A 72,089-nucleotide genomic window follows, 5' to 3' on the forward strand; every position below is an offset into this window, starting at 1 on the left:
CGGTGTCTTTAAAACTGTTTCCCAGAAAGCCTTTGGGGAGTTCAGGTCTTTTAAGCTCTGGCTGTCCTGGACTCCTTGCTTGACACCCTGGAATAAACTCTACACTTTCCTTCACCACAACCCAGTGTCAGTAGACTGGCTTTACTGCACATGGGCAAGTGGACCCAAGTCTGGTTCGGTCACATAAAGACAAACTTGAGACATTCCACACCAACTCGTGCGGCACATATTTCTCAAATCGAATCTAGCTGGGCCACATGCACCTTTATGAAGAGATCAGAAAGACGAAAGATTTTCATTCCTATTAAAATTGTTTTTTTTAAAAAATAAATTTAAAAAATTGTCTTTTAGATTATCACCCACTCCTCTCCATTCTCCACAGGAACACACAAATCCACAAATATTTCCTGAGCGCTCACCATGTGTCAGAGTCTGCATTTGGAACTGGGTACCCACCCCTTAGAGAAGGAAATGGCAACCCACTCCAGTATTCTTGCCTGGAAAATCCCATGGATGGAGGAGCCTGGTAGGCTATAGTCCATGGGGTCGCAAAGAGTCGGACATGACAGAGCGACTTCACTTTCACCCACTCCTTGGAAGGAAAGTTATGACCAACCTAGATAGCATATTTAAAAGCAGAGACATTACTTTGCCAACAAAGGTTCATCTAGTCAAGGCTATGGTTTTTCCAGTAGTCATGTATGGATGTGAGAGTTCGACGGTGAAGAAAGCTGAGTGCTGAAGAATTGATGCTTTTGAACTGTGGTGTTGGAGAAGACTCTTGAGTCCCTTAGACTGCAAGAAGATCCAACCAGTCCATCCTAAAGGAGATCAGCCCTGGGTGTTCATTGGAAGGACTGATGTTGAAGCTGAAACTCTAATACTTTGGCCACCTCATGCGAAGAGTTGACTCATTGGAAAAGACCCTAATGCTGGGAAGGATTGGGGGCAGGAGGAGAAGGGGACGACAGAGGATGAGACGGCTGGATGGCATCACCGACTCAATAGACATGGGTTTGGGTAGACTCCGGGAGTTGGTGATGGACAGGGAGGCCTGGCCTGCTGCGATTCATGAGGTCGCAAAGAGTCGGACACGACTGAGCGACTGAACTGAACTGAACCCACACATGGAATTCACAGCATGGTGGCAGAGGCAAGCATTAACAAGTAATGAAGAAAAATTATGGAGAAGTTTGTAAGAGAAAGTTCAAGGTGTCTTGAGAGAGAAAGCAGGGGGAGATCTAATGAAGATTGGGAGGTGGAGTGTCCAAATATCTCAAGCAATGAATGCCCCAGAAGGAATGGCACTGGGATCTACCCCAAAGCATGTGTTATTGGTCCTTTGAGCATAGAAGAGCTGACAGCCAGGTCTCCACACCTGACTTCCCCTCAGGTAAGCCCTGTGTGTTTCTTCCAAGGAGCTTAGGGTATCATTCCTAGTAGAGGGTGTTACTTGACTGCTATGTTTATAGAATTTGAATTCTTAATCCTTTGCAGTCGATTTGAAAACATAAAGATAAAATAAATACACCACACAATTCTAAACTTGTTCTTGCCCCTGAGAATAAACTAGATTTGAGCTTCCTATCAGCTGGCTGTTTAGTTATTCCAATGTAATGATTAAAACCCATGTATTTTGCGTTGCCAGTTGGTAAGATGGCAGGGGTGCTTGCAGATTATATTCTTTAACGGCTGTACGGCTCCCCTATTGCTTGGTTACAAAAATGTTTGCCTTTTGGTTCACTAACTGATTTTGAGGCTCGCTTGTTATACTGCCTATTCAGGTTTAGAAATCTTTAAACAACATGACAGCTCGTGGTTTAAGAGGCCACCACCTCAAAACAAAATGCTTACTACTGAATTCTCATCAGTTTCTCACTCCTATTAAAAATAATTCTTTTCTATAATCAGAATCCCATCACTGAAGTACTGTTAACACTGACATATTTTCTTCCTGTGTTGTTTGTACAGTTGTGATAATACAGTAGTAACAAATTTCTGTTCTTTTTTGCTTACCATCAAACAAAGCATTCTAGGGGTGATGAAAATATTCTAAAATTGATTGTGGTGATGATTGTACAACTATGAATATTCTAAAAATCACTGAATTGTACACTTGTAAGTGAACTGTATGGCATGTAAATTAGAGCTCAATAAAGCTGTTATAATTTTTTTAAATAATAATTCTTGCCTATAAAAATGTCTGTATGCATATAACTAAGTCACTTTGCTATACAGGAGAGACTGGCACAACATTGTAAATCAACTATACTTCAATAAAAAAAAATAATTCTTTTCCCATACAGAAGCCCATGAGACCAAGCTTTTCTTCAACAGGTTCAAAACACTCGCTAATCCTCATTAATCCTCATCTCTTCCCTATTAAACAGGGACAAGTGTCATTACATCATGAGAGGCCAAAACCAGAAAGCAAATGGTTCGATGGGCAATTACAGGTCTTACAGGAGCAAACGGGGCACTCAATTCCCACTGAGGTATCAAGGCTGAATCAGAGGACAGAGTATTAAAGCTAGAATTTTCCAAGGAGATGGAGCCAGTGCTCTCCTTGAATGGCAGCTCTGATTTTCACTCCCTTGGGCAAGGCTCTGAACCCCCTTAGGCCTGGTGTTCTCATCCATAAAATGAGACTCAAGAAACTATCTGCTTCCTCATGCGGGTGTGAGAATTAAATGAGACGGCACACATTAGCACTTAGCAAGCGCTTGATAAATGGTTGCTTGTTATTAGGCTCAAGGTCAATTCTCCAGGGATTTTAGGGATGCAGATACTGAAGGCAAAGAGGTAGCCCAGGGTGCCCAAGTCAGGTCAGAGTAAGGGAGAGACCAAAACCTCATCCTCTCAGTGACAAAGTAGTGAAAGGAGTTTATCAATGATATCCATGACCGCCAATAATGCCTTTCTTTTTTTTTTTTTTTAAAGAAAAAATAATATTTATTTACAATATAAACAAAGTCCCATTGCTGGTTTGGGATATATAGATATATATATGTATGTGTGTGTGCGTGCGTGCATGTGTGTGCGTGTGTAGGGTCACAAATTTTCCTTCATAAGATCATAAAGCAAAACTGGCCACCCTGTTGGCATACCCTCATTTACACAAATCTGATGTGTTTTTCTGGGTTTTTCTTTTTAAAGGTAAAAAAGAGAGAGAAAGAGAACCATGTACACATCATGGAAGCTTTTCGTCAATTTCTCAACTGTGGCAAGATTTTCATCTGCTGCCTTGAAGAATCCTTGGAAACCAGCCCTGTCCAACAACGCCTTTCTAATTCAACACTCTTGACAGACTGGAGCAGACCCGTCCCTCTCAACCTCTGTAATGGTCTGAGAGTCAGAAGACCTTCAGGCATAACTCCTATCATCTTGCTACATCTCTAGTCCCTCTTTTGAAAATGAGGGCTTGGCCTGACTCAAAGGGACTCAATCAGTAAGGGAGTCTCATCTTCCATTACATATTGAAGACTGTCAGATTTTCAAATCCAAATTTGTTGATTTTTTAACATAATGATAAAGTGAGCTGGTTGTATGAACTCAGAACTGACTGGTGCATCCAGAATCACAAGGACCGAGGCAGGGAGGTTTCTCTGGAACAGTCTCACGGAGCATTTGGGAGCTCTGTCTGCTTCTCCAGCTGTGGAGCCTCCAAGTCTGACTCTCTGGCCCTCAAGACTCTGAAAACTATTAAAAGTTTTCAATAAACATCTTAAACTAACGGGACTAGATTCTGATGCTAACAACTAAGAATTCTGATGGTTACAGGAAAGGATATGTTTAAAAGTAACCCAATATGACCCAGCAATCCCACTATTGGGCACATACCCTTAGAAAGCCGTAATTCAAAAAGACACATGTAGCTCAACGTTCATTGCAGCACTATTTACGATATCCAGGACATGGAAGCAACCTAGATGTCCATCAACAGATGAATGGATAAAGAAGATGTGGTACATATATACAGTGAAATACTACTCAGCCATGCAAAGGAGCAAAACTGGGTCATTTGTAGTGATGTAGATAGACCTAGAGTCTGTCATACACAGTAAAATAAGTCAGAAAGAGAAATACAAATATTGCATATTAACACATATATATGGAATCTAGAAAAATGGTGCAGATGAGCCCATTTGCAGGGCAGGAGTAGAGGTCCAGACGTAGAGAATGGACATGTGGACACAGTGAGGGAAGGGGAGGGTGGAAAGAATCGAGAGAGTAGCACTGACATTTGTACACTACCATGCGCAAAATAGATAGCTAGTGGGAAGCTACTGTATAGCACAGGGAGCTCGGTTCAGTGCTCTGTGACGACTTAGAGGGGTGGGATTCAGGGTGGGCGTGAGGGAGGCTCAACAGGGAGGAGACACACGTATACTTACAGCTGATTCACACTGTCCTACAGCAGAAACCAACACAACATTGTAAACCAATTAGCCTCCCGTTAAAAAAAATATAATTAACCCAATGATGTCACCACACATCCCGAAAGGTTCAGAATCAATGTCTCAAAATATTTTTTTCAAAGTAAAAGTAACTCTGCCAAATAAGAGCAAAACAAGAATGTTTTTGGTTCTTCTACATGTGCATTTACCTCCAAGAAGGCCAATAATCTCCAAACTGAAGAATTGCCATAGGCAAAGAATCTGTTGAAAAAGAGACGCCTACTTTGCAAGATTTGGCAAATACATTTCTGGCTGTTCAACAGCATGTCTAAGAGCCTCACGAGAAGATGCTTCACATTGACCTGTAAGATGTACCTCAAAGTCAGAACTTTGCCCTTACTTGTATCACCACCTCTTACTGTGAACTTGGTAATCACTATGAGACAATATGCTCACTATAATCAGAAATCCCCAGAAGTCCTAACACAGTGTTTTATGTTCTGCACTGGCATGATGAAACTATTTATGGTTATCAGAAATCTCCCTAGGATAAGGGAATAGAAATGTCGTTGAAAGCAAAAATGTCTCATGCGTGAATATTATAACAGATTAACTGACAAAGTCTGCCCACTTCCCTCCATTATATAATGGACAATGGGAACTATTATACAATTACTCTACTCTCTTTTCTTTTAAGTCAAGGGGGAAAACTGAAAGTGCCATGAATTTGGGATTTATTGAAATTTGGTTAAATTTTCTCTCTGGTGAAGTTTCAACATACTTTCTCAAGAACTATTTGGAGACTCATAATTTCAGTCATACATTATCTTGTTCATACATAAGACTGCTTTTTAAAAAATCTGTACTTCAAAACCCCAAATAGTCTACCAAAAAAAATCTGTTAGAACTAATAAATTCAGCAAAGTTGCAGGATATAAAATGAATACACGAATAGGGAGGGAGATGGGAGGGAGGTTCAAGAGGGATTTATGTTGAGGTTTGACAGAAAACAACAAAATTCTGTAAAGCAATTATCCCTCAATTAAAAAATAAACAAATTTTAAAAAGAAAAAAAATGAACACACAAAAATCAATTGCACTATTCACTCAAGAGCCATGATGTGGAAAACAAAAGTGAAGTCGCTCAGTCAGTCTGACTCTTGGCGACCCCATGGACTGTAGCCTACCAGGCTTCTCCGTCCATGGGATTTTCCAGGCAAGAGTACTGGAGTGGGTTGCCATTTCCTTCCCCAGGAGATCTTCCCGACCCAGGGATTGAACCTGGGTCTCCCATATTATAGGCAGACGCTTTACCGTCTGAGATAAACAAAAGAAAATATACACATACAATGGAATATTTTTCAACCATAAAAAGGAAGGAAATCCTATCACATGTTAGAATATGGATGAACCTTGAGGTCACTATAGTAAGTGAAATAAGCCAGTCACAGAAAGACTCGATGTTTCCACTTACATGAAGTACCTGGAGTAGTCAAAGTCATAGAAACAGAAAGGAGAATGGTGGTTATCGGAGGCTGCAGGGAAGTAGAAAAGGAGAGTTGCTTTTTAATGGGTATAGTTTCAGTTTAATGTTTCAGTTTTGTAAGATACAAAAGTTCTAGAGGATGGACTCAGCAATGTGAACATATTTAACACAATTAACTGTACACTTAAAAACTGGTTAAGATGGCAAATTTTAGGTGATGTGCTTCTTACCATAATAAAAAAAGATCCCCAAAATTTGTACTTCAAAAAACATAAAGGTGCATTTCAAATCCAGAGCCGTCTACCACAAGAATGTACCCCATTAACATTTGAGAATACAGGGAAGGGAGGTGGGAGGGGGTTCAGGATGGGGAACACATGTAAATCCATGGCTGATTCATGTCAATGTATGGCAAAACCACTACAATATTGTAAAGTAATTAGCCTCCAACTAATAAAAATAATTGGAAAAATAAATAAGTAAAATTTAAAAAATAAAACAAACTTTTTTATTTGGGGAATACGTGTAAATCTATTGCTGATTCATGTCAATGTATGACAAAACCCACTGAAAAAATAAATAAATAAATTTAAAACAAAAACAAAAACAAAACATTTGAGAATACAAAGATATTCCCATATTAGTTTTTTCTCACCCTATCTTGACTCTGCAACTGAGGTATCAGACTTCAGTTTCCAATTCAAGTGAGCACTCCCTCCCCCAAGAACTGTTCAGAATGCCACGCTGAAGCTCTTACCTGTCCCAACTAGTAGAAGTCCATCTCTTCCTACTCTTGCACTCCCTTGTGTGATAGGAATCCCTTGGGATTTTTACTATCTGACTTGAAAATCCCTACTACTCTTTGTGGGAAATCAGAACCCTCTCGACATGAAGGAACACTACAGTCACCACCAGTTGGCCACCAGACCAGATGAACACTGCAGCTGAGGCACTCATTTCCCCAGAGCTGCCCAAGAAGGGGTGGTGACTAAGCAGCCACGTGATGTGAGGAAGAACAAATCCAGGTGCCAGGCTCTTTGGGCCCATCGCCATGGCCACTTGTCCAGCTAAGCCTGACCCCAGGCGGACTGCACTGGGACAAGTTCATTGGTGCCCCATACTCTAGACCTGGGAATACCACTTCTGGCTCAAAGCTACAGCAAGCGCACTGCCCCAGTCTCACCCGCCCTCGCCCTCGGGTAGTAACTGCCCTGCAGGAGGCGTGCTCCAGTCCCCACCTCCAGTGTCCCCTGCAACAGATCTTATTTCTGAAGCTCAGAGAAAAGGCTTGGTGCTGACACAGCCTGCTCTTCCCGAAGGCCGTCGGCCTTCTCATGCTGATTTCCCCATCCTTCTGCCAGAAGCCTTCAAACTCTGTATATCAGGAGTTCGCTGAAGGAGAAATAAGAAGGGAAACTGAGCAGCGGTTCAATGACAAGCCTTCTGTTTAGCGGAAGGCATGGAATGGAGGTAAGGTCAGGTAGAAATATCAAGGTGGGAAGATGCACAGAATATTCTTCACCACTGACTTTTTCCCCTAGCCCCTGGGTTTACCACCTCTGAATAGCCCAGAGACCTTTTTTCACTACACCACTCTTTCTCATTCCTGGCTCTCTTTGGATCTCCCATTCTGTCGCTGAAGAAGTGCTTTAAGTGTTTATTGAGTTGAATTGTAGGTGAGGCTGGAGAGACAAGGGTTATCCAAACTTCCTTGGCTTCAGATCAACTATCAGTTTCAGTTCAGTCGCTCAGTTGTGTCCGACTCTTTGCAACCCCATGAACCGCAGCACGCCAGGCCTCCCTGTCCATCACCAACTCCCGGAGTCCACCCAAACCCATGTCCATTGAATCAGTGATGCCATCCAACCATCGCATCCTCTGTGGCTTCCAGGTACAGAGGACCAGTTATGGGTTTTCCACAGAGCAATTCAAGGTCATCCTGACATTGGCTGATTACCTTACACCTTCCTGGAAGACAATGGGCATTTTCTCATTAAGTAGCTTACAATTTAATGCATCTCCACAGGTTCTGAGGTTACAATCTAGATTTGAAAACGTATCCAAGATATGATATTGTGACACTTTTGTAATGACCTTAATCGTTTGAACCATACAACATCCTGTGAGATATGTAAAATTATCTCCACTTTTGTGAATGAGGGAATTGCCAGTCAGAGCAGCTTTCCCAAATTCACAGGACTAGTTACTAAAATGTGTAGATTTCAAACCCAGGGCCATGGCACTGCAGCATCTAGAATTTCCTGTTTTCTGCCTTCATTCCTGTTCAATAAAAAAGTATTCAGATACTCGTAAAAGAAGGTAAGGAAGATAGTTCCAGAAGGGGCCCACTGCAACAGGGGTTTGCAGTGGGGCAGAGAGATTTGGCCAACCCAGGACAAGAATGAGTGGAGATTTATAGTCAAGGAGGAGGGCAGGGGCAGTGCCCAGAAAATTACTAAGAGGAAACAACAAGGAGAGTGGGGTTCTTGCTAGACTGACTCAACAGGATTCTTGCTGAAGGCAGGTGTGGTGAGAGATATGGAGGGTGAAGACTGAGAAATTTGATCAGATATTAAGGATGGGGGTTTTCACTAAACTGAGTCAGCAGGATTTTTGCTAAAACTGGACTGAGCTAAGGATCAAGCCTACAGTCGAGGTAGAGTCAAAAAGAGAACTCAGGGGAAATTGACTCAAATTTCGTCGAAGAATCATTGTTGCCCCTTGGGATGGAGGTGGTAGCAGCCCTAGGGGATGGAGAAAGAGAGATGATAGGTGAACATCTAAGCATGGCACGGGTGACTTCCCCGGTGGTCCAGAGATTTAAACTCCGAGTTTCCAATGCAGGGGACCAAGGTTCGATTCCTGGTCAGGGAACTAGATCCCACAGGCAGCAATTAAGAGTTCACGTGCTACAGCTAAAGATCTCTCATGCTGCAACCAAGACTTGGCACAGCCAAATCAATCAATCAAAATAAAATATAAGCATGGCAAAGGACTTGTGCAGAAAAAAGTGGCCAGATCAATCACTAGCTGAGCACTGATGCAGAAGTGAGTAAAGGCCTACTCCTACACATTCCCAGATAGGACGCAGCCTAAAACGAGCTGGAAAAGGCTTACATTGAGATCCAAGATCTGAGGAGCTGTGTCCTCTGGGGTACTGTGTATTAGTACACAGTTCTAAACAGTGAGGCCCTACCGTACAGCACAAGGAGCTATATCCAACCTCCTGGGATAAACCCTAGTGGAAAAGAGTATTTAAAAAAGTGTCTGTGTGCGTAACACTGAGTCACCCAGCTGTACAACAGAGATTGGCACAACAGTGCAAATCAACTATACTTCAATAATAATACTAAAGAATAACAATTCTCCTTCTCTGCCTACATAGTTCAGAGCATGTTAGTTCAGAAGATTTGAACAATGAGTTTAGGGTCAAAAGCTCATCCCTAGGTGCCTGTGTTTGACAAACATGTGGTATGGAAGATTTCATTATTGCCTTTGATTCCGGACCCTTCCCCACATCATACCCTTCATGTTAAGGCTCTGCAATTCCTCTCACAAGAAGCAGAGTGGATTTCCCCATCCCAATAATACAGGACTTGGCCATGTGGCAAATTTTGGCCAGTGGGATGTCCCAGGTAGCCTGCTGGTTTGAAGAGGACAGGCACTTGGAGTAGACCTAGACCCAGCTATACCTTAGAGCCAAGCCTAGTCAAGGCCAGCCTAAGTAAGCCAATCCCCAGATGCAAAGAATAAACAAAGTTTGTTCTAACACAGTGAGTGAGTCGGGGTGGTTTAGTGAATATCATCATTGTGGCCCTAGCTGACATGAGCAGGACCTGACAATTAGTATCTCATGGTGTGTGTGATGCTCCTGCTCTCTGATGAGATGGAGCACCCCTTTTAGAACTTTGCTTTCATAACCAAAAGGACAACGTGTTTACATACATACCAGTATTAAGGGAATTTCTTTGTTTTTTTAAACTAAATTACAGGACAGCTGTTTCTTTATTCCTTTCCATTATGGTTTATCACAGAATATTGAATATAGCTCCCTGTGCTATATGATAGGTCCTTGTTGTTTATCTATTTTCTATATAGTGGTATGTATATGTTAATCCTAAACTCCTAATTTATCCCTCTCCCAGTTTCCCCTTTGGTAACCATAAATTTGATTTCTGTTTGTGAGTCTGTTTCTGTTTTGTAAATATATTCAGTTGTATCATTTTTTAAATTCCACATATAAGTGATATCATATGATATTTGTCTTTGTCTGACATTTCACTTAGTATGATATCTCTAGGTCCATCCATGTTGCTGCAATGGCATTATTTCATTCTTTTTTATGACAAAGTATTCCATTGTGTATATATGTACCACATCTTCTTTATCCATTCAGCAGGACAGCTGTTTCTATAATGCCCTTAAATCCTAACCATCAAATTTAAGCTCTAAACCTGAACCTAACTAACTTCTAACCTCTAACCCTAATCCAAATCTCTACCACTACCCCCAAATCCTAACTCTAATGTTTATCCAGATCCTTATCCTTTATTCAAATACAAAACTCTGCCCTCAATCCTCTCACCCCAAACCGTATCACATAACTCTAATCCATAACCCTAACCCCAACACGGAGCACTAACCCCTGGCCCAAACCCCAAACCCTTTCTCCGTGACACTCTGCTTACCTGCCACAACTCCACCCTCCTAGGGTGAGCAGCTTTTCTAGAGAAGGACTTGCTATCTCCCAGAACCCTTTAGGCCAGGCTAGGCCAACCAGCCGGAAACTCTTTGGTTTATACTTGCGGGTTCCCCCCAAAAACTGAGCCTTTTAGGCCTGATCTTCCAATCGCCCTTCCTGCCTCCTCCTGCTCCAGGAACTCATCATGCCCCAGCCCCATCCGGAGACAGGATGACAAGCTTCAGGTATCTGGGAAATTAATTCAGGAGGAAAAACTCTTCCTTCATAATGTTTACTCAACTTACTTAGTTTATTTTTTTTCTTTTTTTTATTATTTATTTATTTTACTTTACAACATTGTATTGGTTTTGCCATACATTGACTTGAATCTGCCATGGGTGTACTTGGGTACATCCTGAACCCCCCTCCCCATCCCATCCTTCTGGGTCATCCCAGTGCACCAGCCCCGAGCATCCTGTATCAAGCATCGAACCTGGGCTGGCGATTCATTTCACATATGATAAGTTACATGTTTCAATGCCATTCTCCCATATCATCCCACCCTCGCCCTCTCCCACAGAGTCCAAAAAACTGTTCAATACGTCTGTGTCTCTCTTGCTGTCTCACATATAGGGTTATCGCTACCATCTTTCTAAATTCCATATATATGCGTTAGTGTACCGTATTGGTGTTTTTCTTTCTGGCTTACTTCACTCTGAATTGAAATCATTCCAAGCATCTTTTCTGATCACAATGCAGCAAGATTAGATGTCAATTACAGGAGAAAAACTATTAAAAATTCCAACATATGACAAAAAAAAATTCCAACATATGGAGGCTGAACAACACGCTGCTGAACAACCAACAAATCACAGAAGAAATCAAAAAAGAAATAAAAATATGCATAGAAACGAATGAAAATGAAAACACAACCCAAAACCTATGGGACACTGTAAAAGCAGTGCTAAGGGGAAGGTTCATAGCAATACAGGCTTACCTCAAGAAACAAGAAAAAAGCCAAATAAATAACCTAACTTTACACCTAAAGCAACCTGAAAAGGAAGAAATTATGAACCCCAGGGTTAGTAGAAGGAAAGAAATCTTAAAAATTAGGGCAGAAATAAATGCAAAAGAAGCAAAAGAGACCATAGCAAAAATTAACAAAACCAAAAGCTGGTTCTTTGAGAAGGTAAATAAAATTTACAAACTATTAGCCAGACTCATCAAGAAACAAAGGAAGAAAACCCAAATTAACAAAATTAGAGATGAAAATGGAGAGATCACAACAGACAACACAGAAATACAAAGGATCATAAGAGACTAAGACAACAAGGAGAGTGGAACTGGGGCAAGCTGGAGAATGTATGACATCCAAAGGCAATCAAACTCCTTGGCTTTTGTGCCAGCATATCAAAATATCTACAGCTAAATCTGGCCTATTTTCTATAGCTTCACATTACTGGCAAGATTTCAGAAAGAGGACGATAAATACCATATTCTAATGCATATATACGGAATCTAGAAAAATGGTAGTCAAGAATTTATTTACAGGGCAACAATGGAGAAATAGCCATAGAGAATAGACTTATGGACATGGGGAGGGGGGAGGAGAGAGTGAGATGTGTGGAAAGAGTAACACAGAAACTTACATTACCATGTATAAAATAGATAACCTACAGGGATTTGCTGTCTGGCTCAGGAAACTCAAACAGGGGCTCTGTATCAACCTAGAGGGGTGGGATGGGGAGGGAGATGGGAGGGAGGTTCAAAAGGGAGAGGATATATGTATACCTACGATTCATGGTGAGGTTTGACAGAAAACAACAAAATTCTGTAAAGCAATTATCCTTCAATAAAAAATAAATTAATTAAAAAGAGACTATTATCAGCATCTATATGCAAATAAAACGGACAACTTGGAAGAAATGGACAAACTCTTAGAAAAGTACAACTTCCAAAATTGAACCAGGAAGAAATAGAAAATCTCAACAGACCCATCACAAGCACGAAAATTGAAACTGTAATCGGAAATCTTCCAATAAACAAAAGCCCAGGACCAGACGGCTTCACAGCTGAATTCTACCAAAAATTTAGAGAAGAACTAACACCTATCCTACTCAAACTCTTCCAGAAAATTGCAGAGGAAGGTAAACTTCCAAACTCATTCTATGAGGCCACCATCACCCTAATCCAAAAACCAGACAAAGATGCCACAAAAAAAGAAAACTATAGGCCAATATCACTGATGAACATAGATGCAAAAATCCTTAACTTACTTAGTTTAACTCCAACTCTGGAGCCAGTCTGCCCAGGCACTTCAATCCTGGTGTAACTCAAGCAAGCTTCTTTGCTTCTCTGTGCCCCAACTGCCTGCTCAATCATTTATTTGTTCGTGTGCGCTCAGTGGAGTCCAACTCTGTGCAGCCCCATGGACTGTAGCCCGCCAGGCTCCTCTGTCCATGGAATTCTCCAGGCAAGAATACTGGAGTGGGTTTTCATTTCCTATTCCAGGGGATCTTCCCGACCCAGGGACTGAATCTATGTCTCCTGCATTGGCAGGTGGATTCTTTACCACTATGCCAAATAAAATAGGTTTAAGGAAAGCACCTCTTTCATAAGATGATTAGAAGGATTGGGTTAATATATAAAAGCACCTAGAACAGTACCTGGCACCATAGTAACCACCAAATAAGTGTTTGCTTTTGTTAACATTAGTATGCGTATTACCCCCTAAAAAAGTACACATTTTCCTCTTCAGACGCCCACTTACTTTTATAATGAGGGCAAAAAAACCTAAACATGCTTATTTTAGAAATTTTACAAAGAACAGAAAAGTATAAAAAAGAAGAAAAATAGCCCATATCCAGCCAATTACTTATATTTTGAGGACAACGGATAATTTGACTTTGCTCAGTCTGCATTTTAGTAGATTTTCAATTGTGGCAGCCCGGCCCAGCCAAGCAGAACTGTACTTTGATTCTATTTTGCTCTTGGCACTCAACTATAATTCCAGGCATAACATGGGGTCTCTGTATGTTTGTCTTTCCTGCTAGGTTGGAAGCTCCTGGAGCAGAGAAACAGTATCTCTTTACTCTCTGCATGTCCTGGAACACCCAGCACAGAGCCAGACCAGGGAAGATGCCTCCTTGATGCCAGTATGCCTGGCTTCTCCCGGCTGGACCACACCATAATTCTGCTTCAACTCTCTTTGCTCAGAAACACAGGATTCTAACAGAACTATCTTTGAAATAAAATGTGAGGAGAAAAGAAACTCCTATTGTAACTTTAGTTGGGTGCGTTCTGCACTACCTTTTCTCAAAGATCTTGGAGAAGGCACTTTTCTCTATTGGGTAATTTCAAATACTTTTTTCCTGCAGAGTATGTGGCTCATCAAAGTGGTGATTTTCCACTTGCAGGCATAAAAATGAAGAGAAGGCCGGCCAAAGTCATGACCCAAAGAGACATTGCATGTGTTCTGAGATGACTTCTGTGAGATGCCTGCCAAAGACCACAAACCAACGGAGGGTTCTTTCTCAACAGAAGATAATTGTACGCTTATCAGCATCACTCACTGTCTGAAGGAAGCCGGCCAAGGGGCAGCAAACGTCACCCCAAGCAGTAAAATAAGAATCAGAAACATGAAGCTTAATGTGCCATGAGCATGGGTTCTGAAAAAAGGTGGGTTTTTTTGTTTGTTTGTTTTGTTTTTTTAAGAAAAAGTTGGAAGAAGCAAGAGAAGATGGAACAGACATGTCAATTTCAGGGATAAGCCTGCTTTCCATCCATGTCCACTTCTGCCTTCCCCTTTCCCTTTCATCTTTGCAACCGGCCTGATATTCACAGCAGAAAAGCTGATCTGAGATTTGCCTTTCCCAGAAAGGCCTCGTGTGATGTTTCCGTGCAAACCAAATATTCTTACTGGAAGTGAAGTAGGGGACAGACACAATAGAAGAATGAATGTGCAAGTTTATAGTCCAAAAGAAGAACAGGCTCTTCCCCCAAATTATGAGCAGCTTCTAAATCGCACAGAACATCAGCAGAGGCAGAAAATGTATGTATGTGGATGAAAGAAATGCTGACGTCTTATATAAATCTATGCATCTGCCTCCAAAAGCAGACAATTAAGAAGTAGAAGTAAGTAATCTAAGCCTGACTCTGTATACCAAAATCCAGGAAAGTGCCAGAGTTGTCTCGTCACTGGTGTTTTTCCTCCCCCATAATAGATTCTTTTCCATCTTCCATAAGCATTTTACCAGGCTATGTTTAGAATAGACGTCAGAGCTGGGAAACCAACTTGCAAACCAAGACTTTCCCAATGGTGCCATCTGCTGGTACTTCTCTGTATTACAATATGGCTTTGGCCTGCCTGGCGTGCTGCGGTGCAGGGGAGTTGGACACAACTTAGCGACTGAACAACAAACAGCAAAAGACATGGGGAAGGCAAAGGGCAAACCTGCAATTAGTCCTTTCACGATTTAAAAAGTTGAACCTTTGGGATTTGCCATGGATCGTGTGTGGAAATCATACACAAGGAAACCAAGTTTGGGGTCGGCCTGAACACCCAGCTGGTTTTATTTAGCACACTCTGTCCATTTTTTTGTCCTTGTATTGAGCCATGAAAATGTTTCCAAAAGACCTCTGGGGAGAGATTTGTGAAAGTGCAACTTCTGGGGAAAGGGCTTAAAATCGCTGTATTATAGAGAGAATCCCTTTAGCTGTGGGCTTCTGAACCTGGGGACCATGATCCTATTTTATGGAAAGTGAATACCATAAAGCTTAACATAAAAAGTGATGTGTTGGCACTGATGGGCATTTTACCATAGAGGTATTTTCGCAGATTCTCAAAGGATTCCACGACCTAGAAAAAAGCTAAGAACAAACACTTATAATCCTAACCTAACCAAATTCTACCACAGTCAACAAATTCAGTTACTCAGTTTGAACTGTACTGTTATGGAGACATCATGGGCTTTGAGGCAGTCAGTGGTAATTACCTCGAAGCTTTTGGAAGTATTAATACTGAATTGGACCGTGTTTCCCCAGGATGTCAACCCATCAGGCTCAGCCCCACTCTCCACCCTATCACAGCGCACTCTAGTTCTTCTCCAAGCCTAGATGGTCTTTCTGCAAGCCTCCACCTTTCCAGACTTTCATCTGCTGGTTTTCAGATCCTTCCTTTCTCACGTGCCTGTGGCTAAGTCGCTTCAGTCGTGTCAGACTCTCTGTGACCCCGTGGACTGTAGCCCACCAGGCTCCTCAGTCCATGGGATTCTCCAGGCAAGAATACTGGAGTGGGTTGCCGTGCCCTCCTCCACGGGATCTTCCTGACCCAGGCATCGAACCCAGGTCTCTTATGTCTACCTGTATTGGCCGGTGGGTTCTTCACCACTAGCGCCACCTTGTGAGATGACGCTTCTTTGACAACTCGACGTGCAACTCGACGTATCATAACAAACTCACTCTCTCCCATGGCAACCCTTTCCATCTACAGACTAAGTTGAACTTGTTCCAAACACCCAGGGCCTCTTTTCTATTTCTTCACAGACCTCTAGTTTAACCAAGAGTCTTTCACCCTTTCTATTTTATAAAGACCACTGGCCTTAACAGTAAGAAAAAGGAGCAACAAACCAGAGGTTGTGTTTTTCCTCTCTCTGCCATTGTTTGCCTCACTTCACTCGCTCCAAGCAGACCCACCCTTTCCTTATTCCTGTTTCAAATAGAACATAAAAGCTTTTTTATTGCTATCATTACTATTGTTCTCGGATCTGAGCTTATTCTGGTCTTTTGATTTCCATCTTGAGAAATTTATGACATGCTTTGTGTTTCTCCTTTAATGATGCCAGATTTCTGGCTTGGTACATCTCCCTTTAAAATCAAAGCTATAAAGAGAGCCCTCTGTGCAGCCTTGATGGTTTCCTTACATCTGCCCTGTTTCCTCTCCTCTCTAGCCTCCTTTGTGGTAATGTATCACAAACAACATTTTTTTTCATGAACAGTTTTTTTTTTTTTTTTAGCATCCATGTCTTGCTCATCTCTATCTTTTAGATTCTCTGACCATGAGCTCATGCCCATATTTTCGGTAGATTTTTTTAAATCTTCTTTCCTAAACTCTGGAGACACGAACTGTCCTTGTCATTTCCTCCTATTTCCCATCACTCTCGCTGTCACCTCATGGATGATGATTAGGATGGATGTAGAGTTCTCCCCAGGCTTTCCTCGTGGCTCAGACGGTAAAGAATCCGCCTGCCAACGTAGGAGTGGGTCGGAGATATCCCCTGGAGAAGGCAATGGCAACCCACTCCAGTATCCTTGCCTGGGAAATCCCATGGACAGAGGAGCCTGGTGGGCTGCAGTCCACGGGGTTGCACAGAGCCGGACACGACTGAGCGATTAAACAACAGGGTTCTCCCTATGCCTTCATCAGCACCGAAAGGCAAGAAAGGTAAACGAGAGACAGTGGCACACGATCAAGGCCAGAGGTGAAACCAGGAAGCAATAGACAAGGCAGTTCAAAAAGGAAGGCTACGAATGCGGCTGCGTCTCCCAGCTTTCCTCTTGGGCTCAGCCTGGTGCAATGGGCTAAGGGGTGGATCTTTAGAGAACCCGCCATGTGGCTCCAAGATCCAGCCATGGACTGAACAGAAAATGTACAAGGCAAGGTTTTCCCTGGTGATCGAGGGGCTAAGATCTGCACTCCCAAAGCAGGGGGCCTGGGTTCCATCCCTGCTCAGGGAACTACTTCCCGCACGTCACAACTAAGACCTGGTGCAGGCAAAGAAATAAATAAAAACACATAAAAAAAAGAAAATTTTGATACGAGTTAAGTTTGGTGGAAGCTGTTGCCTCCTCCTTACCTTGGGGATGCTAGCTCCGGAGCACCAGCAGCAGAAGTCTTCTGGAACCTCCTGATCGGCAGGACGTGGACCTCTTACCATCCCTAAGCTTGGGCTGTCCTGGAAACCCAGCCAGGCCGCACAGAGCCACCCAAGGCCTCAGAGTCCACAGCTGACGGATGAGGACCTCCAGACTAGCAAGCCCACCTAACGCCAACCCTGGAGGGGGTAGGGTGGGCAGGCAACTTCCTGAGAGACTGCCCTTGTCACCAGATGCACAATACCCAGCCGCCCTGGCCACAAAGTAGGTGTCCTGCCCGCGGGGGCTCAGCGCTCAGTCCTCCAGGCTGACAGCTTCTCACCACCAGCCTCTGCACCCCGGCCGGGGGGGCTTCCTTCAGCTGCAGAGAGTGCACCCCACAAACCCAGGGCAGCCAGGAGTTCCAGGGAGCAGCCCTCCATCACTGCTGAAAGAGTGAAGTGAGTGAAAGTTGCTCAGTCGTGTCCAACTCTTTGCGACCCAATGGTCTATACAGTCCATGGAATTCTCCAGGCCAGAATACTGGAGTGGGTAGCCTTTCCCTTCTCCAGGGGATCTTCCCAACCCAGGGATCGAACCCAGGTCTCCCGCATTGCGGGGCAGATTCTTTACCAGCTGATCCACCAGGGAAGCCATGTGATGGAAGAGACATGATGGCAAAATGCCCCAGTTTCTCACCGCCAAGAGGGACCACTGGGAGATGCGTGCTACACAGCCTATTGGCTGTGCCCAGGGCTCACCTCCTCCCTGCCACCAAGAACCTGTCCTGACCGATTTCCCTTCTCTCGCCCCCACTTCCCCGCTGCCACTTCCTGGCTTCACCTCCCAAGTAAACTGCTGGGGGGTGGAATCCTAGTCCCTGGCGTTGGGGCGGGGACTTGTGCTAAGACGCACCTGGTTGAACTTCTGTAATTCACAACCCCCCTGCCCTCAGGGGGCCGTGGTATTGAGCAGCCAATCCCGGACTAGCTATCCCACCCCCAGCCTCCCCTCGAGGGCGTCTGGGCCGCCGGTTTCCGCGCTTTTCCAGGTGGGTTCGAGAGTGTTAATAGCCTCGGTAGGGAGACCAGAGGTCCCCAAGCGGCAGGAGGACGCTGGCAAGTGGCAGACTTTTTTTTTTCTTTTCTCTTCTAACCCTGTGTTGCCATGGCGACACCTGGTTCCACCGGAATGTAACTTTATCTCAAACCTTGAGCTAACCATTGCGTTTTTCTTATGGAAATGTTTCCTTTAAGCTATGTTAATGAACTATGTATTTGTTTGGAAATGGGACTGCCTTTCTTCAAGATTCAGGTCAATTGTTTTATGGCCCGGGATGACTCACCTTGGCCAATGCTATTTCAAAATGCCTGTTGTGTGGGTGAGGGGCCTGGTGCCACTCTTTCAGTTTTGAGGTGTTTTCTTTCTCTAATGAGCCGCTTGCTAATAGGTACTTTTTGCTAAAAACTACTGAGGGGGCCCTCTTTCTGTCCCCTTCTGATGTCTATGTCAGAAGCTTTCTCTCTTTAATACTTTAATAAAACTTTATTACACAAAAAGCTCTGAGCGATCAAGCCTCATCTCTGGCCCCGGATCAAATTCCTCTCCTCTGGAGGCCAAGCTGGATTTAGAAAAGGCAGAGGAACCAGAGGTCAAATTGCCAATATTCATTGGATCATCGAAAAGGCGAGAGTTCCAGAAAAACATAAATCCTTTGACTGTGTGGATCACAACAAACTGGAAAATTCAAGAGATGGGAATATCAGACCACCTGAACTGCCTCCCAAGAAATCTGTATGCAGGTCAAGAAGCAACAGTTAGAACTGGACATGGAACAACAGACTGGTTCCAAGTCAGAAAAGGAGTAAGTCAAGGCTGTATATTGTCACCCTGCTTATTTAACTGACATGCAGAGTACATCATGCGAAACAATGGGCTGGATGAAGCACAAGCTGGAATCAAGATTGCTGGGAGAAATATCAATAACCTCAGATATGCAGATGACACCACCCTTATGACAGAAACCGAAGAAGAACTAAAGAACCTCTTGATGAAAGTGAAAGAGGAGAGTGAAAAAGTTGGCATAAAACTCAACATTCAGAAAACTAAGATCATGGCATCTGGTCCCATCACTTCATGGCAAATAGATGGGGAAACAGTGACAGACTTTATTTTGGGGGGCTCCAAAATCACTGCAGGTGTTGATTGCAGCCATGAAATTAAAAGACGCTTGCTCCTTGGAAGAAAAGTTATGACCAACCTAGACAGCATGTTAAAAAGCAGAGACATTACTTTGCCAACAAAGATCTGTCTAGTCAAACCTATGGTTTTTCCAGTAGTCATGTATGGATGTGAGAGTTGCACTATAAAGAAAGCTGAGTGCCGAAGAACTGATGCTTTTGAACTGTGGTGTTGGAGAAGACTCTTGAGAGTCCCTTGGACTGCAAGGAGATCCAACCAGTCCATCCTAAAGGAGATCAGTCCTGGGTGTTCATTGGAAGGACTGATGCTGAAGGTGAAACTCCAATACTTTGGCCACCTGATGCGAACAACTGACTCATTTGAAAAGACCCTGATGCTGGGAAAGATTGAGGGCGGGAGGAGAAGGGGATGACAGAGAATGAGATGGCTGGATGGCATCACCGACTCAATGGACATGAATTTGAGTAAACTCCGGGAGTTGGCGACGGACAGGGAGGCCTGGCATGCTGCAGACCATGGGGTCACAAAGAGTCGGACACGACTGAGCGACTGAACTGGAGGCATTGCACGAGGCTCTTAGCAGCAACCATTCGGGTTCGCGAGGGAGCTTCCGAGACACTGACTTGGCGCTCCTGGGAACCCTGTCCGGAAGCTGCCCCCACCCAGCCCATGCTCACCCTCCCTGCCCCCTCGCCAAACTGAGCTATGGTGCTCAGGATGTGGCCCAAGGACCCCCACCCGCACATCCCCATAACCTGGGGAGCACGTTGAAAACGAGCTTTCTTGGACACTACCAACTGAATCAGGATTCCTGCAGGCGAGGCCTGGGAATCTGCATTTTAAGCAATTCCTTAGGGCACCTTTTACAGCCTGAACTTTGACATCAGCTGCTCCAAAGTGTGAGCAGTCAGTAATCAGCATCATCAGTTTACTCTAATCAGTTACCAGCCCAGCCTCATTCAGCAAAACCCACGGCACTCAGTTCAGGTGCATCAGCCCCTTTACAGTTTCTGGGTGAGCCTTCTGGCGGTTTTGTGTGTTTTTCCTGCCCTCTCGGCTTCTGGCACCGCTTTGCCCATAGTGCAAAGGGCATAAGTTCCTGGGGCTGTAGGCTTCCTGGGGGAGAACTCAGCCAATGAACGCCAAGCATGGGCATCTGAAAGCCCAGCTCCCTAGCTTGGATCTGAGACAAACTCTTGGGGTGTAACTTAGCTTCAAGAGCTCCCCTGGGGATCTGGCCTCTGCTGTATCTTCGCTCAAGCTCAACCTTCGCTTGCCCTCCTCCCCTTCCCTGTCCTGCTCTGCCCTTCCTCCTGGAGAAACCTGAATCCTCATTTCAGGCTTTACTCCTGGAGGCATGTACCTCCCAACCTGTTTTACCTATTTTTTCCTGAGTTATGCTGTGAGTGAACTTGAAAATAGCTCATTACACCATAAGTAATTTGCTCAGTATCAAATTGTTCACAGGCAGTTTCAGTTACACTGACAGGAGGGGCCTGAGTGGATGGAGGTCAGGAAAGCCAGTGCCCCTTTACCTTCTCAGTCATTTTCTCTCCTCAATCATCTGGAGACTTCACAAGCTTTTCCTGTGTTCCAGGTATTGTTCTAAGCACTTCATGTCTGGTATGCCATTTCATCCTCAGAGCAACCTTTTGATAGTGGTACTTCTGTCCCTGCCATTTTCTTTTTTCTTTTTTAAATATTTCTTTATTTTTGGCTGCACTGGGTCTTCATTGCTGCGTGGGCTTTTCTCTAGGTGTGGTGAGCAGGAGTTCCTCTCTAGATGCAGTGCACGGGCTTCTCATTGCGACGACTTCTCTTGTTGCAGAGTATGGGCTCAAGAGCACATGGGCTTCAGTAGTTGTGGCACACAGGCTTAGTTGCCCCGTGGCATGTGGGATCTTCCTGGGCCAAGGATCAAACCCACGGGAGTCATGAGCTTTGTCTGCATCCATCTCCAGGGCTACAGAGGGATCCAGAAATTTTTCACATTTTCAATGCATTTTCTTATAACTAACACAGCTGACTTCTTCCACTGTTTGGATTCTTCTATTCTTTAGGCAGCGATTTTGTCAACTCCTTTCTTAAAATCATTTCAACTCCTGAACACTTGAGTAGTCAGTTCCTGCCAATATGCCGGCCAGCTCCATCTGCACCTCAAAGAACTTGCTTATGATCTTCAGGCCTACTGAAGTGACCTCCTACACATTACGGAGGAGTTTGTACAAAAGTCTCTTGTCAGGTGCAAACTGGCCTATTAAAAGGAATTTGTCCAGGGCCCCAGGAATCAGAGAGCGGTTCCCAAGGACACCCACAGCTGTCTAGGAGACTCACAACCCAGAAGCTCTCAGACTTATTTCTTCGTTCTATCCCTAGTTCTAAAGGCTGTCGGGTGCTCAGTCGTGCCCGACTCTTTTGCGACCCCATGGACTGTAGCCCACCAGGCTCCTCTGTCCATGGGATTCTCCAGGCAAGAATACTGGAGTGGGTTGCCATTTCCTACACCTTCAATAAATGTTTGTCAAATATTATGAGTTTGTCTTTGAAAAATTAAGAGGGGCTTGTGTCCATTGCTGGGAACAAAGTTCTAGATCAAAAATCCCTCCGCCCCACACAAACTGACTAAGCCTCAGACACAAACTGACTAAGGAGACAGCCCTGACTGGGGTGGTCTGAGGGAGTATAGAAGTCTTCAGCTGGCTTTTCACAGAAATATGTAGAATAGGGAGTCCAGGAGACCTAGAACTGTGAGGGTACATAGGATGGGCAGCGCACAAAGCAGGTCCCTGCAGGAAGAGATAGCAGGCTCAAAAAGTGAAACCGGGGAGAGTTTAATAGAGACTTAAGTACAGGGTAAGGTTAAAGGCAAGCGACAAGGCATGGTGAACACACCAGGGCAAGTGGAGGAAGCGGCCTCACAGCTGGGTCTGAAGGGGCAAGAGGAGGGGGCAGTCCCCCGACCTGGTGGCAGCCATAGCTCAGGGTGAGGGCTGCCTGGGGGAGGCATGGACTTCAACAGAGGAAAACAGCTGCCATCCAGCCCCAGCCAGGCAGACAGGAGCTGGGGGAGTCAATACCCCGACCTCTCTTCCTTCCTCCAATCTCCTGTCAGTGTCCCCAGTGACTGGACCTAATCAGAAGGGGCCACCCTTCAGATGGGATGTGGAGGGACAAATGGAGAATATCCAGCTCAGGAGCTCAAGCTGTTTTCCAAGCTATTATCTGGAGATCCTGAAGACCTCTAGATTTTACACACACACACACACACACACCCAGAGCCTCTAGATTACACACACACACACACACCCCAGAGCAACTGTCTGTAGCTTGTCTCTGTCTAGCCCCCCAACCTGCTTTCTTGCAGTAACAGAAGACCACTATTCTTCCACTTGTGTGGTTCTCCATCCCCCACCCTTCGACAAGGGTGGCATGTCTTCAAAGCCTCGCCTGTCATGATACCCGATGTCCCCAGCCACTGGAGGTGGGAGTGTGAGCCAAGTAGAGCCCAATGGGATTCTTCCCTGGAGCTTTCTGTCTTTCCTCTGTCTTTTCTTGCTTCCTTCCAACCATCCGGTTGTCCACCCACTGATGGATAGTAGAAGACACTCTCGTCTCTGGGGTCAACTATGCCAGGGTGACATGAGTTTGCCTTCTCCCCCGACTACATGGAAGAACATTTAGATGACAAAGAGACCAATATAAAGAGAAGCACAGAGTTGAGGGGAGAGGGGGTGGCAGACAGCCCTTATGATGTCATTTGACATCTTAGATTCCCTGAGACTGGCTCTACTTCTGGAGGTACCAGTTTCCTGAGCCAATAAATCCCTCTTTTTGCTTTAACTGGCTTGAATTGGATTTCTATCACTTGCACTAGAAATGGTGTCACACGCAAGTCCAAACAGAAAACACATACTCACACACGCACCAACCTACCCTGACCCTATCCATGGCAGTCATCCCACACTCTTCCGCTCTGCACCCTCATAAACGGCATTCACAGAAATCTGTAGTCTCATCAACCCCCACAGAAATGCTAAATTATTGTGTTATTTTAGGGCGGAATATAAGAGGAAGCAACTTTCAGTTTTAAAAAAATGCATTTAGATCAGTATACTATTAAAGATTGCATTATAATTTCCATTTTAATGTATTCCTTAGTAATATTCATAACATATAAGGACGAAGTTTGACTTTTTCCCATTTAACAAATGATGCATGCTGCTTAATTTATTTTAAATTAAGTATGCAAGAAAGAGCATGGTTTATCTACAAATTCAAAATGATATAATAATACTGTTTGGGGACCAAATGTGTATTAATATGTAGATGGAAATTTAACTATGTGTTACAACCCTCCAAACTGCTTCCATGACCTGATATTTGGAAGTCTTGAATTTTGCACTTAAAAAAAAATCAATTACTTTATTATTATAATTTTCATGTTTTGTTTCTAAAAGAGGAGACATGAGCACTTTCTGGCTGCTATTTGCAAGTACTTCTCCAGAAATAACACACTGTGGGTTTGGGTAATTTTATTACCCTTAAAGTAAAAGCCAAATTGGATGAAAATTTCTCCTTTTAACTTCTGTTCTGAAGAACTAGAGATATCCTGATGTACTAAGAAATGATACGAATATGCCTTACAGGTCTGAGAGCAGAATTCAGAATGATTGTGCTTATGTCCCTCAGTGTTCATTCATTTTATTTTTTTAAACTTTTTAACTGTTTGCAAGCAAACCGTTCAGTAGCTCATTCTGCTCACTACATCAGGATTCTTGATGCCTCCTCTCTTTAACCAATAACCTGTTGTGTTAAACACCGGAATAAAAATAATTGAGGGACTTCCCTGGTGGTCCAGTGGTTAAGAATCTGCCTTGTGATGCAGGGGAAGCAGGTTTGATCCCTGGTTCAGGAATTACAATTCCACATGCTACAGAACAAATAAGCCCCTGCGCTGTGAAGACTGCACTGCATGCCATAACAAAGATCCTGACTGCCTCAACTAAGACCCCACATAGCCAAATATTCAACAAAATGAATGAATTGCCACATTCAAATAAATGAATGAATAAATAAATAAAAATTATTAAAATTAATAATAACTGAAAGCTGTAAAATGGTGAAAACCATCATGGCAGCAGGTGAAGTAGTCAGCTGAGTGATAAAACAACCAAGTTGCTGAGGCTGGAATAGGCCTAGCTGACCTCTACTCACTGCCCCAGACACCCAGTGAACAGCTGGTGACCTTTACAACTGAAATTAGAACAGACTCCACGAGCATTTTTAAATATCATGAACCTCAAAACACTTCACACATCCCTGGAAATTCCTAATACCAAAACTGAAGTTGGAAACCTTGGATTTGTATTCTGGTTCCACGTCTCACTGGCTGTGTGACCCTGAGTGAATGGTTTCCTTTTTCTTTTTCGGAAGCTGAGTCTGTGTATATATAAATGAAGATTTAAAACATCTAGCCAGGGAGTTTGGTCAGACCACAATGTGGGCCCACCACAGACAGATTCAAACACATTGCTTTCATTTCAATTTACTATCAAACCAGCTGATAGAGGAAAGTTGCATAAAGGATAAACGTGGTAATGATCCCAATGAGTGAACAGATGTAGTTTGTCAAAGCAGCCCTTGTAGGGTGGGGAGGGAGGGGACACATGTATACCTATGGTCATTTCATGTTGATGTGTGGCAAAAAACATCATAATATTGTAATTATCCATAAATAAACAAATGAATAGATGAATAAATAAATGGCAGCCCTAGTAGAGTAAGTAGTCCACAGGGTCAGAGGCAATTCCTTCTGGCACCGGTTTCCCTTTCATCTTCTCATTTCTCTCATGGGCCTGCTTACCACGTTACTATAAGAATAACATCCTGTGTGGACTTGGAAATGTTGTTTTCTACAAAGCCCTATACAAACAGAAAGGATTTGTTTCTCTCAGGAGCAGCTAGGCAGAGAATTTAACAACTGATTCTGATCCTGAATCACCAGCCTGCTGATAGGTAGGATGTGGGGCTATCCCTTTTCTGTGGTCTCTAGGGGATCCCCTGCATTTTTATATGTGAAGGAGGAAGAGATGGCATGTCAAGAGCCTGCGGGTCGAGACTGTCTGCCAGGGGACCTGGCTCCAGAACATCTTCCTGCTTTGCTCTAAGCACCACTGTCCAAAGAAACTTCCCGGGATGGTGGAAGTTTTCTCTAATCCACACTGATCTGCACTGTCCAGTATAGTAGCCACTAGCCACACATAGCATTTGATGAAATGGCTAGTGCAATGGGGAATTGCATTTTACATTCTATTTAATTTTAATAGCCACATGTGGGACATAGCTGGACTGAAAAATATTCATTGTTGACATGAAATCCAAATTTAATTGGGTGTCCTGTGTTTTTATTTGCTAAATCTAGAACTGGAGTTACATATTCCCAGTAACATTGACCTTGCCTCCTCCCATAAATTTGATGGGAAGATTTTCTACCCACGACCAGAAGAAGCCGATTTGACCTCATCTTGGCCAGAAAGGGCCCCTGGCTGGTGTTCATTTTTGAAGACAATGTTCAGGAGAATAATGCCTAGGAGAATCTAAAAAGAGAAATTTGTACTATCGTTCATAGAGTCTTGCTAACTTCTCTGCAACTGAACCCATCTTTCATAGACAGGCTGTGATGGGAAGGGAGAGGCAGTCCAGAGAGCCTAATTTAGGTGAGGATAATTCTGGGTTTGAGACATGGTCCTGAGTACTAGGACTGGAGCAAGGAGAAATGGTACTTGTGGGTCATGTCACTGATTATAAAGCAAACCTTCCTTGCTTGTCTAATCCCTTTATTATATCAGTTACATCACACTCAAGTCATTGCGATCACTGGGAAAAATAAGACCCAGATTTTTTTTTTCTTAATACTACATTTCTGCTTTGCTTCTAAAATAAAAAGTATGGCAACTAGAACATTGCCAGTTTTCAGGGAGACTTGACATTATTTTTCCCAACAATCTGATAATTTCAAGATGTGATCAAATCGAGGTGGCTTTATATGTTCATTCACTATAGGCGTCACTCTCTGCCAATAACTATCTCCTCTTTGGCATTGAAAGAAACTAGTTTTTGAGGCCTCCAAGCTCATCCTTGATATAATAAAATATTATTTTAGTTACTTATTAGGTGATAATATCATTCTTAACTAGAGGAAGAGATTTTGAAACTGGCACTGCTTCCCCAGGAACAGCAAAGAAAGCACACATGGTCTTTTTAAGAAGTGAATGGCATTCCAAAAGAGAGCCTGATTCTTATAAAACCAAGGCCTTCCTGTTTCCAAGAATGTCCAAATCAGAGAGTAACGAGTTCTTCTCTTTCAAAGGATTTTAATGGAACAAACATAGCCAGCAGGTTTAAAAACAAATCGTAATAGCATTGTGTCCAGATCATCATCACCTTTGGTATTTTCCTATTTTTCTCTGTTGCTTAAAATCCTCCCATGGATATATATTTAGCTTTGGAGACCTGGCATCTTGGGAACCAATGGGTCTCTAGCAAGAGATTATTAGCTGATGCAACACTCTCCCTCCTCCCTCTCGAACAGGGTCCTTCTCCGTCTTTTCTACCCATTTCACTAAGAGAAGTTACTGGGTCCGGGAGACAATTGGCATTCTGCCAGAGAACCTGCCTTTCTGAAGGGGCTCCTCTAAGAATAGCTACGGTTTAAATTGGGAAATAGGACACTCACTCTGGAGGGCGGCCATGTGATTGGCACACAGATTGTGGTCCTCAACGTGTGGGTGGTCCCTGGCCCAGCAGCATCAGAGAACAGAGAAAGTTTTAGAAAGGCAAATTCTCAGGGCTCACTCTGCAGACCTATCTGGATGACCTGGGTTACCTAAGTATTTTACCCCCCCCCCCTTTTTTTTAAACCTTTAATGTTTCTCTTCCTTCAGAAGCAGAGAACCCTTCTCACTGGCATATTCAGACCTTTCCCTGTAGCAGAGTGTGCTGAGTGCTTAGTTGCTCAGTCGTGTCTGACTCTCTGTGACCCCATGGACTGTAGCCCGCCAGGCTCCTCTGTCCATGGGATTCTCCAGGCAAGAATACTGGAGTGGGTTGCCATGCCCTCCCTCCAGGGGATCTTCCCGACCCAGGGACTGAACCCTGGTTTCTTATGTCTCTTGCACTGGCAGGCGTGTTCTTTACCACTGTGTCACCTGGGAAGCCCCATAGAAGACAGCAGTAGTTCCCTTAGAGATACCCATTCTCAGGCCCCATCCCCATCCCCTGGGGATTCTGGTACACACCAAAGTTGGAGGAACAGTAAGAGTGTTACCAGCTGATGAGCCTATCCTGTGACTTGGATTTGTTCCGAGACGCCACACAGCTACCAAGGGCCTGCCCCAAAGCCCTGCAAGGAGTTTATAAGCCCATGGACTTTAATCCTCTGTCAGCCTTAGTCTCAAAAAAAAAAAATAGTATTTAAAATGATAAACCCCACTTACAGTATTATTGTGTAGATATAAATCCATGTTTCTCAAGAGGACTCGTTTGAGGGAAAGGTCACAGCAGGCTGTGTGGGGTCTGTGGTTGGGGGAAGGCCAGCAGGGAGAACCATGGACTTTCAAATGCCTCCTTTCCCCCTCGATGGCGGTAGATGAGTGAGTGGTTTCTATTTTTTCAACTGTAATTTTATTTCTTTAATTAATCAATTTTTTTCTTTAATCAATTTTTTATTTTTTGACCACACCTTGTGGCATGTGGGATCTTAGTTCCCCAACTAGGGATTAAACTCATGTCCCCTGCAGTGGAAGCTGAGTCTTAACCACCAGACCTCCAGGGAAGTCCCAAGTGAATGTTTTTTAAATCAAGTTGGTAGAACAGTTTACCAAGATTTGAATCTGCTGCTGCTGCTGCTAAGTCGCTTCAGTTGTGTCCTACTCTGTGTGACCCCATAGACGGCAGCCCACCAGGCTCTTCCATCCCTGGGATTCTCCAGGCAAGAACACTGGAGTGGGTTGCCATTTCCTTCTCCAATGCATGCATGCGTGCTAAGTAGCTTCTGCTGCTGCTGCTGCTAAGTCGCTTCAGTCGTGTCCAATTCTGTGCGACCCTATGGACAGCAGCCCACCAGGCTCCTCTGTCCACAGGATGCTCTAGGCAACAATACTGGAGTGGGTTGCCATTTCCTTCTCCCAGATTTGAATCTACTAGACCCATTTTTATAGTCCATCCACTGTAGCCTGCCTTTGGGGAGAAATTTAAACTCTCCATCTTTAGATTGCCATGAGACATATCAATAACCTCAGATACGCAGATGATACCACCCTTATGGCAGGAAGCAAAGAGGAACTAAAGAGCCTCTTGATGAAGGTGAAAGAGGAGAGTGAAAAACCTGTCTTAAAGCTCAACATTCAAAAAACTAAAATCATGGCATCTGGTCCCATCACTTCATGGCAAATAGATGGGGAAAGAGTGGAAACAGTGACAGACTGTATTTTCTTGGGCTCCAAAATCACTGTGGACAGTGGCTGCAGCCATGAAATTAAAAGATGCTTGCTCCTTGGAAGAAAAGCTTTGACAAACTTAGACATATTAAAAAGCAGAGACATTACTTTGCCAACAAAGGTCCGTCTAGTCAAAGCTATGGTTTTTTCAGTAGTCATGTATGGTTGTGAGAATTGGACCATAAAGAAGGCTGAGTGCCAAAGAATTGATTCATTTCAACTGTGTGGTGCTGGAGAAGACTCTTGAGAGTCCCTTGGACTGCAAGGAGATCAAACCAGTCAATCCTTAAGGAAATTATCCTAAATATTCATTGGATGGGCTGATGCTGAAACTCCAATACTTTGGCCACCTGAAGTGAAGAGCCGACTCATTAGAAAAGACCCTGATGCTGGGAAAGAGTGAAGGCAAGAGAAGAAGTGTATGACAGAGGACAAGATGGTTGGATGGCATCACTGACTCAGAGGACATGAGTTTGAGCAAGCTCCGGGAGATGGTGAAGGAGAGGGAAGTCTGACATGCTGCAGTCCATGGGGTCGCAAAGAGATGGACACAACTGAGCGACTGAACAACAATCTTTAACTTAAAAGCTTAATGCTAATTGTACTTCTTAATCGATTTATACTATGGATGCAAATCTAGGGGTCTATTTCAAGGATGATGGGTATGATACTCAAGTTTAATTTGTAGGCTCTGCTCTCCTTCACATTCCTGCCAAAGAAAGCATGCTAAACCACAGCTTCAATCAGAGTATTTTCCCCCAGAACTGGCTCCCCAATATTTACTGAATTAACTTCATATTTCTCACTTGACATTCATGACTTACACTGTAGCTATTAGGTTGAACCTTAGGAAACCGCCATTTCAACGGGGCAAAAATGGCCAAATGTCAGCAGTTTCATATGGTTCAACCTAATATCTACCTCATATTTAATTGGCTAAACTTCTCTACAGCCTTTTTCTTTTCCATATTGTAAAGATTTAAGCTTCTTGGAATTTTAATGCTTAATCTTAAAACTGCCAGCCCCAACTGTTGGTGAAAAATCTCAGAAAGAGAGAACGTACCTTCTTCCCTTAAAGGTGCAGAGACACTGCTGTGTGGCGTGAAGCCAGTCCCATGTCATAAAGTTAGAACTAGGGAACATTAACTCAAGGATCTGTCTCCCTCTCCTGGCCAATGCGGAGGTTTGAGTGAAAGGCCACAGTTTGATTTTGTTTTCTGTTACTATTAATATTAAAACCACCCTTGGAAGTGTTATCTGTGAGGAAACATCTCTCTTAAGATACCCAAATGTCAGAGTTTGTTGCTACATCTTGTCAGATAGAACCTGTAACACCTAACGGTCTGCAACTATGATTTGTCATGTCATTTAATGTGCTGCTCTGATAATAGTAACACTTAAATTGTCAGTTCTGTTCTCTGTAAAGGAACAAATATATCTAACAGATTTCTCTGTTATATGGAAGAAGAGTTTTGGAATTTATTTCTCTCCCTTTAAGTGTTGTAATCCTGTTGTGACTCTGCTGGATCCCTTACTCAAAGAGTGGAGCCTTTGTTTCATTTAAATAATCAAGAAGATCCATGATATGGAGCCAACCTGTCATTTCGGCCTTACCCCTCCCTTCCGCTCTGCTCATACACCACGGTATAGACACAGTTCCTCATCTGTGCACATCACCTTCCACCGTTCCTCTGCTGGTGCTGTTCCTCGGCTTAGAACACCCTCCTCCCACACCCATCTCAGCCTATCAAAATCCAAGCCAAGATCTATCCAAAGATCACCTCCTTTGCGATGAAAGTGAAAGTGTTAGTAGCTTGGTCGTGTCCGACACTTTGCGACCCTACTACGGACTGCGACTGTAGCCCACCAGGTTCTTCTGTCCAGGGGATTCTCCAGGCAAGAATACTGGAGTGGTTTGCCATTTCTTTCTCCAGGGGATCTTCCCAACTCAGGGATCAAACCCACGTCTCCTGCATTGCAGGCGAATTCTTTACTTTTACCATCTGAGCCACCAAGGTGTCACCCAATTCCATCCAGTAAGACTTATCTTTAACTGTATTTGCCACGGTGTCCTTGATTTATAGTCATTTGTGTGTTTCCCTTCTCTCTCTCAGTAGACTTTATTTCTTACAATTTTATTGATATATAATTGACACATAACACTGTGTTAGTTTTAGGTGTACAACATAATGTTTATATATACATACACACATTTATCAGAGCGATTACCACAATAAGTTTAAATAATGTCTACCACCTCACATACTTACTTTTTTCCTCTGAGTAGGCTTTAATCCTACTGAAGACAGAGAATGCACCTTACTCCTACTCCAAGTACCGGCCAAATGGCCTTGCATGTAAGCATACTCTCAATAACAAGAAACAACATTGAGAAAGTCTCCCACAACCAACATAAAGGGACATCTTGACCCCTAAAACCAAACCAGTCTTCTTCCCCCACTGCAGAAAGTCAACTCCCTCACATACCTGGAAGATTCTAGAACCTGACTCATTGTCACTCTCCAACACTACATAAGACTTAGTGATTTCAGTATCCACAGAGACGGTCCTTCCAATAGCTTGGCCCCTGGTATCCTTGACCTTCTCTCTCCCAATGACTGTGTCCACCATCTCCCACAGGCAGTCCCTCCCCGGGTTTTAGTTCAGACCTCATTACCGATAACCACAGGGCCTCCACAATCTCAACCTCAAATGCTCCACTCTCCAAACAATGCCAAAAAAATAATTTCAAAATAACTCTGCTTTCTCAAAGAGTATGAAGAAGAGGCATCGCTCCAAATAACATTTCCTAAAATCATCCCCTTCTGTCTCCAGCTCTTACTTCCTGTAGAAGTTACCACAGTTTCGTACAGGAGTGGCTTAGAACCCAAGAGGAATCTTGCTGGGTCGGGGACGGGCATGAGGGGATTTGTTTCAAAGCTGTACTTGCAGAACACTTTACACAATGCTGAGAGAACATCCATAGTGATTATAGGGGTACAAGGCTGAAGCGTCCCAAGCAGCGCCCCCCCATCCTCCCCAAGGACTTCTTATTCACGTCTTACAAAAAGCTTTAGAAAACTCACCCAAAACAGTCCTTTGAAAAAAGTTTCATCAGCCATAGGCTTCTGCCCTTTTCCACTGAAAACTGGGAAGGCAGAGCCAGAGCTTTTTAAAAAAAATTGTATTCGTTTATTTTAAATTGATTGATGATTGCTCTACAATATTGCTTTGATTTCTACCATACATCAACATGAATCAGCCAGAGGTGTACATATGTCCCCTACCTCTTTAACCTCCCTCCCACCTCCCACCTTTTCCCACCCCTCTAGGTTGTTGCAAAGCCCTGGTTTGAGTTCCCTGAGTCATCCAGCAAATTTCCATAGAGTCAGAGCTTTTAAACAGAGGAGAATGGGAGAAGGCTAGGATGCTTGCTCTGTGTGTCTCTGTACGTGTGTGTCTGTGTGTATGCAATGGGGCTTTTCCTGTTGTCCCAGAGTGGCTAACTCAAAACTGTAAACAAAAAGCATCAGGTACTCCAGCAACCTGAAGAAAGACTCCCAATGGCCAGCCGACAGCCCTCTCAGAGAGAGTGCTAAGGACTGGTGGTACCTGTGGTCCTCTCACACCCGGGACAGTTCCCTGCAACTGCCGCACGCCAGGCCAGGGGAATACAGGAGGACCGGGAAGGTGAGGCGAAGAGCAGAAAGCTCCTGGCTGCTTTCTCTTGGGGCCAAGTGGGAAGGGGAGCAGGCAGGAGGAGGGAGGTACCCCCGGCTCCCACAAGTCCAGCCGTCTAAGGGAGAAATCTAAGAGAGCTGCTCAAGGAAAGGAGCAGGTCTGCAGGAGGGGAAAATGGGCATCCAGTTTCTGGCACAGTCCCGCCGCCTGCCCTGAGTTGAAGAGGGAATTCTTTTTTTTTTTTTGAAGAGGGAATTCTTGTTTAACTAATCCTCTGGGGGCTGCACCGACTCATTGGAAAAGACCCTGATGCTGGGAAAGATTGAAGGCGGGAGGAGAAGGGGATGACAGAGGATGAGATGGTCGGATGGCATCACCGATGCGATGGACATGAATTTGAGTAAGCTCCGTGAGTTGGTGCTGGACAGGGAAGCCTGGAGTGCTGCAGTCCATGGGGTCGCCAAGAGCCGGACAAGACTGAGCGACTGAACTGAACTGAACTGGGCGCTGCGTGCTGTGTGTGAACCTGGAGTCTGGTGCCCCCTTGTGGTCGACAGATATCTGAGCTCGAGAGAGCCAAAGATACCGAGGGGTTGGGTTCCTGGAAAGAAAATGAGAACGTCACGCTCACCTTGATCCGTGACCCCACAGCCTTCAGAGTTTAAAAAAAGCATCTCAGCGATTCCCAAAGCTCCAGGTGGAAGGGCACAGTGCTCACTTAGAGGGCTGTCGACGAGATGGGGGTCAGAACCTGGAGAAGAGGGTGGGAGTTAGCAGGCACAGCTGCTCTTCTCTCAGGGAGCCCCAAGGGGTGGAGGAGCCCAGTGGAAAGTCGGAAACCCCCCCTGTGCAGAGACCACCCCCTGCCACCTCAGCAGATCTGAGCGTCAGACCTGGAAAAGGACCATATCCACAGAAGATCTCTATCTCCCTTCTCTTCTCTTTGCCCCTCCAGGCCAGAGGATGCCATATTGACTTGTCATTGGGACTGATCAGCTTTACCAACCGAGAGGACAGATCTAAGCAAAAGTAGAGATGTATATTTAGATGAAAGAGCTAAATTCAAAAGACTCTTCTCTTTCCAGACACAATTCAGGCATATGAAGGCCACAGGGCTCTCCCCTCAAGACCACGGTCACCTTTCAAGGGCGTATTAGCACAGGGAGTAAACAGCCTTCGCCAAATGGTGCTACAGTTGAGCATCCCCTGTAGAGGCACCTCTACTGATCCGCACTTATACCATGAGTTTCCAGGGAAGATACTAAAGTAAGCTCCTGTCCTCCCTCACCTTTACTTTAATCCCCACATAGGTTTTGCTTTTACCATATGGTAATTATTTCCAAATCACAAGTGCAAACACTCACTCTGATTGGAAAATTAGCAGATTTCAAACTCAGGTAATTTGTCCCTAATGAGGAACTTGTTGAACTGAATTTAACAATTAACTCGAACACCCTTTGCTGACTGTGGCTATGGCAGTGAAGCCGGGAAGAAGGAAGGGCAAGCCAAGGGCCAGGGCTTGGCAGGACTTTGGGCACAAGATGAAGGATGGTACGGGGCAAGGTGTGGCAGCTTGATTGTTCAAATGGATGCACACAGGCCAACCTCGGAGGCACTGCGGGTTCACTTCCAGACCACCCCAATAAAGCAAAGATCGCAATAAAGCAAGTCACGTGAATTTTTTGGTTTCCCAGTATATATAAAATTATGGTCAAGCTATGTTGTAGTCTGTTAAAGTGTGTGATGGCATTATGTCTAAAAAATGTACATGCTTTAATTAAAAATACTTTGTTGCTAAAAAATACTACCCATCATCTGATCCTTCAGCAAGTCGCAGCAGTCACACCTAAGATCACTGATCACTGAAACACATAGAATAACAATGAGAAAGTTTGAAGGAGCGAGGGAATTACCTGAATGTGACACAGAGACCGAAGTGAGCAAACGCTGTTGGAAAAATGGCACTGATAGACTTGCTGGATGCAGAGTTGCCACAAACCTTCAATTACTCAAAATGCCATAAAGCGATTTACACTTGTGTGGCCAATTTTAAACATACGCCAAACATACTTCTTCACAGAAGAAGGAGCCTCCATCCATCACCCAGCTCATGTCTGTGCTGGTCTCCTCTGTGCCAAAGAGCTTGAGTTGCCGACACTGAACAGGAGGAGGGATGACAGGAAAGGGAAAGAGCTGATAGTGAATCTCCCCTCTCAAATTCCCTCAGATTACAAGCTCCCCAGAGTAATAATCTGGGATTCCCCAGAGTATGGGTGGGATAGGTGAGTTGTACTTAATTGCTGGGATGGTTAGTGCCATCGCCTTTTTGAATACAGTCAGCAAAAGGCTGACCCTTGTTTTCCAGTCTCTCCCACCCTCCAAGCTCCAAGGCTGGGGTCACTTGATCTCTACCTACAAGTCCAGGCCCAGGTGACCAGAGGCAGTGAGGATTCCTGAGAGCACCACACAGCACATGGGATCTGCGTCATCATTCCCACTCCACCCTTGTGCTCTGGTGATCGGCTCCTGCCTTATCTCCAGAATTGGTACTCAGATCATTCCTGAGGTGCTGTCTCTATGATCTGCTTTGCTCCTCTGGAGCTGCACAGATCAACATCAGAGCCATAGGCAGCTGCTAACCACTTGGAACATGGCTAGTGACATTGAAGAAGGAACTTTAACTCATTTAGATTTTAAAACTGGTACTTGATTCAATTACTGGAAAACTATGTTTGGAAGAAGAATCTACACTGTCAACTGTAAATTTTTTTATGTAAAAATGTAAAGACAGATTAAGCATTTCTGATGAAAATTTTGCACCTGAAGTTAGACAGGCTGCAACTGTCTGGATTTTGAAGATTTAGTAAAATAAGAGAATATAGGGCTTCCTTGGTGGTCCAGTGACTAAGAATCCACCTTTCAATGCAGGGACACTCGTTCCATCCCTGGTCTGGGATGATCCCACATGCCATGGGGCAACTAAGCTCATGCCCCACAACTACTGAGCCCATGTGCCTAGAGCCTGTGCTCCTCAACAAGAGAAGCCACCACAATGAGAAGCCCGAGCACCACAATGAAGACTAACCCCTGCTTGCTGCAACTAGAGAAAGCCAAAAATAAATAAATTTAAGAAAAGAATATTCTTAAAAATAAAATGTCTCACTAAATTTTTAAAAATATTGATCACATGAGGAAATGATAACCCTTTGGATATATTTGGTTAAATCACTAAAGGTAAGTTCTCCTATTTCTTTTTACTTAATAAAACATGGCTAGTAGATTTTGAATATATAGGACTCATATTCTATTTCTTTCAGCGCTGACCTAGAACCAGAGTCCTTCCTGTACTTGATACTATCCTCGAGGAATATAATCCTGAGCTCAAAACCCCTCCCTGTGACAAGGGCCCCAACTCTCCCCAACAAGCCAGGCTGTATGGAGTCTACCTGGATTTTCCTGGATGATAATCACTGGGATCAGTTTCTCCGCTCTGTATCAGAAAATTCTGAGGCCATCTACTTTCACACAACCACCTCACTATGAATGCTCAGCCCCAAAGTCCAGAAGACACAGCCTGCAGGGAACACATTTCAGATGAAGTGCATGGATCTGGTCTGTGGAAGGGAAGAGGCTCCAGGTTCTCAAGATGCTACAATGAATGAAAAGCTTATTCACAAAACATAGACAGGTATTATACTCTAAAGAGATCCTGTATCAAGTACCAACCTTGGTGAGGACCATTAGAAGGAAAGAAACAAAGACCACCAAACAGTAATCTGAAACAAAGCTGCATTTATTTGCTTGCCTGGGAAGGGAGCAGGACTTCAGCTGGTGTCACCATGTAGCACTTGAAAAGATCAGTGAGGACAAAACGGAGGAAGTACACAAATTGAGTTCTGGTGTCTGGTTGGCTCACAAGGCTGAGCATAAACTCTTCTTTGCAATTGGCCATTGCACTGCTTCACTCCTTAAAAGTGCAGGCATCATTCCCAAAGATGTCCAGTGTGGGCTGCATGAAGCTCTAATGGACTCAGGATCACTCCGCTGGCCTCTCTGTGTTGTTGGCTTCAAGCTGACCAAATCTTTCCTTAACAGGATCTGTAGCACATTAGTACAGCTGGGTTGATCAAGTAAGACCCGCCTGTTATCTGTCTCTTCACTTATCTCTTTTGGAACTGCCAGACCAAACTTCCTTTATTTGTTAGGGCAAAAGGCATATATGCATACTTAGAAAAAATAATTTTATAGGCAAGTTCTCCTTCAAAGTTATAAGAACAAAATATAAGAAGCATTCAGATACTTGTACACAAATGTTCAGAGCCACACTATTCACAATGGCAAAAGGTGGGAACAACTCAAATGTACATCAACACATAGTGGATAAACAAAATCTGGTGTTCACATACAAGAAAAGGGTATTCAACCCTAAAAAGGAAGGAAGTACTGAGACCTGTGCCAACATGGATGAACCTCGAAAACAGCATGCCAAGTGAAAGACTCCAGACAGCAAAGGTCAGATAGTCTATGATTCCGTTTTTAGGAAAAATGGAGAATGGGGAAGTCCATAGAGACAGAATGTAAATTGGTGGTTTCCTGAGCGAGGGGAGAGGAAGCTGGGAAGAGAGTGCTGAATGGGTGCAGAGATTTCCCTTGGGGGATGAAAATGTTTTGGAAATAGAAGCTGTGAGTACACAACATTGTAAATGGAGTAAATGCCACTGAATTGTACACTTTAAAATAGCTGATTCTTACGTAAACCTATCACAATAAAAAAAAAGGGGGAAAGAAAGGGATGAAGTAAACAGAAAAGTTCAGGGATCTTTTGAGCCCCATTGAAACAAGAAAGAAGAAAAAAAAATAGAGAAGAGGAAGAGGGGCGGCTGACCAACGGGTGATCACTCAGCAAGAGACAGAGAGAAAGGAAGGGAGCAGGGGGACGTCACCTCGAATATAACAAGGTTGAAAACACCTGAAAAACAAACAAATCGACTCATTTCCAAACGTTTAGCTATTTACCTTCTGCAAACAACCCAGGGATGTCAAAAATGTAAATGATTTTATAGAGAGACAACCACATCCCAGAAGTGCCTTTTCATAGCTGCAGCCTGGAGAACATGACCTGGGCTGCAAGCAAGTGCCCCACCCCCTGCTGCACACCTGGAGGGGGCCCAGGGCCTCAACATTAAAGTGACAAGATCAATTTTTGGTACGTTTAGCTTTTTCTCCCCCAAAATGTGTAAAAATTGCATTTCACACACTGTGCAAAAACTTAAACAAATATGGAAGTGCAGTCTCTTCTGAAGGATGTTTCTGATATTTCATAGGCCACTTCAGTGTAGATTACGTACCGTGAAACCCTTTGTGAAAAGCCACGACCTTCCTGTGGCATGCTAACAGGGATGGACCTTGAAGTCAGGATGCTCAGTGAAATGAGCCCCTCACCAAAGATGACAACTGCAGGACCCCACTTCTAGGAAGAATCTACCGCAGCCAGACTCAGAGACCCAGAAAGTAGAGGGCTGGGGTGGGGGCTGGGGGAGAGGGAACCGAGAAGTTGGTGCTCCTTGGGGAGAGAGTTTCACTTGTGCAAGCAGAAAAGAATCCTAGAGATGCATTGTACGACAAGGTGAGTCCACCGAACACCAGTGAGCTGGACACGTAAAATGGTGAAGATGCCACAGTTCATGTGTTAGTAACTCATCTAAAAATGTAAAAAACAGTCATCTTGTTAATACTAATTTTGACTTTCTTGATATTACAGCTTTAGTGCCTGAGAGAAATAACAAGGCTTCAGGAGTTTAAACTCACCCTAGTTTGAGTCTGGATACACTTAAGAACATCACACACAAAAAAATAACTGTCCACAACCGTCACCAAAGCCATGGCTTAGGTGAAATAATCCCAGTTTATTAAAGACCTTCAGGGCTTGTATGTAAAAATTGTGCCTCTGCAGAAGGTCTGCACATCTAAGAATGTAAAATAGTGACAAATTAAAAAATAACCCAAGTGAGGTTGCTGCTCTTGGGGTTTTTTTTAAAGAGAGAAAACCAGGCAGGCCTCAGGGCTTGGGGGCTGCTGGGGGGCCTCCCTCTGGGGTCCCTGCGGTCTGGCTGCCTGGATTGGGGCCCCGAGGGGGCGGCGCGGTGGGGGCTGCGGGGTCTGCATCCACTGGGCACCGCAATACCCTCCAGTAAATCGGCGGGCGCGGGGCCTGTGAGGCCTGGACCCTGTGATGCGAGATGCTCAGCCCCGGGCGGCTCTGGACAGAGCCTGGTGGAGACAACCCAGGCACCCGGGGCTGCAGGGGGTCCTGCTGCCGTTGGAGGTGAAGGAGCACTGCTGGCTGGGCGTGGATGGTGGTGGTGGTGCTGGGCTGGGCAGCGCCCTGTGCCCCTGGAGCCTGTAAACCCGGACACTGTGAACTTCGACCCTGTCGCCCTGGGGTCTGTGCGCTCGGACACTGTGGCCCTGAGGCTTGTGCCCGTGGGGCCTGTGCCCGTGGGGCCTGTGCCCCTGGACGCCGTGTGCCGGACGCCTGGGCCGCTGGCAGTTGAGGCCGTTGCAGGGCCCGCTGGGGAACCAGCTGGTAGACACACGGTTGCGGGGCTCGCTGCTGGCTGCTCCAGACCGGTGAACTGCGGGGGAGCTCCACCAGAGCAAAGGGCTTGAGGTCCGAAGCGTTTTCCAAAAGCACCTGAATGGTTCTGGGAGGAGGGGGAGAAGGACGAGGAAGCAGCGGCGGTGGTGTGGACCTCCAGTTCGGGAGCCGAGATCCTGCGGGCTGCTGGCCCGGCTGGATCCCCACGGGAGCGGGGGCCCTAGGGGAATACCCTCTCCCTGAGGCCTGGCTACAGCAAAAGGGGCCCACTACTTTAATGACCTTCAGGCCAGGGGAGATGGTCGTGACCCGGACGTCCGGGGTTCTTTGTAACGCGCCTGTGGTGGACGGGGCGGCTGCAGGAAGCGAGCTACCTCTGTTCAGCGGCACGGACGATCTCTGGGAAAGGCTGGGTGGCTGAGGAGCAGGGCCAGGAGATGGGCGGGCCTGAGAGCTGCCCGCCTGCTGTGAGGTAAAGCTGTCACCGCAGGAGCTCTTCTCTGGGCTCCAGGGACGTCTCTTGAGTGGGGGTGGAGGTCTGGCTCCCCAGTCTGGCACTGAGGACCGAATGGACGCAATCCTAGGCTGTGCTGACTGCGTCCCTGGAGAAGGCTGCCTGAGACGGGCTGAGCCACTGGAGCTGGGTGCCGTCTGCACTGGACACTGGGTGCTCTTCTGGACCAGTTGCTCAGACTGACTGACCACTCTCCCAGCATCAGTCTGTGGCTTGGGCAGGAAACCCTTGAAGTGGTCATCTGTGGAGGACTGGGGCAGACACGGCTCTCTCTCCCTTGTGGCTTCTTTCTCAGACCCATTTCCAGTGGCAAGTGAATTATCAGCTGGCTGCCTGACGGTCAACCTTGTTGCCTGGGATTGGTAGGCAGCCTTACATCCAATTGCAGGATCACCTAGTACCTCCTGGGTTGGTTGTGACTCCTCATATCTGACAGACTCCTTCCCTTTAGCATATTTCTGCACATCCACTTGAGAAGGGACGGCCAAGTTACAGGGTCTCTGTTTCCACGTATCTACACACTTGCCTGCTTTAAAAGTCTTAAGGCCATGTTGCTTACTTGTTTTACTTTCCCTTATTTTTTTGCACGAAGTCAGGATTCTTAGCTCAGGAGGAGGTGGACAATGGGACAGCTCCTGCTGCCGATTCAGAGCAGGCGCAGAATACCTCTTGAGGCTCCTTTTCATGGGAAGAGTGTTCAGCTTTTGTTTGTTATAGAGCAGTCTGTTTGCAGTGCAGGCTACTGATACAGAAGGGTCTAGACACAGTGGTTCCGCTGTAGCCAAGATCAGTTGGCTCTCAAGCAAAAGTTTGTCCTCCTGGGTCCAGTTCTGGTCATCGCTGGCTATGGCCTCTACATCACAGACTAACGTCTGCATGGTGGGACGTAAGAGAATATGCCTGCTTTGGTAACTCGGAGGTTCCCCGGCACTGGACTGCCTGTAGTCCCGTACCTCTGCTATGACACACCCCTGATGAAAAACATTAACCGCAGACTTATCCAGGAGATCCACCAAAACAGGAGGTAATTCTTCAGCATCCAAGTATTCAAGCAGTTCCCCTTCTTCATAAGGCAGTGGAATGCTCTCTGAATATGATCCATGTTTCCCTTTGAGCATCAGGGAATAGCCCTGCTTTCCTGGGTACAGGTTGATCACCAAACAGGGCAACGACTCTCTCCTAAGGAGCTTCTCTAACAGGTTCACGTTGCTTCTTAATTCCTCCGTAACCTCAGGCTGTTTTTCACATTCTTCAACATAAATGTCATACAGTTTTTCCTGGAGAGACGTCTCTCCGCTCGATGAGTATTTCCTTTTCGGCGGTCTTTGTTGGGCAGTTGCAATGACATACTCTGCATGATCCAAAGCTTGCTCTAGAGCCTGCTGCATGATCATACAAGATGGGGACCCTGTAAGAAGAGAACATGGAAGTAGGCGATGAACTCAGTCTTGCAAATGCGGCCACTCCACGGTGGAGTGAGCAGTGTACCTCAAAATGAGCACCAAAAAACCCTCCCCTCAACAAGCAGAGCACACAATACCTGCGACTTGGAGAAAGCCACCGCTGGTCTAGCCTCTCGATGCTGCAGATGGGCTGGAAGCAGGTCCCACCCCGCCCTCAGGGCATTGCTCCCCAGGTGCCCATCCCGGTATGCACAAGCAGATTCCAGTCTCATCATTCAATTACCTACAGCCCACACTTCCTCCAAAGGCTCTGCCACAATAGACCCTCTTTTCATATAACCTTGAAAGCAAGCATCCCAAACTACAAGTGGCCAACATAAAAATCCATCATTTTTTTGTAGGGCTTTAATACATACCATTTTCACGGTAATCAGTTGCTGGGAAGGTCATGAAAGGTGCTCGTTTCTTTCCTTGGCGATCACATCACCAAGAATTACCCACTGTCTTGGGAGTCTTTTGTTTGTTCCCAAGGGCAGGACTGCTCCTGCTGTCCATCACCAGTTTAACACACCCAGTTCCTACCTCTTGACTCCAGGGACACTTGCTGTATTTGGCGCAAGCATCAGAATTCTTCAATGACTCTTCCCGTGATCTGCCTGATGCTTTTCATAGAGATGTGCACGGTAACACGACATTCTTTTATTTCCCTAGCTATTTCAGAAAGGGCTTTTAGCGTGTGGTAGCTAAGTTATATTGTCTAGCAATTGCAGTTCAGGATTAAACTGTTTTAAAAGGTGGTTTGTGTCTGATAGGGTTGAGAACTATTGTTCCTGGTGCTGGCAGGACAGTTTAAATGATTACTCTAACTGTAGACCATAACTACGGTCCTAGGGATGGTTTAGAAGGATATGACTGAGTCCCAGACACTTTATGGGCCATTGTTTTCTATTAATATTGTTGCCTTGAAATCTGCCAGCCTTTTGAACAAGTTTTTTTTTTTTTTTAACCTTTTGATGTTTAGATTTAGACATAATGATAATAGGATATTCACTCTGAAGAGTCACAACTGAGAAGAATCCAAAATCAATTGGTGAAACTCCTGAATTACAGACTACTATAAAATAAATGTTTTTCTGACCAATAGCAATTATGATAATTACATATTACAGTAGATACAATCTATTGAAATAAGACTAATAACTCCTTGACTAAGAGTTCCTGAAGCATGTCCCTTGTTCAGGACTGGACAGGAATCATTGTCTCCTAGCATGTCAGTTGTCTTGGGGCAAGTGTATAAGTCATCCCTTGGTATCACCAGGTGATTGGTTTCAGGACCCCCTGCCAACCCCCCTGCTTTTAGGGATGAGCCAACGGCCCAGAGCCAGGTCCTCTGACTGTTGTGTGTTCTCTGCCAGGGGGTCTCAGTCTTGGTGCTAGTGACATTTGTTAGGGGGGACTTTCCTGGGCACCACAAGATGCCTGCTAGCATCCCTGGCCTTACCCACTAGATGCCAATAGCTTTCATCCCTTTCGGAAGAACAAAACATGGCTCCAGGTGTTGCCTGATACCATTGGGGGGGTGCATATCTTTTCCTGGGTTTGGAACCCTGAGGTCCCCTGCTCTGTAAACCATGAGCTTGATCCCAGTCAGCCCCTCAGCTGATGTCCCCGGGTACCCCTCTCTCAGTAGAGAGGTGTATCTGTCCCCTCTCCTCTGGGATGAACTAGAGGCTCAATTGTTGTGGTGACTGTCTTTGGGCGGGGTCCCCAGGAGCCATCCCTGACAAGAGGATTCGAGTGCAAGGAGTTTATTTGGAGTTCATCCTGAGAAACTCTAGGCAGGGGAAGGGCAGCTGAGTCAGGACTGGGGAAGAGGGTGATAAAAGGCACAGTCAGGAGCAGAAGGCTGCTGGGGACAGCTGGTGCCTGCTGGGGGCCTTTGGGAGACCGTGCCGAACAAGCATCGGGTGGTCCTGCCTAGAGGCACAGAAGCCGGGATGCATATCATCCACTCCTCTCTCTCATCGGCCGAGGAGAGTCCTGGGGGCCGGATTCCCGATCCCTCTGGGTTGCCACATACGAGTGCTGCCGTGCTACTGTGGCTGGAATGCCCTCAGCGAGCGTCAGGAGTGTCTGCGGTGATGCTCAGTGCTCGTGTCCAGGATGCCAGTACCGCGGGGGCATGGGCAGGGCCCTGGCAGCATGGGCTCCGCCTGTGGCTGCAGAGAAGTGGAAGCATTCGGCCATCATTCTCGATGATGCAGAGAGTGTGCCATGTAATGTATCTGCACACGTGGACACATGAGACTCTTCTGCCTCCAAGCGAAATGGGTGATTTCACATGAGGTTTTGTCAGCTGCCACAGCCCACCAGGCCAACAGTGGGGAGTGCAATCCTCGCCTTACTCCTCAGGGGGACGACCCCCAAGGCAGTCTGGCCACATGTGCACTGGCTGAGGCTCTGGGCCCAGCCGTGCGTGTGTCCCAGTGAGCTCTGGTTGGCCTGCCAGGGCTTCTCATGTCTCAGCCACCCCTGCCCCTGAGCTCCCTAACTGCCCGGTCTTTCCACTGGATGAAGGTTTTGGAAATTTTTCGCAGTGCACACCATCCTTGGAGTCTTCGAAACACATGCACGACCATGAGTATAAGGACTCCAACTGCTATATCCCCTACAGCAACTCCATACAGATGCACATGCTGGGAAAACCCATGGCCAGATTAAGACATGCTGGAGGAGGAAGAGACCTGAATTAACAAGATAAGTTACCTAATTTACAACAGTCAGCTCGTCTGTTCCATACTCAATGAGCCAAGCATGAAATTTTTTTAGGTGTAATATACAGAGAGTAAAATTTACCACTTTCAGTGTACAGTTCTGTGAGTTTTGAAAATTGTTTTCAGTCATGTAGCCACCACATCATGATATAAAACTGTTCCTTTCTTTCCAAAAAATTCCCTCATGCATATTTGGAGTCAACTCTGGCCTTGCCCAGAGTCCCTAGCAATCATTGATGTTTCTATGCCTATGGACCACCTTTTCCAGAATGTCATATAGATTCATAAGTCATATAGCTTTGGGGGCTGGCTTCCTTAACATACCTACATTTAAAATTCATCCATGCTGTTTCATGTGTTATGAGTTTGTTCTTTATTATTTGCTGCATAATATTCCATTGTGTGGATATACTGGGGTTTGCTTACCCAGTTAACAGATTTTGGTTGTTTTCCATTTGGGGTGATTATTATCAAAGTTGGTATAAATATTTGCAAATAAGATTTCCTGTGAATATAAGTATTCATTTCACTTGAGTAAATATCAAGGCATAGCAATGTTGGGTAACACGGTAAGTCTGTGTAACTGGACAAGAAACTGTCAAACTGTTAGTGGCTGTACCATTTTGTATTCCCAACAGCAATGTTTATTTTTTTTATTTTTTATTTTTTTAGTTCTACCACTTTATTGCTACCAACTCATCTCCCTCCACCCTTGTGCACACACGCTCAGTCATGTAACCCCATGAACTGCAGCCCGCCAGGTTCCTCTGTCCATGGACTTTTCCAGGCAACAACACTGGAGTGGGTTGCCATTTCCTTCTCCCCAACAGCAATGTTTAGAGTCTCCGTTGCTTCTCATCTTTGTCAGCACTTGGTATTAACAGGTCTGTTTTGTTTTAAACCATTCTAATAGGTGTCTAGTGTATTTCACTGGGGTTTTATTTTCCATGTCCCTAATGACTAGTGATATTGAGTACCTTTTATGAGCTTAGTTTCCACTTATATGTTCATTGATAGGTCTCTTCAAACATTTTGCCTATTTTTTACTGGGTTCAAGTTTGAGAGTCTTTATATGATCTGGATACTAGTCATGTAGGAGACATGTGTTTGTGAACACTTTCTCCCTGTCTGTAGCTTACCTTTCATTCTTTGTTGCTGTTCATTCTCTCAGTCATATCTGACTCTTTGTGACCCTGTGGACTGCAGCATGCCAGGCTTCCCTGTCCATCATAAACTCCTGGAGTTTGTATAAATTCATGTCCATTGAGTCGGTGATGCCATGCAACCATCTCATCCTCTGTTGTCCCCTTCTCCTTCTGCCTTCAATCCTTCCCAGCATCAGGGTCTTTTCATTCTCCTAACAGTGCCTTTTGAAGAGCAAAATTTCTTAATTTTTATGAAGTCCAATTGATCACTTTTTTTCTCCTCTAGGTTGTGCTTTTGGTATCAGGTCTATGTAATCTTTGCCTAGCCCAAGTTCACAAAGCTATTCTCCTATGTTTTCTTTTAGAAGTTTTATAGTAGTGAGCTTTTATATTGTGGTTCATTGTCTATTTTGAGTTCATTTTTTTATAAGTTGTCAGGTATAAGTCAAGGTTCATTTTTTGCCTATGGGTGTCCAAGTGTTCCAGTATCATTTGTTGAAAAGATTATCCTTTCTCCATTGAACTGCCTTCCCACCTTTGCAAAAATTCAATTGACCATATATGTGAAGCCCTATTTCCGAACTCTCATTTCTGGTCCACTGATCTGTCTATCCTTGTGCCATATTACTGTGTCTTAATTACTGTAGCTTTATAATAAATTTTGAAACCAGGTAGTGATAAATCTCCAATTTTGTTCTTCTTTTGTAGATTAATTTTGGCTATCTTAGTCCTTTTGTCTTTTCCACATTTTAGAATCACCTGTCAATTTCTACAGCTGGTCGAGTCTAAACCATAGTTCGAATAATTACCTGTGTGCCTTTAAGCAAGTTATTTGATTCTTTTGTGCCCATTTCTTCATTTATAAATTGAGTTGAGATGATAATGATGCCGCTGACGCCTACTTGGTTTAGTTATTTTTTTTTTTAATTTTATTTTTAAAAAATTTTGGTCGCACTGTAAGGTATGGGGGGCTCGCACTGTAAGTTATCCCCAACCAGGGATTGAACCCCCATCGCCTATAGTGGAAACAGAGAGTCTTAACTGCTGGGCTGCTAGGGAAGTCCCTCATCTAGTTGTTTTGAAGTTTAAGGACATAGTGAGAACTCATTAAAGGTTAGCCATTTTTTTCCTCACCATCACCCTTCCAACTGCCTTTTCCTCTTGTTTCTTTAAGACAGCGGGGCACCATGGTGAGAACAATGGACTGGAACTGGGTGAGACTGATGGCAGGAAAAACAGGTCAGGAAGTGATTGCAATATCCCAGTGGTAAGTGATGAGGTCAATGTTAGTGAAGCTGTAAAGGAAGATTGAGGAGATAAGTAATTGGTTAGAGGAAGTGAAAACAAGGAGAGCTGAATTTGACTCAGAATTGCTAGCTTTAAGAGACTGTGTGGCTTGTGGTGACTTACATGGTGTCACATATAATTCACAATCTTTTTTGGGGGGGCGGGTCAAGATTGTAGAAAGTTGGGGAATGATGGCATTCTTTAGACTGCTCTTTTGCTCACTACTGCTTACCTAGGGCACAGCACCAGGCCTTGCTAGGTACTCACAGTAGACAGAATAATGCCCCTGCCCCCAGGTGTCCACATCCTACTCTTTGGAACCAGAGATTCTCTTACCTTTCAGTGCAAAAGAGACTTTGCAGATATGATTAAGCTATAGAGCTTGAGATGAGGACAGTATCCTTGACCTTCTGGGTGGGCCCAATATAATCACAAGGATCCTTATAAGGGAAGGAGGGAGGGAGGAAAGTCAGAGAGAGAGCGAGAGACTGAAAGATGCTTTGCTGCTGGCCTTGAAGATGGAACAAAGAGCTAGAAGCCAAGGAATGCAGATGGCCTGTGGGAGCTGGAAAAGTCCAGGAAACAAATCCTCCCTGGAGTCTCCAAAAAGGAATGCAGCCTTGTCAACACCTTCATTTTTTCTTAGTGAGATCGATTTCAGGCTTCTGCATTCCAGAAATATAAGATTATACATTTGTGTTGTTTTAAGCCACTGCATTTGTGGTAATTTATTATAGCAGCACTAGAAAATGAATGTATGTTTTATATACAGTGTTTAGAATTAGTGAAGATCTGTATTCTGCTGCCTGTAGTTTACTGAATCAAGGTTTGCACAACCTCATACTTCTCTAACAAAAGCATGCTACTTGGTTGTCTAATATCTGATTAAAACTGAGGGGAAAGAAGAGATGTATGAAAAAGACACAGGCAGCCTTGCCCAGAATATCTACTGTCATCCTTCTTTAATTTTACAAAATGCTTTCTTTCCAAGATCCCAAACGTCAGAAACAAGTAAGTAAAAGGTTTAGGGGTCTTTGAGGAACGCAGAACAAACCCAACCAGAACAAAATAGTGGTAGGAACTCAGGCTCTGAAATCAGGAAAAACCAAAACTGAGAGGCCTATTTTGCTAATGGGGTTGTTTCCAAGTGTGCTCCTCCCAGGCCACTGCTGATTGCATTGTGGAAGAAGAGGCCACTGGCTCCCCATTTTCCCCTCAGAGGACTGCGGGGGAATGTTCCGTTTCTGTAGGCCTCTTGGCCTGGTCACTTTCCCAGCACATGCACTGCCAACTCCTTTCTGATATCAGTTCACAGTTTACACTTGACAAATCCAGCTCCCTGCCCTGGTGTAACCAGAGACAGGGATCACCCCCATGACGTAAACTGAGATTATGTAAACTGAGTTTTTAATGTCAACAGAGGTCACCTGCTCTTCAGCTCTGTTTAGCTTTCTAGAATTACAATGGCTAACAGTTATTGAGTGCTCACGGTGTACAGTATCTGCACTCCTTAATCTCTCAAAGCCCACTACAGTCTCAGTTTTACAGATGAGGAAAAAGACCCAAAAGGTTTGAAACCTCGTCAAAGCTCACATGATTGGAGCAAATTCAGGAATATATATGGTTTTTCTTAGCAGACAAACTTTCTCTTTCCCTTGAAATTAAAATGTACTGCCTAGAAGCCTTTGGGCTTAGATATTCTAGCAAGGCCTTTAGGAATCACAGCTTCTTTTTTTTTTTTCTTCCCTATTTCTAATTTTTCCCAAGGTGAGGCATTTACTCAGGCTGAGGCTTACAGTCCATTAGAAGCTCGATTAGCAGAGCCTCGAAACACTGGAAAGGGGAAAAAATCACAAGAAAATGGGCAAATCTGAAATGTATTCATTCCCAAGAGACATGATGAAAACAACATTCAGGATCAGGATCCAGAAGCAAAGCAAGATCGGCATCATCGCCCCAAGACTCGGTTCCATCCACAATCTCATACCTGCTGAGGTCGGAAGGGGACTCCTGCTACCACTTGGAAGCATTTCCAAGGACAAGGGCTAAAACCAAAAATCTTTTCCATGGGAACCTACTATGTAGCACTGGAAACTCTATTCAATACTTTGTGATGACCTATATGGGAAGAGAATCTAAAAAAAGAGTGGATCTAAGTGTATGTATAACTGACTCACCGCTGCACAGCAGAGACTAACACAACACTGCAAATCAACTATACTTCAACAATAAGAACAAAAGGCTTGTTTCAAAAACAATGAAAAGAAACAAAAACCTTCTTCATTATCCACAGCATTCTAATCCCTAAGCCAGTCCATAGACTGCATGTTTTATAAGAATTACCAAATGGAACTCAAAAAATGGAAAGCATGCTTTGTGCTCAAAAATATAAAAATACATTTGTGTATATATTTTATAATTGTATAAATGCTGAAATTTCATATGTAAATATTATTTAAATGGCATGTAAATATAAGGTGTATAAATAGATGTGGTAAATATAGAAATATAAGGGAAAACAGTAAGCTTTGGTATATATAATTTTAATATTTATATAATTCATGTATATAGTAAAATTCTGTGTATATTCAAGGTCATCATATTACCTTACCCAAAGAAGGTCCTATAGACAAAGTATCTCCGATTTAGTCATCCTACATTTTTGAAAAAGAGTGAAAACTTAATATATTTTTAAAAGAAAACTGTGTCATCAGACCCATTTTAATAAGGCTGACTAATGTTACTAAATATATAACACTGTCTAATACTAAATTACAGTTGAAATGCATTACTAAGAAAAGATGATAGCCCCAACTATAATTTTAGTTTTGTCACATATAAAAACGAGATATGACTCCTGGCCTACATTCTTCTGGAAATATCGTTCATTATCTGTTCATCTGTCTCGGAAAGTCAATGCCTTGTGCCATTGCCATTTTGATGATAATCTAGTCTTTACAAGGCCAAGGTATCCTCTCTTGTAAGAACCTCTCACATCCCATGTGACACATTCTATGTGTAACCCAAGCCGTAGCTTCTCCCTACTGTCTTCAAATGTGATGTTTTTTCTATTATATTTGGAGAAAAGCAGGTTCATCGTCTGTCTGCTCGAGTCACACACTTGGCACCTCCTTCTCTGCTTTGTGAGCTCCTGCTCTGCGCCACCCCGGGCAGCCTTTCTCCCCCATGTGACGACGCTGTCATGGAGAGGGAAGGTGGGCCACACTCCCTGTGGTGGCCTGCCCTTCATTCCCCCAGCAGGGGATTAAGACCTTACTGACCGCGTGGGGATAAACATCGGTTTTACAGGGTAGAAAAAGCTTAACTAAATGCTAAATATGAATTCTCTCATGCTGTTGTTGTTCAATTGCTCTGTTGTGTCCGACTCTTTGCCAATTCTCTCATAGTCCAAAGGAAAAGAACAAAGGACATTAAACACTTCATTGAGGAGGGTGGGGTACTTTTGATGGTATATCCCAGTTTTCAGACTTGCTCCCAGGCCCACTCTTCTCTGTCCCTTTGAGGGAGAGAGACAGCAGGAGACCCCTTCATCACCTGTGTTCAGTGCAGTTTTCATCCCACCATAGGAAAAGTCCACGGCCTGTCTCAGGGGTCAGCACAGTGCTGGGTTTATCAGCACTTCTGCAGTCGGCAGTTGGGGGCCCCATCCGGGCCCTCTGGGACCCCATTTACAGTATCTATGTGCTCCTCTCCTGGCTTCTGTGTGCTTTGGCTTCTGATGGTCTACATTTGAGACTCTTTTTAGAAGACTGCCCTTATGCTATTGAAACTGCTTTAAAGAGCCAGAGCCAGGGCTAGGCGGGCATAGGAGTGTGAAAGCCCAGTTCCCTGGCCTGAAGTTGGGACAAACTCAGAGGGGTGACCATCTCCAGAGGCCCCCCTGCCCTTCACAGGGTCAGGCTGAGGCTGGGTCTTCACCTGAGATCACGTCCTCAGGGTTTCTCCCCTTCCCAGTCTCCAGTTTCTCTCACCCTTTAGAGGTCTCCCTGGAAGCACTTATTAAAAAAAAAAAAAAAAAAAAAGACTCTCATATGAATCCTCATCTCAGGGTCTTCTTCTGGGGGACCAACCTCAAGCAGCACCTTTCTAGCCATTTTTAAGTGTAGTCAGCAGCTCTCTAATTCTCAGGCAGGACATTCCCAAAGTCCAGCAGAACAGCCCAGGATCTCTGGTGTGATAAGTCAGTTCGTCTGAGCTCCCTCCCCGGCAGGGCGGGATGAAACTGCGCCCCTTCTCTGCTCCAGTCCCCAGTGGGTAAATGCTGGGCAAAATAAACCTCTTTCCCAAGGACAAAAAAAAAAAAAAAAACATTCTCAGCAGTAGATTTAAATCTGATTAAAGAGGACAAACTTTCCCCAAAGCAATACAACTTGCAAAGAGGTGCTCTACACCAAATTAGATTCTATAATTGGCCAAGCTGACTCTTTTCCCCTCTTCTACCTCCTGCCCGGATACCATATGCAGGAAGTCAGTCCATCACATGCTCTTGTGAAAGAATAAGCTGTCTACCCTGAGGGCCATTTTTAGTAATACAAACACTCCACAGGGGCTTGACACAAAATGTCTCTTTTCTCTGGTCCAGTGATTCTCAAACTGTGGTGCCAGGACCACGAGCAGCAGCAGCGAACTGGTTAGAAGCACAAATCCTCCGACCCTACCTCACACCTACTGAATCAGAAGCTTGGGTTGGAGGCCCAGTGACAGGCATCTCAACAAACCCTCCAGGAATTCTGATGCATGCTCAAATCCGAGACCCACTGCTTTGGTCAAGTCAGGCATCTTCTGTCTTTAGTTTCTGTAAACATTCTTTTTCAAATTCTCAGGAGAGAAAGTAGGATTGGCTATTACCAGGGAGTATCAATCCTTGATGCAATCATCTACAGCAAGGAGAAATGATGAGTAGAACCAGGGGAACTCTGTGAACAAAGAGGCCTCCATGAACTCCTGCATCCACCATTATTCACTGGTCCAGGAGTCATGGAAGACGTCGTCTATGATGACAATACAATGAACTCGGTCAACCCAAATATAGTGGTCTTCATGACAGGGATTTTGAAAAATGGAAACGAAGTGTTTCTCTGCTTTAGACTGTTTGGAAGAGCCTAATATCGACATGAGTGCTCCTCCAGTGTGTTCTTATAACATGACCGCACTTACCCCATTAGTGTACATACTATCGTAACTGCTTACTTATGTTGTCCCTATACTGGAAGCATCTCAAAGATGGGGACTATTTCTTGTCCACCTCCGCATCTCTAAAGACTGTACCACAGTTAAGTAATCAATAAACATTTCTTACGTGTTGAATAAGTAAAAAGAAACCAGGCATCAATATAATATAATAAATTCCTAACTAGAGGAAAGCCCTGGGATTAGGATCGACAGTTAGTTTCTTCCATTTACATAAGCAACTAAGGCAACTCTAAATGAAATACAAGGCCCCAAAGTACTTTGTGATAAGTGGTAGGGGAAGGTGACAACAGTGGAAACATTTTAGAAAGGAAAGGCATTTTTTTGTTTTGGTGCTTGAAGAGTGTAAACTCTCCACCCCCCTCCAGTTGCACTGAGATATAATTAACATACAACACTGCATATGGTTAAGGTACACAGCATAGTGATTTGACTCACATATACTATGAAATTGTTGCCAGAGGTGCTTCAGTTCTTTGCTCAAAGCCCACCAACCCAGCCTTTAGGAGAAGTTAATATAACCTTTAAATTAAAGGGTTCAGAGATAAGAAAGGAAACTACAAAAATAGAAAAAAAAAACAGAACCAGCTAGGACCAAGATGGTAATAAATCTGACTTCCAACAGACCTTGTCTCATTATTTGCTGATTCTACTACAGTAGATATTAAATAACACACCTACTGGTGCTCATGACCAGACATTCAGTTCAGTTCAGTTGCTCAGTCGTGTCTGACTCTTTGTGACCCCATGGACTGCAGCACGCCAGGCCTCCCTGTCCATCACCCACTCTTGGGCTTTACTCAAACTCATGTCCATTGAGTCGGTGGTGCCATCCAACCCTCTGTCATCCTCTTCTCCTCCCGCCTTCAATTTTTCCCAGCATCAGGGTCTTTTCAAATGAGTCAGTTCTTCGCATCAGGTGGCCAAAGTATTGGAGTTTCAGCTTCAGCATCAGTCCTTCCAATGAATATTCAGGACTGATTTCTTTTAGGATGGACTGGTTGGATCTCTTTGCAGTCCAAGGGACTCTCAAGAGTCTTCTCCAATACCACAGTTCAAAAGCATCAATTCTTCGGCGCTCAGCTTTCTTTATAGTCCAACTCTCACATCCATACATGGCTACTGGAAATACCATAGTTTTGACTAGACGGACCTTTGTCGGCAAAGTAATACCTCTGTATTTTAATATGCTGTCTAGGTTGGTCATAACTTTTCTTCCAAGGAGCAAGCGTCTTTTAATTTCATGAATGCAATCACCATCTGCAGTGATTTTGGAGCCCCAAAAATAAAGTCTGTCACTGTTTCCCCATCCCCATCTATTTACCATGAAGTGATGGGACGAGATGCCATGATCTTAGTTTTCTGAATGTTGAGCTATAAGCCAACTTTTTCACTCTCCTCTTTCACTTTCATCAAGAGGCTCTTTAGTTCTTCACTTTCTGCCATAAGGGTGGTGTCATCTGCATATCTGAGGTTATTGATATTTCTCCCGGCAATCTTGATTTCAGCATGTGCTTCTTCCAGCCCGGCATTTCATATGATGTACTCTGCATATAAGTTAAATAATCAGGGTGACAATATACAGCCTTGACAAACTCCTTTCCTGATTTGGAACCAGTCTATTGTTCCATGTCCAGTTCTAACTGTTGCTTCCTGACCTGCATACAGATTTCTCAAGAGGCAGGTCAGGTGGTCTGGTATTCCTATCTCTTTTGGAATTTTCCACAGTTTGTGGTGATCCACACAGTCAAAAGCTTTGACATAGTCAATAAAGCAGAAGTAGATATTTTTCTGGAACTCTTGCTTTTTCGATGATCCAACAGATGTTGGCAATTTGATCTCTGGTTCCTCTGCCTTTTCTAAAACCAGCTTGAACATCTGGAAGTTTATTTTTCACATACTGTTGAAACCTGGCTTGGAGAATTTTGAGCATTACTTTACTAGCATGTGAGATGAGTGCAATTGTGTGGTAGCTTGAGTATTCTTTGGCATTGCCTTTCTTTGGGATTGGAATGAAAACTGACCTTTTCCAGTCCTGTGGCCACTGAGTTTTTCAAATTTGCTGGCATATTGAGTGCAGCACTTTCACAACATCATCTTTCAGGATTTGAAATAGCTCACCTGGAATTCCATCACCTCCACTAGCTTTGTTCATAGTGATGCTTCCTAAGGCCCACGTGACTTTGCATTCCAGGATGTCTGGCTCTAGGTGAGTGATCACACCATCATGATTATCTGGGTTGTGAAGATCTTTTTTGTATAGTTCTTCTGTGTATTCTTGCCACCTGTTAATATCTTCTGCTTCTGTTAGGTCCATACCATCTCTGTCCTTTATTGAGCCCATCTTTTCATGAAATGTTCCCTTGGTATCTCTAATTTTCTTGAAGAGATCTCTAGTCTTTCCCATTCTAATGTTTCCCTCTATTTCTTTGCACTGATCACTGAGGAAGGCTCTCTTATCTCTCCTTGCTATTCTTTGGAACTCTGCATTCAAATGGGTATATCTTTCCTTTTATCCTTTGCTTTTCACTTCCCTTCTTTTCACAGCTATTTGTAAGGACTCCTAAGACAGCCATTTTGCTTTTTTGCATTTCTTTTTCTTGGGGATGGTCTTGATCCCTATCTCCTGTACAATGTCATGAATCTCCATTCATAGTTCTTGAGGCACTCTTGTCTATCAGATCTAATTCCTTGAATCTATTTCTCCCTTACACTGTATAATCATAAGGGATTTGATTTAGGTCATATCTGAATTGCCTAGTGGTTTTCCCTACTTTCTTGAATTTAAGTCTGAATTTGGCAATAAGGAGTTCATGATCTGAGCCACAGTCAGCTCCTGGTCTTGTTTTTGCTGACTGTATAGAGCTTCTCCATCTTTGGCTGCAAAGAATATAATCAACCTGATTTCGGTATTGACCATCTGGTGATGATGTGTAGAGTCTGCTCTTGTGTTGTTGGAAGAGGGTGTTTGCTATGACCAGTGCATTCTCTTGGCAAAACTCTATTCGCCTTTGCCCTGCTTCATTCTGTACTCCAAGGCCAAATTCGCCTGTTACTCCAGGTATCTCTTGACTTCCTACTTTTGCATTCCAGCCCCCTATAATGAAAAGGACATCTTTTTTGGGTATTAGTTCTAGAAGGTCTTGTAGGTCTTCATAGAACCGTTCAACTTCAGCTTCTTCAGCATTACTGGTCGGGGCATAGACTTGGATTACTGTGATATTGAATGGTTTGCCTTGGAAACGAACAGAGATCATTCTGTCATTTTTGAGATTGCATCCAAGTACTGCATTTCGGACTCTTTTGTTGACTATGATGGCTACTCCATTTCTTCTAAGGGATTCTTGCCCACAATATCAAACTTGGGCTAAGCTGATCTCAGCTTGGTTATGTTATTATTCGACTGCTCTAACCTGAACGAAAAAAGAACCCTCCTCTGCTGAGGCAGATGCCCTTGACCAGGATCAGGCCCCAGCAGGGCCCGTATGACTTAATTAGGTAACAAAACGATTATGACAGTAATTTTAGCTAACATCCCTCATCTCATACATGTACAAAAGAAAAAGGGAAAAAATGTTTTTTTTACCTTATGAGTGGTCATGTATGGATGTGAGAGTTGGACTATAAAGAAAGCTGAGCGCCGAAGAATTGATGCTTTTGAGCTGTGGTATTGGAGAAGACTCTTGAGAGTCCCTTGGACTGCAAGGAGATCCAACCAGTCCATCCTAAAGGAAATCAGTCCTGGGTGTCCATTGGAAGGACTGATGTTGAAGCTGAAACTTCAATACTTTGGCCACCTGATGCGAAGAGCTGACTCATTTGAAAAGACCCTGATGCTGGGAAAGATTGAAGGCAGGAGGAGAAGGGGACGACAGAGGATGAGACGGTTGGATGGCATCACCGACTCATTGGACATGGGTTGGGTGAACTCCAGGAGTTGGTGATGGACAGGGAGGCCTGAAGTACTGAGGTTCATGGGGTTGCAAAGAGTCGGACATGACTGAGCAACTGAACTGAACTGAGAACTCTTAAGATTTACTCCCTTAACACCTTTTAAAGACACCACACAGCAATGTTAACTGTAGTCATTATCTTGTACATTACATCTCTAGTACTTATTTACCTTATAACTGGAAGTGTGGACCTTTTGACCACCTTCATCCACTCCCCTCTCCCCAACCCCCACCTCTGTTAACCACATATTTAATCTCTTTCTCCATGACTTTGGGGGTGTTTATTTGTTTTAGATTCCACATAGAAGTGAAACCGCACAGTATTTGTCTTCCTCTGACTTATTTCACCTAGCATAATGCCTTCAGGGTCCACCCGTGTTGTTGCAAATAGCAGGGTTTCATACTTGTTTATGGCTGGGTAATAGCCCATTGTGTGTATATGCACACACACACACACACACACACACACACACACATACCACAACTTCTTTATCTATTCATCCGTTCAGGAACTAGAAAGGTCTTTAATCTGAATCTCAAATTGCTTTTGCGTCATAAAGGAGAGGTCTGTGGTTGCTTCTCAGGCCCCAGAAAATAACATTTTATCCCTTAAAATCTACTGTTTTTCTGAAAAGAATTTATGCCATTTCCTGGGCCCTCAAAGCCTTTGTGAAGCTCCAAACATTTGGAAGACAGGTCAAGGTTTGGGGGGAGGGAGGTGAAATCTGAACACTGAGTATAAAAGGGCTAGAGGGGAGTAGAACAAACAAAAGTGGGTTTGGGTGGGGTGCTCAAGATCTTTACCAAGCAAATGCACTGAGGATGGGGGGACGGGAAATGTTATCTGGTGTTTTAGAAAGGGAGTTTTAAGTTAAGGATCATTTCTTTTAAGAGGCATAAATGTAAAACTATAATTTAAATCACCTTCCAGGAGTGAATGCTTACAACCGATTCATAAGCAGAAAGGGATCAGAAAATGCCAGCCCCAAATATGCTACCTTGACATAAAAGTTATTTTGAGCTAAAGGCAGTTAGGAAGCAACAAATACAGAAAGAGCTCTCTGCCCTCCTCCTATCTGCCTAGAAGCAGAGCATAAATTTCCCCTTGTAAAAGTGTTCCTCCTCCCTTCTCCCATACCAGGAAGAGGAAAACCACCTTTAGCAACTGAGACAGAAAGTCGCTCCCAAGATCGGTCTGCATAACAAACCTTACTCAATAGCCTTTATCTTCTACTTGTTTCTCCCATATATTTTGTTGTTGTTTAGTCATTAAGTCTTGTCCGACTCTTTTACAACCCCATGGACTGCAGTTCACCAGGCTCCTCTGTCCACGGGATTTCCCAGGCAAGAATACTGGAGTGGGTTTCCATTGCCTTCTCCAGCCCATATATTTTACCTTCTCACAATTTACTGGCCCCTGGAATCCCAAACTCCTTTTTCTTTGTCTTATCATTTTTCCACAAATTTGTCACCCCTTGTTAAAATGGAATATAAACCCCTGGATCTAGTGCCTGTTGGAGTCTTTACTCCTTTTTTGTGAGGACTTCATATGCATATGTAAGAAAACTTTTGTCCTGTTAATTTGTCTCATGTCAGTTTAATTAGCAGGGCCCAGCTACTGAACATAAAAGGGTACAGGAAAAGTTTCTTCCTCCCTACAATGTTTTGTTGGGTGCTAGAGAAACAGCTTTTGTCTTGAGTTTTGGAAAAGAATACCTTTAGTTTTTTCCACAAGTTCTGGATTTTGTCTTCCTCTCTTTTGTTTTGTGTGTTAACCTTGGTGGTTTCCTTGATTTTTCCAGCAAGTGACATCTGCATGATTCAGATCAGCCCAGGCTTCCCTGTACCCAACCTTTGGGATGATTGATGATGAAGGAAATATAAAGATTTTGAGACTTAGTATTAAGGTGAATTTACTTCTAAACAAAAAAGGGAAAACCTGACTGAATACAGCAGGATTAGGTTTTATGGGATGGAGTCTTCAAACTATCAAATAATAATTCAGAGAAAAGTAAAGTATTGAGGACTAAACAAAGGAGAGCAGCTCCCATGGAGGCCCTCTCAGACCAAAAGCAAGGGTGGGATTTACAAAAGAAAACCTAGAAAGTTTCACAAAGAATGACCGAAGCTTGTCAGTTTAAGATTGGTTCATGGTAATGAAGCTGGGCACAGGTCATTTACTGAACCCCAAGTCTGGTTGTGGTTTTTAGGAGCTGTGTTTACCCATCAAGTCTGTTATGTTGACTCCAGATAATGCAGTTGAGTTATATATAGATTGCAAACAGTCACAGTTGCATCATCAAGCCATTTTTCTGCTGATTTGGACCAGCTTTCCAGTAATTGGTTGCTCAGTTCCTTTTAGTGGGGCCCTGATCATGCACTGTCTTGTGTGTGTGTGAGTGGTGTGGTGTGGTGTGTGCGTGCTCAGTCATGTTCGATTCTTTGCGGCCCCTTGGACAGTAGCCCACCAGGCTCCTCTGTCCATGGGGTTTCCTGGGGCAAGAATACTGCCGTGGGTTGCCATTTCTTTCTCCAGGGGATCTTCCCAACCCAGGGATCAAACCCACATCTCTTGCTTGGCAGGTGGATTCATTACCCTGGAGCCACCAGCAAAGACTACTTTGTTAAACCCAGGATTTGTCACTGTGATCAGAAACATCGCCATAATTAACAGTTGATGGTGATAGACATTCTTTGCTTGACCAAACTTCAGTCAGGCTCCTGAACCTTCTCCTAGGCCTGTCTGCACACTTGTGTAACAGAACAAAACCCTATGGGGCCTTCCTGGGACAGGCCTCCCCCGCAACATCCTCTCTGAAGTACCTAATTAATAGTATTTGATGCAAATTTCCGAAGTTGTTTTGCAGATGTGAAAACTCCCCACCAAATGGAAGATGTTAACTACTCAATGACCAGGAGCACACAGCCCCAGGCCTCCTGGAGTCTAAGGACTGGTAAGTTCACCACTGTGACACTTCCCTGCGACCTCACCAACAGGCAGTCAGAGAATTGTGCGATCCTATACTGTGTAACACCACCCCCGGCCCCTCACCTGGCTTTTAAAAATGCTTTGTGGAAATCCTTGTGGGGAGCTTGAGGCTTTTTAGGGCACGAGCCACCTCATCTCTTCACATGGCCTTGCAATAAACCTTTCTCTAGTCCTAACTCCCACGTTTCACTTTGACCTCACTGTCCGTAGGACACATGAGCCTGCATTAACAATTTCTTGTAGAATCTACTTTTGGCAACCAACCTCTAAGTCAGTTAACCAGAACCCCCTCTGCTCGGTATCTGATCATCCTCAATATATGATCACATTCCTCATCTTCCACCATCCCCCTGGTGATTGACGTCTGATCATCTTGGCCTGTCTTCAGTAAAGAATCCCATTAGGTCAATTTAGCTAGAACACCCCGTTACCCCTGATGTTTTCTCTCAATAATTTTTCAGCCACTGAGTCCCACCCTGCTCCTTGGTGTAAATTCCCACGTGCCCACCATATTTGGAGTGGAATCCAATTTCTCTCCTCCAGTGGAAAATCCTATTGCAGTGGTCCCTATACCATCATGAGGGTCTTGAATACATTTTTCTTTAACAATAATTCATATCTGAAGGGAGAATACATTAAGTGGACAAAGTAAAAAAGACTGTCTTGGGAGTACCCCAGACCATCCCCAGGTTTGATGATTCGCTAGAACTCATAGGACATTTTTTTTTTTTAAACTGGAGGCTGGTTTTTTAACTGGAGGCTGGTCACATAGGCAGCCTCTGCTTACCATGTATAAAAATTCTAGATTCTTGGAAGGAAAGCAGGTTTTCAGCATAAACTACATTGTTTGTACAGTTTGGGCACAGTGAGCTAGTCTTATCAGCTAAGAGTGGGAATTCTCTCCAAAATCTAAGTTCCCAGATGTCAGTCAATAGCCAATCTTATAAGCAGGCTTTTCAAAGGACAGCAGTCAGGCCTGCTGTTAACTCTTTTTGAGCACATATCCTTATTAGAAATCATTCCTTATCATGCTCAACTTTTGTATTAGGACATCATGGAGAACACAAATATTTCTATAAAAGATTTACCAATTTTAGGGACAATATCTACTTCTCCACTTATGTTTTACAAAGATTTTGTTCCCTGGATTAATTTTTTCTGTCAGATCTCCCAGATAAGAGATCAGCAAACTATGGCCTGTGGGCTAAGTACAGCTTGCCCTTGCTTCTGTAAATAGTTTTATTGGAACACAGCCATGCCCATGATTTATACATTGTTTGTGCCTACTTTCACACTAGAAGGGCAGGTTAGGATAGTTGTGACAGAGATTGTATTGGCCTCAGCCTAAAATATTTACTATCTGGTCCTTCAGAGAGAAAGTTTGCTAATCCCCACCCCAGACCATAAAAAGTGCAAATAATCAGCTATCTTGTAAAAAAAAAAAAAAAAAAAAAAAAAAACTACAGGAACAAAGTTAAAAGACAGATTTAGATAAACAGAATTTTTATGCAGAAACATGTTCTTTATATTTTTATCTATCCCTATGAAAAATTAGAGACAGCCTAGAAGTCCAACAACTTTTTTTTTTTTTAGTTCTCCCACTTTATTGCTACCAACCCATCTCCCTCCACCCTCGTGCACACACGCTCAGTCATGTAACCCCATGGACTGCAGCCCGCCAGGCTCCTCTGTCCATGGACTTTTCCAGGCAAGAATACTGGAGTGGGTTGCCATTTCCTTCTCCGTCCAACAACTTTTTAAAAGATAAGTACAGTGACTGTGACAGAAAATTCTCACAATCTATTACTAATTGATCAAAACAGAACATAACATTTTGAACACACACTATAACTTTATTTCTATCATCACTAAAATCTACCATCGAATTCCCTGGTGGTCCAGTGGTTAAGAATCTGCCTGCCAATGCAAGGGACACAGGTTCAACCCCTGGTTCAGGAAGATTCTACATGCAACTAAGCCCATGCACCACGATTACTGAGCCCTTGCACCCTAGAGCCCATGCTTCACAAGAGAAGCCCACACACCGCAACCAGAGAGGAGCCCGCACCCGCCACAACTAGAGAAAGACCAAATTCAGCAACAAAGACCCAGTATTGGCAAAACTAAATAAATACATTTTTTATAAATCTATAATTAAAAAGGACAAATAATGACCTCATTGGGTTGTTGGAACAGTTCAGTTCAGTTCAGTTCAGTCGCTCAGTCGTGTCCGACTCTTTGCAACCCCATGAATCGCAGCATGCCAGGCCTCCCTTCCCTGTCCATCACCAACTCCCGGAGTTTACTCAAACTCATGCCCATCGAGTCGGTGATGCCATCCAGCTATCTCATCTTCTGTCGTCCCCTTCTCCTCCTGCCCCCAATCCCTCCCAGCATCAGGGTCTTTTCCAATGAGTCAACTCTGCACGAGGTGGCCAAAGTACTGGAGTTTCAGCTTCAGCATCAGTCTTTCCAATGAACACCCAGGACTTATCTCCTTTAGGATGGACTGGTTGGATCTCCTTGCAGTCCAAGGGACTCTCAAGAGTCTTCTCCAACACCACAGTTCAAAAGCATCAATTCTTTGGTGCTCAGCTTTTTTCACAGTCCAACTCTCACATCCATATATGACTCCTTGAAAAACCATAGCCTTGACCAGACGGACCTTTGTTGGCAAAGTAGTGTCTCTGCTTTTTAATATGCTATCTAGGTTGTTCATAACTTTCCTTCCAAGGAGTAAGCCTCTTTTAATTTCACGGCTGCAATCACCATCTGCAGTGATTTTGGAGTTCAAAAAAATAAAGTCTGACACTGTTTCCACTGTCTCCCCATCTATTTCCTATGAAGTGATGGGAACCAGATGCCATGATCTTAGTTTTCTGAATGTTGAGCTTTAAGCCAACTTTTTCACTCTCCTCTTTCACTTTCATCAAGAGACTTTTTAGTTCCTCTTCACTGTCTGCCATAAGGGTGGTGTCATCTGCATATCTGAGGTTATTGATATTTTTCGCGGCAATCTTGATTCCAGCTTGTGCTTCTTCCAGCCCAGCGTTTCTCATGATGTACTCTGCATATAAGTTAATAAGCAGGGTGACAACATACAGCCTTGATGTACTCCTTTTCCTATTTGGAACCAGTCTGTTGTTCAATGTCCGGTTCTAACTGTTGCTTCCTGACCTGCATATAGGTTTCTCAAGAGGCAGGTCAGGTGGTCTGGTATTCCCATCTCTTTCAGAATTTTCCACAGTTTATTGTGATCCACACAGTCGAAGGCTTTGGCATAGTCAATAAAACAGAAATAGATGTTTTTCTGGAACTCTCTTGCTTTTTCGATGATCCAGCAGATGTTGGCAATTTGATCTCTGGTTCCTCTGCCTTTTCTAAAACCAGCTTGAACATCTGGAAGTTCACGGTTCACGTATTGCTGAAGCCTGGCTTGGAGAATTCTGAGCATTACATTACTAGCATTAAATGGGATGTTATACTTAAAGTGCATAGAAGGCATGTAGTAAATGCTCAGTAATGTTAACTGTTACTGTTTCTACACAAATATATAATCGCAGACTGAGAAGAAGTACAATGGAAAATGTGGTGCTATAAGAGAGGATCCAGGATCCATGCTGGGTTTTCAAAACAAAGGATTCCTGTCATCCAGGATGCCATGATGCTGACACAGAGCTTTAACTTCTGAGAGGCTTTGCCCTCAGAGTCCAGAGCCATCAACCTTGAAACAGGCCACAAATGAACATCACAGAAAGGACTGCAGACACTCACTGATACCAGCAGTAACACAGTTCAAGGACATAGCTCGTTATGGTTTACAAAGTACTTTCACACAAAAAAGACTCATGTAGGTACAACAACAAACCAGTGAGGTAGATAGTATTCAGGTTCTCAGATGAAGTGGCTGAGCTGTAACGACTTCTTTAGTGTAACCCAGAAAAGGGAAAGACTGAGATTTAAACTTCATTTGTCCATATGTCCAACTTCAAAACACACATTTCCCAGACATAGAAGTCACTCTGCCTCCCCTTCCTGTCCCTTGGAATCTGGGAAGGAAAGCAGAGAGTACAGTCTAGGCATCTTACAGTGCATGGGCCAGCCCCCAGAGCAAGAGCAAAATCTAGCCCCGATGCCAATAGTTGTTGAGACTGAGAACCCCCTGCTAACTAACAAGACTGGTGGTAAGGATGGGTGAAATGAGTTTCATTATTTTTTTTTATAACTTAAGTATTTGTTGTTCAGTCATTAAGTCGTGTGTGACTCTTTGCGACCCCATGGACTGCAGCATGACAGGCTTCCCTGTCCTTCACCATCTCCTGGAGTTTGCTCAAGCTCATGTCCATTGAATTGATGATGCCATCCAACCGTCTCATCCTCTATCATCCCCTCCTCCTTCTGCCCCCAATCTTTCCAAGCATCAGGGTCTTTTCCAATGAGTCAGCTCTTTGCATCAGGTGACCAAAGTATTGCAGCTTCAGCATCAATCCTTCCAATGAATTTTGATTTCCTTTAGGATTGACTAGATTGGTTTGATCTCCCTGCAGTCCATGGGACTCTCAAGAGTCTTCTCCAGCATCATAGTTGGAAAGCATCAATTATTCACATTTAACTTTTGAAACCATCCCATGGCTTTAGTTGGCTGCACTGCCAATATCAATTTCTCATCCCCACTCCCTAACTTCTCCCTCCAACAGCCATCAATTTCTCAGGGGTGGAGCATTTGAGCAAAGCTAAGCTGATAAGTGCACTCCATCTCTCTATACAATGATTGGTTCAAAGGTAAGCATGTGGCACAATCTAGGCCAATCAGTGAATCTTAAAACTACTCCTGGGAAGGCAGCAAGTTCTCTTTCTCCTGCTAGAAAAGAAAGAAAAAGGAACCATAGGTGTTGCCTGCAGCCACTGTGAGACTGCAACAGGATGCATCTTTGGGTTGAATGACTTTGCAAAAGGCCGAGTGGAGAGACAAAATCCTTGCTGATGTACTTAGGCCACTGGATCAAGGCTCTCCAAAAGCCAACCTAGTCTGTAAACTTTTTGCTTGCATGGGTTATTAATCCTGTCATTATTTAAACCATATGGAGTTACATTATCTATGCTTATAGGCACAGAATGGAATTTGGGTTTATAGTTTGACCCAATAGCCATTATTGACACATGTATGTAGAACAACTGAAAATCATCCCCCTGGTTCTCTCCTTTGAAATACCTGCCTCAGGGTGAATGTGAAAATCAGATATCACTCTAGCTCATTGGTTCTCAACACAGGCTGCTACATACTGGAATCACCTGCGGAGCTTTATCTTTAATTGAAATATAGTTGATGTACAATATAATGTGAGTTTCAGGTGTACAACCTAGTAATTCACAATTTTTAAAGGTTATGCTCCATTTATGGTTATTATAAAATATTTACTATACTCTCTGTGCTGTACAATATATCCTTGTTAGCTTATTTATTTTATATATAGAAAAGACCCTGATGCTGGGAAAAACTGAAGGCAAAAGGAGAAGGGGGCAGCAGAGGATGAGATGGTTAGACAGCATGGACATGAATCTGAGCAAACTCCACGAGACAGTGGAAAACAGAAGAGTCTGGTGTGCTGCATTCCATGGGGTCACAAAGAGCTGGACATGACTTACCGACTGAACAACAACAACAAATCCCCTCTCCCTCTCCTGCCCTTCCTTCTCCCCAATGGTAACCACTAATCCTCAAGATCCGTGAGTCTGTTTCTGTTTTGTTACATTCATTCATTTATTTTATTTGTAAGTTCCACATATAGCTGGGAGCTTTAAAAGCTGCTAATGCCCAAGCCACCTCCAGAGATTCTGATTTAATCAATCCAGTGCTTGGCTTCCTGGTCATGGGATTTTTTACAGCTCCACAAAGGTACAGCCACAGTTGAGATCCACTGGGCTTCATGCAGCACAGACTCTTCTAAACATCATTCAACATCCTCTTTATTCTCCAGGCTGACCAATTTGTTCTTAGTGATTTTTGTATATGGTTTTCAGAACTTTTACAGATTGTCTGGAGCACAAATTTTCATTAGTTACAGATGAGACTAAATTTCATGGTTTCCCAAAATAAAACTACTTATTACTTTACACTTGCATAATGTTTCTGATTAGGAAAGACTCGATGTGGGACTTGAAGTTTCACATTAAAGCAAATCAATAGACCATGAGACAGAAAAATGTTCAATGACCATCTCTCTGGACATCTGAGAGAGGTAAGTTCCAGGGCTATTAAAGATAGGGACTGCGAACTAAAAATCTATTTTTCTTTTGATCAAATTTATTCCCAAATGTCAGAAATAGGGACTATTCCACTGGCTGGAAAATCTGTGACACCTCCTCTCTCTCAGGCCCAAATCCTAGGATATTATAGGTGCCACAAAACCCAAACTGGTCAGGGAATTTACATTCATCACCTTGATGCAGCATAAACTTAGGGGTCTTCTTGCATCTGAGGATCACACTATGTAGAAAAATAATTCCAACTGGTCACAGGATAAGAATTGAAGACCTCAACAGAACTTTAGACTGACACTGCAAGACCTCAAGGGTTACTCAGAAAGAGGAGCCAGAATTCTCTGGTTAAGTCTGTTTCCTTTTGTTTTGACAAATCCAGTTCCCATCAGAGTAATGACGCATATGCCCTCAACTTAGACTGAACATGTGAAAACGCTGTAACATCAAGTGCTGCAGAAAACTGTTGGCTCCACTTAGAACTACCAGGTTCCCCTGAGACGAGGAACAGGTCTCTCCCTGTTGATGGTTGCCTCATACTAGGTTCCGTTCCTTCCTTGCAAAGTCAGTCAGATTTCCTCAACACTTAGATCAGAAAGGCTCTAGATTTCATTCATCCAGAATGCAGTAGATCACAAAACCAGGATAGGTAGGAGACAAGCAAACTGGAATATACCTCAGTTCAGCAAAATATAGGAATTGGCTGATGAAGGAAAAAGTTAACACTTAAAAGAATTTCCAAATGCCCATTATGGTAACAAATAGTTATTTGTTATATTTCTCTTCTTTTTCCCCCCTAATTTGCTGCTCTTGCAGGATCCCTCCTAAATGCTATTTTTAATTCTCTGTAGTAGTTGATAAAAGTTATACACATTCTTGTGGATGGATTGAGTGCCATCATAGCACTATCCAGATAGGCTTCTGCTCATTTCTGAGGTACAAGAAACATTGACTTTATCTTTCTTTTTTTGAATTTACTTGGAAATAATTTCACATTCAAAAATTTGTCAAAATAAACATTGTACAAAGAACCCTGTATGTCCTTTTCAGGATATACCTGAATTTACCCAGATTCACCTATTCTCCGCCCTTCCCTCTTTGCAAATTTCATACATCATAGCCCTGGATCCCTAAATATTTTAGTGTGTACTTCGGAATGATGGAGATGGTCTCTTACATAACCACAGTACAGTTACAGACTAATTTGATGCCAGACATTGGGTCCATTGTTAGGTGCTGGATTTAAGTAATTTTTGTAATATTCTCTAATTTTTGGTAAATAATTTTGTGCTTTCCTCTGGAATACAGGTAAGTTCCTTGGAAATAATTTGATTCTTTCCAATTTTGCTTTTCAGCTTTGTTAGGCTAGACCAGACCAGAGTAGCCTTTAGGTTAGGCCTAGTTTATAAGCCCAATAGTGATCTCACCGTTGGGCTAATACCTTTCTAAGTACTCTGCCTAAGGCCCACATAGTAAGAGGGTTCTCCAACCTGGATGCTGGGAAGATGAACTGTTCCCAAGCCTGTGCAATCTCCAAGAAGTCTGCCATCTGATACTTTTGGAAGAGAATTCCCCTGGCCTCAGGCAGTTTCCTTAGAAACTCATGCACAGATCAGCACTTTGGGGGCTTCCCTGATAGCTCAGTTGGCAAAGAATCCGCCTGCAATGCAGGAGACCCCGGTTTGATTCCTGGGTCGGGAAGATCCACTAGGCTACCAACTCCAGTATTCTTGGGCTTCCCTTGTGGCTCAGCTGGTAAAGAATCCGACCGCAATGCGGGAGACCTGGGTTGGATCCCTGGGTTGGGAAGATCCCCTGGAGAAGGGAAAGGCTACCCACTCCAGTATTCTGGCCTGGAGAATTCCATGGACTAGGACACGACTGAGCGACTTTCACTTTCACTTTTCAAGCTGATGATTCAAGGGAGCCCCTCTGCAAACCTCCAGTGTTCTATCTCCATGCAGCACTCTCCTATCTGGTCCTTTGCCTTGCGAATCCTGGCCACAGTGGCCTCTCCAAATTCTCAACAGTGTCTCAACTCAGAAAGACTGGGGGCTCTGTTTGCATTTCCCTCTATGTGCTGAGGTTAGAAACTTGCTCCAGACAGTAAGCAGGGGCAATTAGAGGGTTCACCTTATTTGTTTCTCCGCTCTTAGGGATCTCAGTCCTGCGCTGCCTGTTCCAAAGTCTGTGAACCATCATTTCATTTTACCTGATTCTTGAGTTGTTTAAGGTAGGAGGGTGAAGCTGGTCCCTGTTACTTCATCATGGCCAGAACGATGTTTTTGTCTAATCTACTGTCCATATTTCAATTTTGTCAGTTGACCTAGTAATGCCCTTTGTAGTATTTTCACTTTCCCCGTAGTATGGTGTTCAGTCTAGGCTCAGATGTTGTATTTAGCTGTCATATCTTTTAGACTCCTTTAACCTGGAACATTTCCACAGCCTTTCTTTGTCTTTTATGACACTGAAAGAATATCGCACCACTTCCTTTTCCGTGTTTTGTGTCTGGCTGATGTTTCCTCAGGATCAGATTGAGATTATACATTTTCAGTCAAAATACTGCCTAAATGACATATATCCTTTTTGGGGTATCACCTCTGGAGCTACATGATGTCCATCTCTCCTTCACTGGTGATGTTAATTTTGGTCACCTGGTCTAGGTGTTGTCTACTTTTTCCATTGTATAATTACTATTTTTTCCTTCCCCTGTTACTAGTGAATAATTTCTGGCAATATACTGAACAACCATGGAAATATCCTGCCCATCAAAATTTTCTTTAAATTTAGTATCCATTGATGATCCTTGCCTGATCAAGGCTAAATGATAATCTTCCAGCTCTAGGACTTCCTCCACATTGACCAGGCAGTGCTTGGCATTCTATTAATGTATGTGCATGCTTAGTTGCTCAGTCATGTCCAACTCTTTGCAACCCCATGGACTGTAGCCCACCAGGCTCCTCTGTCCATGGGGATTCTCCAGGCAAGGATACTTGTAAGCAAGCCCTTCTCCATTTACCCATTTATCTGCCTGTTTTTCCATTGTTTTATAATTCAATATCATAATGAATTATTTCGGTGCTCGAACTGTCTAAGATTTAGCCAGCTGAAACCCATTTAATTTGGCTCCTCTGCACTTGTGGCATGTCCCTATCATTTTTCAGATCATTTCTTTACTTCCTGACACATCGTGATATTCCACACTCATCTTCAATCAATCGTGCTCCTTCCCCTGGAGTCAGCCAGAGAAACATAGTTTTAAACTGTGAAACGAACCTCTGATATACACAACTGGCTTTCTTCAAGATCTTAATCCAGGGAAAAAGAAAAAGTTCTCTCCGACAACCACGTCATTTAAACTTGTGTCCCATACTGTTTAATCAGGCAGCACAATAATTGGTGAAGGCACGATACACAAAGCTGCCTACAAACCCACTAAAACGGAAAATATTTGGAATATAAAATGAGTTATACCTTCTTCTATCCATAAAAGTTATTCACAAGTCAGTTCACATATAGTTAATTTACTTATCATTCTGGATCACCGAAGTTTCATTTATTAGTTAATATATTTTACATTGCACTTCATAAGCATCCGCTGTGTTAGATAACACAGTTAAATAACCCAATTTCTTCATCTTTTCCAGTACCCATGCCATTCACTGTGTGGCTTTACACCTCTTTCCATCAAAAGGCCAAATATACAAGCTCAGTCCCTAAGTTTCCGTTGAGCCATGTGGCTTGCTTTGATCAATGGTAGATATATGACACAGGAGAGGCTTGTAAAAGTGCTTCTGCAACGGGGCCTGTTCTCATGCAATCTTGCACCCCTGCCATTTCCATGAGAAGGATACGTCTGGGTTAATCACCCTTTTCCAGCCCTGCTGGGATCAGTCAATGTCCCAGGCATGTGAATTCAGCCAGCATCAGCAAAGCTGCCCAGGAAGCCCAGCCTAGATTAGCTAAACCCTAAAGATCTATGAAAAATAAATATTTGTCATATACCACAGAGGTTTGTGATATTTATTGTGAGGCAAATGCTAACTAATCTATTAGCTAATGTAATACTCAAATATCCCTCACTAGGTAGGTAAATGGATCTCATTATCCTCACCACAGATGTGGAAGTGAGACTCAGAAATCAGACGATCTGATGATAGCCACCTAGCAAGTAGGTGGGAGAACAGTATCTTGGAACCTCGGTCTTCAGAGTTGGATTTCAGGGCTCTTCCCACTGCATCTCTTAGTAAAGCTGCCTTTGGAAGAATGGAATTTAAGGGCATTCCTGTGGAGTCACATGGTTAGTCAGGGGGCCCTTGACAAGTGGTTGCTGAGCTGCACTCTTCAGCTTGACCACCTAAGACTATAGCTGCTTTACCCTTCCTGCCTGGAAACCACCAAACTTGGGGCAGAGGGCAGAATGGCATGTGTCATTATAATTGGTCATAGTAGTAGCCAGTTCCCACTCCAGTACTCTTGCCTGGAAAATCCCATGGACAGAGGAGCCTGGTAGGCTGCAGTCCATAGGGTCGCTAAGAGTCGGACACGACTGAGCGGCTTCACTTTCACTTTTCCCTTTCATGCACTGGAGAAGGAAATGGCAACCCACTCTAGTGTTCTTGCCTGGAGAATCCCAGGGACAGGGGAGCCTGGTGGGCTGCCGTATATGGGGTCGCAGAGAGTCGGACACGACTGAAGCGACTTAGCAGCAGCAGCAGTAGCCAGTTAATTTTCTGTCCCCAAAGCTATAACCATTTGAGTTCAACTCACAACTTAATACCAACTGAAAAGTATATCCATGTTCTTTTAAGTAAAGAACTCACTTCATTTTAAAACAACAACCAAACAAAATAAGAATTACAGAACTGTAATTAAAGCCTAGAGTTGGATAAAGCAGGGTTATTACCTTTTCTTAATATCTTCCCACAGGGGAAAAAGAATTTTAAGTTCTTTTTTGTACCACCATGAAAGAACTAAAATTTTCTTTAGCTTAGAAAGTAGCAACAGGCAGTGCACTGGGCGGTCCGTGGATGTGTCTCTTGCTACAACAGTGTTTGTTTGGACGGAACAGACCCAGGGACGCCCCTCGCTCCAGCCTCCAACCACCCTCCAACCTCTTTTCCAGTCACAACCTTCAGAATCAGCCCCTCAGCTACCCTCAGCCACCCAGACCACCAACACCATTTTTTACCCTGACCTCCTAGATTCGTCAGAATGACTCCACCGAGGTGGAGGCCCCATCCACCACCTGGTCACCCTGCATCTGTGGGCCTCACGCACCAACCTCTCTCTAGGCTTCTGTTTCCACCGTGATCATGTGGCTCTGGAATGTGGTGGCCACCTTGTCCCCAAACTGGCCCAGGATAAGCGCGAGGGTGCCCAGCATCTCTTGAAAATGCAAGACCAGTCTACGGCCATACCACCCTGAACGCGCCCGATCTCGTCTGATCTCGGAAGCTAAGCAGGGTCGGGCCTGGTTAGTACTTGGATGGGAAAATGCAAGACCAGCAAGGCGGCCGCGCCCTCTCCCAGTACCTCAGGCGCATCTCAGGCTGAGTGGGGTCAAGCCCAGGACGCCGCGGAGGCCACCGAGCTCGGGGACAAGCACCCGAACCAGGCCGTCATGGCCCTGCAGGCCCGGGGCTCTCCCCGCGCAGCCCCCACCTCCGTCACTTCCGGGAGAGCCGCGTCCTGGGTGAGCAGCTGAAACTCGTCAGGAAGATGGGCGACCACCTGACCGACCTCCGCAGGCTGGCTGGTCCCCAGGCGAGGCTGGGCGGGTCTCTCTTCCAAACGCTCACCCGCAAGCACCACCAGGAGCCGCCTGAACCCAGCGGTCTTGGAGGAGCCCCTCTGGTGTCAGAGCTTCTGCCTGAAGCCCCTCTCTGCAGCCACGAGGCAGCTTTTTAACCACCCCAGAGCCCTCTCCCAAGCCTTGCACCAATGAAAACAAGAAGGCTTTTTGCCGGGGGGGAGGGAACCAAGAATCACATTGGTTCAGAATGGACATCAGTTCAGTCACTCAGTCGTGTCTGATTCTTTGCGACCCCATGGACTGCAGCACACCAGGCTTCCCTGTCCATCACCAGAATGGACATAGATGCCCATTGACAGATGAATGGATAAAGAAGATGCGGTACATACACACAATGAAACTTTACTCAGCCATAAAAAAAAAATGAAATAATGCCACTTGTAGCAACATGGATGGACTTATAGATCATCATACTAAGGGAAGTAAGTCAGAGAAAGACAAATATATATCACTTATATATGGAATCTTTAAAAATTATACAGAACCAATAAATTGGCTAGATCATATTAATCACTGGGATACTTATTAAATTACAGACAGCTGGACCCTACCACAAACCTCCTTAAAAATAATATCCAGGGAGGGAACCTGGGATTTCTTATTTTTGATAAGAAATCAGGTGATTCTTATGCTCAGCCAAGTTTGCATTTAGCTGATGCAGAGACAGAGAAGGGTTATAAATTGTGATTTTTAAAATGGTTACTTCCAGTTCTGATGCATTAAGAAAATCACTCATCTTCCCTGGACCTCAGTGTTCTCATCTGTAAAACTGTCACTGGACAAGATGCTGTCTGGAGGAGACAAATAAGAGCTAGAAGACTAGAATGAAGTTTGAAAGTATTGGTTCTCAATCCTGGCTACATACACATTAGAATCCTCTGAGAAGCTTTTGGAAGTGAAGGATGCCTAGGTACCACCCAGAGCAATGCAACAGAATCTCTGGGTGTGATTCCAGATGTTGCTAGTTTTAAAATCCCCCCATGACTTTAATGAATAGCTACGGGTATAAACCTCTGCTCTAAAGACTGCTGTCATCGAGCAAGATGATTCTGATGAGTCTCCAGACTCCTATCTCCTTGTCTGTAAACTGCGAAGCATGGGCTTTCCTGGTGGCTCAGTGGTAAAGAATCCGCCTGCAGGAGACGTGGGTTCAATCCCTGGGTTGGGAAGATCCTCTGGAGAAGGAAATGGCAACCCACTCCAGTATTATTTCCTGGAGAATTCCATGGACAGAGGAACCTAGCGGGCTACAGTCCACAGGGTTGCAAAGTCAGACACAACTGAGCGACTCGACGACAACAAACTGGGAAGCACATCACCCACCTTATTCGGCACACAGCTCCTAT

At 44.1% G+C, this 72,089-nt stretch overlaps 1 protein-coding gene across 1 annotated transcript; it reads right to left on the reverse strand.

Moving 5' to 3' along the window:
- Positions 1 to 38,854: 38,854 nt before the first annotated feature.
- LOC122690543 (transcription factor SPT20 homolog) lies at positions 38,855 to 41,296 on the reverse strand. Its single transcript, XM_043897473.1, has one exon. The coding sequence runs from the start codon at positions 41,294 to 41,296 to the stop codon at positions 38,855 to 38,857; it is 2,442 nt and encodes an 813-aa protein (XP_043753408.1).
- Positions 41,297 to 72,089: the final 30,793 nt, after the last annotated feature.

This window comes from Cervus elaphus, chromosome X, assembly GCF_910594005.1.
Source record: "Cervus elaphus chromosome X, mCerEla1.1, whole genome shotgun sequence".
NCBI classification, from domain to species: domain Eukaryota; kingdom Metazoa; phylum Chordata; class Mammalia; order Artiodactyla; family Cervidae; genus Cervus; species Cervus elaphus.

Excerpts from the sequence above, each read along its gene's own strand:
- LOC122690543 (XM_043897473.1), bottom strand. The coding sequence starts at position 41,296 with ATGCAGCAGGCTCTAGAGCAAGCTTTGGATCATGCAGAGTATGTCATT.